The sequence below is a fragment of the Coptis chinensis genome, unplaced genomic scaffold, assembly GCF_015680905.1.
Source record: "Coptis chinensis isolate HL-2020 unplaced genomic scaffold, ASM1568090v1 utg4901_pilon_pilon, whole genome shotgun sequence".
NCBI lineage: Eukaryota > Viridiplantae > Streptophyta > Magnoliopsida > Ranunculales > Ranunculaceae > Coptis > Coptis chinensis.
In genome coordinates, this window is record NW_028238161.1 from 1 (window position 1) to 70158 (window position 70158).

Genomic DNA, 70158 nt, shown 5'->3' on the forward strand with positions numbered 1-70158 from the left:
TCGACAACTTTCTCGAGGATTAGCATTAGGATTCCCTCCCCAAGAAATCCCATGGAACAAAGGTTCCATTAACAACAAGAATGTATTAACATTTGATCTGGAAATTCAGAGCAAAGAAGTAGTTCTTCCCCTCCTGGATTTTAATAAATAAAGTAAAAGTGTTTTTTATGGCAAGCAAGAGATAAGGTGTTGATGACCTTAGATCAAGTACCAAACAAGGAACCTAATGGGTAATATCTAAATTATTTCTAATGAGAGAAAGACAGAGCTTTTCTCACTCAAGAAACATGACTTTTTTCTCTCGCTATTTCAAATGATCACGAAGCATGGACGCAAGGATAATCACAAGCCAAATACATACATATATATATATATATATATATATATATATATATATATATATATATATATATATATATATATATATATATATAGGATGCAGATGGACATCAATGAAATTTTGTTGACTTCTACGAGCTAGTTGCAAAGCTGAAAAAAAAAAAAATTACACAACATACCCGAAGTTCTCTTTCTATTGAAGCAAACGGTCTCCAAATGCTGAGTTTGACTTAGTCATACCCCTCGAAAGCAAAGTAAAGCTTGGATCATAGTAGCAAAGGTGATGTTATCGTGCATGCATTTCCTCCCGCCTCATCTCGACAAACATCTCCCTCCATCCTTTGCAACTCCCCTACTTGGCCATATGCACTCGATGACAAATGGAAAAAGGGGCATCCAAAACTACATCGAAGTTCTCCACTTGCCTCAAAACTGCTTGATATTGTATAGTTTCTCAGCTTTACTATAAAAATTAACAAGAGAGCAAAAAGAGGTAACAGAATTAGGTTTTACTCCTTTGTACTTCATCATCCTAAGTAATATTCCATTTTCACAATGTCGTTTACCCTCCCAAACATCTCAATAAGAATATTGAAAGTTATAGTTGTTAGAGAAAGCAAAAATCTTTTCTTCATAAAATCGATAACTTTCTCCATTTTGTCATGCATGTTTCCCATATGATCCGGATCAAGATATTAAACGCCTTTATGTCCGGACCGACTCCACGAGTTGAAACTTCTCATACCACCTCTCCATCTCCTTGATCTCCAACATTCCCATGCCCATAAGAAGGAGTTCATCAGGTAAACATCGTAGGCATTTATTGTTTTGTCATATCATCGGTAATTTCTCCATTTGTTTAAACATCTCAGCCTTTTACCATATCCATCAATCAAGGTATTATAGGTCACAATGCTACACTCGATACCTGATATGACATATCGCCGAGTAACTACCAATCGGGACAAAGCTTAATTTAAATTTAGAACGCTGAATTAACGAGGATCAATATGTGTAAATATCCCGGCTTGCAATCAAGAATCAGACTCATATCATCCACTATACCAAAAGCCTCCCGAAAAGTGACCACTTAGACCATAAACACCGACAAGGGAAGTTGTAAACATCAATAGAAGGCTTGAGAGCCACCATTTTCATAAAGCAAAACTTGCATATCCGTGTCGCTTACATTTCTAAGCATAACAAAAGTTTTGTGTATGTTTGACATCTTGGTAATGCATCTAAATCTTGCTTTTACATAGTAGTTCAAAAATCTAAAAGAGGCAAAACAAATATGAAGAACATGAATAAAGTTAAAAGTTTGGAACGAAATGAGGCTAATATACCTTAAGAGCAGATTCCCATTGATTGTTAGTTATAGCTCCAAATAAAGCTTCTAAAAACGGGACTTGGGGCCAAAGGCTTTTAGTCGACCTTTGCAAAAGAGCTCTCCTTTCAATACCTTGGAACAAAGCTTCAGCTTGTTATCCGTGGAAAGGGTCTTCTTGATTGCTTTTGATGCTTTCACATAAAAAAGTCTTCTTGTTTGTGTGAGGGATCTAAGAAGCTAAGGCAGGAATGTTGTCAAGGAAGATGGTGAACAAGTGAAGTTAGAACAAAGGAATAATTGGTGCTCCATTAAACTAAACTCTTTAAACTAATATGTACGTAAGTAATAAGGATGATTCTCAAATTCAGATATATATTAGCCCTCGTGTGTTCGGAAAATGATACATGTGTTTTTCACTAAACGCCAATTTTAAATGGTACCAATTTGAATTGGAATGGTAAACACGTTATATTTGAAAACAACATATGTCACTAAACTAAGTGGCATACTTCGTGCGCTATATACCGTTGGAAAGAACTTGAAGTCTAGTTTCTATGTAAACAAACGGATCAAAGTTTTGATTTCTAGAAAAACGATACATGTATTTTTCTACAAAATGTCAATTTCAAACTTCACACAAAATATGAGATAGAACGAAGTCAACACCTCATATTGAAAACTCACATATGCCTTTATACTTAGTGTCATGCATCGTGCTATATACCTTTGGAAAGATTTTGAAGTCTACTTTCTATTTCAAAATGGATCAAAATTTTGATTTGGGGAAAAAAAAAAGATACACATGTTTTTCTATAAGCCGTCAATTTTAAACGATACTCAAATTTGAATTAGAACGGTAAACATGTTATATTTTGAAAAATAACACATGTCGCTAAACTAAGTGGCATATGTCGCGTCTGCCAGATCCATATACCGTTGGAAAGAGTTTGAAGTCTAGTTTCTATGTAAACAAACGGATCGAAGTTTTGATTTCTAGAAAAATGATACATGTATTTTTCTACAAAATGTCAATTCAACCTGTACAAATATGAGGGTATTTATACTTTTTGTTTTGTAATTATCTATTCATCTCAAAGTTGAATTACATTTTCAACACATTACCTTGAATTCACCCCACGATCAAGGTGATTAGAAGATTTATTTTATTTTATTTTATTTGAGAGAGATAGAGAGATATTAGGGTAATATATATCGTGCACCTAACTAATAACCATTGATGTGTTTGTTGAAGAAGTTGGTCTCCAACAATTTTCTTTTCACAAGACCGATATGTTGTTTATGTACTTTTAGGATGTCATTTCTCTTGGTGAATCTAGTCCTATTTCTATGAAATATTTGGCTTAGTTTGGTTAGTTATTGTATATGTGATAGATCTCTTGCTCACTCAATGGTATATGCATGCCCATTTTTTTTTAGAAGGCCAACATATTTGGAATAAAGCTTTATTTTTGATCGTGTAAAGAGTCCGACTAACGTAACATACGCCAATATTTATTCATATTAGGTCGAGAGACAATTTCAACATTTTACCTTGAAATGCACGGTAAAATCAAGGTGAATGTTTTTTGGGATAACGAGAGAGAGAGAGAATGTAATCTTAGGCGTAGTCCAAACCCCTTGATGTGTTCATGAAATACTCTCCAACAATCTTTTTTCTTTGCATATGGCATTTTCAACACATTATCTTGAATTGCTTACTATAACCAAACCAAAATGATTGTAAGATTTCAATTTATTTTATTAGACGAGAGAGAGAGTAATCTTAGTAACGGACTAGATATATATGACAAGATTGTGAAAAAGTAGTAGTTTAATTATTATTTATTTTATTTTTTCCAAAATCTTGAGGCTAAAAATGATAATTACAATATAGGATGAGAGAGATATCGTTGAACATTAGATGTAGGAAAAGAAAAGAAAAAAGTTTAGCTTGATAATCAGTATGAATGCTTGAATATTAATGATAGATCCTGTTATTTCCATTAGATATACCCTTAACACTTTTGAACTGAAAATGAAGCAAATGTACACAGCCCATAAATACTATTTTGTATTGAAGCAAATATACTTGAATTAACTAACTTTGCATTTTTTCGTTTCAGAGATGACACAACTTATCTAAAAAGTTGGACAAAATTGATGTGTGTGCAATATACCTATTGGTCCAGTGTGGGGATTTCAATTCCCCACCAGATATTGCCCCAATAGAACTCATTACCGAGAAGATGGTTGCTCGGAATATGCAGAAGATGTGGAATGATCATTATGGTATTGGTGCACTAAAAAGTCTGAAGCTATCTCATGATATACCATTTGTTAGCCTCTTTCTCTCTCTACAAAGCTACTATTACTTATGTATTCTTGTGTATAGATGCCAAAATAGTTTATATTATATCATTATTTTATTTTTCTATTGTACTTTTATTTGATGTCTTTTCTTCTTCTTTTTCTTCTTCATCTTCTTTCTTCCTTTTTGATTTTTGGTACGCCATTAGAAAGCCTTAAAACACATAAGCCTGTTAGGGCCAAGGTTGGTCTTATAGTTTTTTGGGGTGAATTACCCTGATCCAACGAGACAGCTGTAATATTGTTTAGATGTGTCTAAATAGTAAGTATTGTTAGTTGCACCTCGAGGATGCTTTCATACCCCAAATCCCCTGTAGGAAGTCGTTTTTGTACGTTCTTCCGACCAAGGGGCTTTGAAGCCTATGATTGTCTACAAGGCCACGCTGATGATCGAATGGGTAAACAGGATGAGGATCTGCCACCTTTGGATAAATGGAGGTGTGACAAGCACTGATGGTCTCAGTGCTTCATCATCAGTTGACCAGCATCTTTCAATGCCAGAACCCTCATCAACTACATGATCATTCACAAACCTATCAGTCCCAGCATCAATAGTACAGGAACCCGCAGTATTAACCTCAACTGTTATCTCAGTGACAGCAGGTGCAGAACAGCTTGAATATGCATTTGACATCTGCTGCTCTTTCAAAGACTCAGCCTTGTGAGTTCCATCAAATCTCTTCACAGCAATTTCTACAACTTGAACATTAACATTGCTGGCATCAAGTACCTTAGTTGGCTTCTCGACATTAGTACAGCTACCAACCCTAATATGTTTGCTTGGGACATCTCTCCACTGAGAAGTATGACAGCCATTTTGCACAGGGATTTTCCTGTTCAAGTTCTCAGATTGATTTAACGCATTTGATTTGTCCTCGCGGTACCAAACTACCATTGTCAAATATTGAAGGAACAGTCTTTGAGGCTTTAACCGCAGAGGAGCACTTTCCAGGGAAGAATGAGCTTGGTTCTCTCTGACCGCATACATCATGCTCGCCAGATATCACAATGTTGTTCTCGGTTCTTCCAAGGCTGAAATATCAATAGAACAATGTGAAGGGTGCAAATACTGAGTCACTTGGACTACAAAAAATAGCAACACAGACTACAGAGTGATGGGGAGCGGTTTCAAGAACTTGAGATAAGATATCAAAACACAATATCGATCCAGTACATCACTTAAATGCTTTTTTTTTCTTAAAACATTTTTATATATTTTTTCGATTAATGAAAATTATTTTCCTGAACACGTTGCCTTGCTAAGGATGAACAAGGTGGGGTGGTAATGACAAGTAGTGTGTCTTAGTGTCCATGCAGAATCCTACAAACCCTAATCTTGGATGTGTTGTAGTTCTTTCTATAATGAATGAAAAAATTATATTCTTTCGATAAAAACAAAAAGTCAAAACCAATAAAATCAATATAAGACATAAACACCCTTCATGATCTAATAAGATACTTAACTCTGTTACGCTTGTCTATTAATGTATTTCTTGTGCATAAATTATCAAGGGGCTTCATGGCATATACAACAATAAGATCAGCCAAACAGTTCAATCAAGACAACTATAAACAGTGAGTGGTGCGCAACTTCGCATAGTTGTCCTTTTAAAAATTTGAGTGGTGCAGTGGCAGTGGCAGTGAAAGGCTTGATAATTGTTTCTTGCTTGTTAAGGAACTTCAAAAAGTCAGTATGTTTGCCCTTATTGAGCTTTTTCTGCTTCCACTTTTTTTTTAGAATTAATATTCTAAGAGAAAGGATACACAGAGAGGAGGATGGACTCGCATCAGGATGCTCTAATACATCCTACCTAACTGTGTTGGCACCTATAGGCCTATTATAAGGTGCTGACCTACATGAGAGGACGAGAGGTGAACCAGAGGCTCGACACAAAAAAGACCAAAAAGACAAAACGCCGCCAGAAGCCCCAAGGCTAGAGCACCAATAAAAACTTCTGAAAACAAATAGTATACACTTAAAAGAGATGAATACCACAAAGCATTTCACTTCCACACAGGTACTAACTTGTTTCTTTCCTGAAAATATATCAAAAAAGAATTCCAGACGTAATATATCAACCTTGATCATATTAAAAACATTTAAGTCCTAAGTTTCTGTCAAAATTACAGTTCCAGAATTTCATGAGAATTTGGCATTTTGTTTTATTTATCATATTGCATACTGTGAAATATATTATCTCAATCGACTTGAATTTCCAAATATATTCTGGATGAGACTTTATTGACGTTATTGAATATTTCTGAAAACTAACCTTGCCAAAGACTGTTTATCAGTAAGAGGTTCATGAGAAAGTGGATATGCAACGCCAGGTTCTACCGAAATTCCACAGAGGGAGTGAAATTGCACCAGTTTTTGTACCTGCATTGAGAGATCAGCCAAACAGTTACAGTAATGAAGGAGATTGTTCCCATTATAATACAAAGTTGACAGCCAGGTACTGTACAGTAACTGTGTTACCTGTCACACCTCCCAACTTCTCATAATTACCATCCACGTAATGATTAGAGCATGTCTGCAGCGGCTTAACAGCCATCTCTAGAGCACCATTGTTAATGTTATTGTAGGGTCCCTCCTCTGGTTCTTCAGCTGCTAAAGAACCTAAAGTAGTGCCCCTTTGCTGCAATTCTGTTGAGAGAGAGTATAGTCTCCCTTGCTGTTGCTCCATTTCAGCTGAAGTGATTGATGCTTCTGCTTAGACGGATCTAATGCATACCTCAAGGCAAGCAACCTTAAATTCTCATCCAGGAAATGAGGGCTTATATCAACACTCTCATTGTTGGACAACATATGTGTCAAACTTGGTCTACCGACTGAGTTTGTTGAAGTGAAGCCCGTCGATGCTTCTGACAAAGGCAAACCTGGTGCAGCAGTTAAAGTTGAAGAATTGAAGGATCTTAGAAGACCGTGATCAAAATGATTGTTGTTTTGAAGGAAAGAGGTTTTTCCATGTGAGCGTCTGAGATCAGATGCATCATGCAGAATCGCCGCTGAGTGACACCAATAAGAAGATTGCTTTCCTTTCACAGTTGAAGCACTAGATAGACGGCTATCACTTGTGAATCCAACACTTGGACTAGGACCAGCCATCTGGTTATTATTAAAGAGGGAATTGCCTCTCTCTGTGCCATAGTAGCAATTATCAGCGGTGTCCTGAACCCTTTTACATCTCTCCGCGTGATTGAAATGACCCAGTATAATGTTGTTAAGTTGTTTTTCCTCTGTTCCATCTTTTCTGTTACTACAATATTCGAGGGGCGATGGTACCACTATATACACCATGTGGCCCTAAACATAAAAGTCTCACTATAATTGATCCTATTCTTACTAGTCTGAGACAGCACATCCCTTTCAGGTAGGGGTACTAAATTATGGAAGATATGTATGTGATCTCTTAACCATGTCACCCTTCAATTTTTCTACTTTTGCCGAATCTCGAGGGGCAAGATGCCGAACGTTGGACTTGCTTTGGATCCCTCTATGAGAAATTGACGTGTTTGAAGGAAGAAGACCCCCAAGATTTTGCCTCGACTCCTCCTTTAACATGGGACTTCCCACTGCACAAAAGGAAAAAATACAAAATAATCAGGGAAATTTTGTAGAAACAACTTATGAAATAATCAAATCAGAATGTCAACAACTGAAATTCTTCTTCAAGTATTCACCATTATGAAAAACGGGGTCCTGTAGTAATGGCTTTGGGCTGTTGCTGTACATAACAAATGGCTGTGGCTGCAAAGTTGATACAACTGAACCTTCCACATTATAACTTTGCTGACAAGGTTGCCCAAGTCTCAATTCAATGTTTGATGAAGTATTATCTCTTTCGACAATAAATGCGTCCCTTGGACCCTTACCTCGGTTGACATCAGAACTTGTACCAAGAAATCTGAAGTTCCCCAAACTCTGGTTGGCAATTAATGGATCGCCACTTTTGCTGAGAACGCCAATGTACTCCGATATGGATTGATATCCACTGTCTTCTCGCCCTTTCTCTAAAAGGGAACTTGACAGCACTAAACCACTGGATATTTGACCTTCTTTCACCATGTACATTGTCTGGTTATCTGCTGGAGCGGGCAAGAAAACTTGTGCAGCTCCAGCCAACATTTTGAGAGGAATCTATTGGTGTTTTTGTCCTTGAAATCTTTACCCTGCAACTCGGTTTGCCATTCCTTTTCCCTTCTCACTGCTTCCTCCTCTTTTGTTTCGCCTAGGATAGAGAGAGAGAAAGAGCTTACAGAATCACCAAGAGGCTCTCCTCTTTCTGTAGAAACTCTTTCTGCAACAGCCATAGCAGATATTCGTTGAGGCTGTGTACAGATGATGCTACGAAATGCTCCACGACCAGATTCTATCTCAGACTCTAATACATACTGAGGAAGCTGAGTGGTTTTGCCACATCCAGTCTCTCCAGAGATCACAATGACCTGTCATATAAAAAAAAATAACAATTGGTAACACCAATAGAAAATTCACAAACCGGATATAACGTGCAAAAAACAGCCTGTTGGAAATATGTCCAAATTTTACCTAACTGGTTTGGAAATATCAATAGCTTCCACTTCCATGAGCATATGTGAAAAAGACAAATAGTAGACAGATGAGAGAATCTGTCGATGCTTATCCAATTTGCAGAATACTTAAAGGTTAAATCTGAGCTTTACTCTTTTTTTTATTATTAAATTATTAATGCAATACCAACACACGAAAAAATTTGTGACATGTTCCCGGAGCTGTGGGGGATGTGAGATGGAAAAAATTTTACCTTTGCAAATTACCAAAAAGGTTTTGTTACAAATACATTAACACAAAAGATAATAGCAATAAAAGTTTATAACAAAATAGTTTTTACATTTGCAAGCCAAAATGTTGTTTTATAAATAGTTCCAGGATCACATTTGCATTTACAAGATTTAACAATATTACAGGCACAGCTTTCCAAACTGAAGCTTACTATGAAAAAGACTGTCTTATATACATACATAAACTGGATCCAAGTTTATCATAAGTTGGAACCATACAGAAGGAACCATAAATGAGCTCAAGCCAGAAAGTAACTTTCTTAAAAGCTACAGCTCAAGTGACAAATCCCAGTCAAACTCTTAATCCATTAATGTCGCAATGAGTCATTACAAGGAGAAAAAAAAAAGTCAAAGTATGAGGTGGTTGTTTATTGTTGATGTATTTCGTTCTTTCCCAACTTATTTTCGTAAGCACAGTACAAAATGAAGGAAGAATCTCCAGAAAACGAAACGAAAAAACACAACAAAAGGGAAAATCCCTAACTCAAGAGGGGCTTTTGTGTCTAATTACCTGTACCCCTTGATAATATGGAGTACTCTAGCCTTTAATATTTTAACAGCATATGCTCCAGCACCACTAGAAAAACGATCTAAATCGTTTATGCACATGACTACGCCATGTACACAACTTGGAATTATCAACCAAACAATACTCATCATACTCGACTGAAATCTTCTAGGAAGGGCATCAGCACGAAAGTAAAACCTGATTTCGAGCAATAGCTGAGAGTAGCCTATCCTTCTCTGAGTATGCAGGACGTGATTTCCTAAAGTCCAGCATCCTATTTCCCTCGGGCGATTCCTGGGAATTAAAAAAATTATCAAATTTAGCGCTATATAAAATCAATAACCCAGAAGAAAAACCCTAAATAATTTCAATATGTATTCTTTTAAGTAATCTCCACACCAAACTACAAGAAAATCCATGCAACTTAATGGCATTATGTGTGAGGACCAACAATATGTGTTCTTTTAAGTGCCCAACCCTTTTTTCCATTCATCAGAAAAGCAGGGCCATTTATAGAGGAAGAATAAAGAATGTTAAACTGACGCGAAATATACAAATAGCTCGTATATCATCAAACCTGAACTCTGAACATTTGTTTGTAAAGACAAATGATCACATTATGACATTTACAAGAGATCCCCACAGAAGGATCAATCATCAAAGTATACAATTTCTTTCAATATAAACTCCCCCAACAAATAGCGTGTGGGCAGATAGAAGTGTTACTGTGATGAAATGTTTACCACCAACCAAATTGTAGTCATAATAATTAAAGATGGGCATCCAACTCAAAACCAATTGGTGATGAGTGAAGCGGCCCCATGATTTATATATTGATTGGCTAGGCTTTAGACTCCCAATGTGGGATTAATTTCAACAATAATTGCACAGCGTACTGCATCAGCAACAGAGAAAGTAATTATTACCTGCCATGATCTCTGGAAATTAGCGATTCGAGAACTTTGACGTTGAAGAACCTTTTCCATGACCGACCTGTCAAGAAATGAGTCTGGATTCTCGCCTGGGTTTAAATCTTCAATCTGATCAACAACCCTAGGATCACCTGAATTGTCATTGATTTTTCCAGAACTTAATTGCATTCTATCAAGGTGTTCCTGAAGGAGACCTTCAACTGTCCTTTGCAAGCTAAGAGGGAGAACCACCTGTGCAAATAGAGCTTTGTAATTTAATCAACCTTACAGCTACAGGGAGAGAGAGAGAGAGAGAGAGAGAGAGAGTTATTACCTCTCTTTGAGGCCGCTTATCATCAAGATCGGGTCTGTAGTTAGGAAGAGGGACCTTGCTTGCAACCACAACTTTTCCATAAAGCTCACTTAAACATAAACAGCACATCAGAACTCAATTTCAAAAACACTACCAAATAAGAAAAAGTGCCACAAATCATTTCCCTAACCTGTAAAGTCCCATCCTTTTAACAAGATTAGAAATCTGCTCATAATCCCTTCTATCTCTTTTATATCTACTAATTATCTCTTGGTCTTGTTCGCTACTTGATAGCAAACTAAGTTTCCATTTCCATTCATCAATGTTAGCCACGGAGGACGACCCCTGACGCCAAAATCATAATTCTAGTATCAGAAACGCCTACACTTTAATAATTTCATAACAAAATACTACTTGCAGACCATAAGTTCCGCTACACTATAAGTCACATTCTCACATTGTAACACAACACTAAAGTTCTCATAGCTCAAATTAAACTAATTGTACTAAATAGCAATAAAATTCAGGTACTACAATATAAGTATATAGTGAAAAAAGAAAAAACCTTTTGGTTATCGAAATCACATTCATACTCATCATCAGAAAACTGCTCAACAAAAACTTCTTCTACTCAACCAAATTGTACTCCTTGTTCTGATATTTCAGGTATGAAATTTTCAAGTATGAAGTAAAGAAGGTGAAATGAGAGTGAGATTTGAGAGGTTCGAAATACATTTTTTGAATTTGAGAACAAGTGTTAATCCGGAATGAGTCCCGATCAATCTCTCCTGCTTTCATGCGCGTGAGGGCATAATCGTCCACTGGAAGACAGATCTCACACCAATCTCTAGACACGTGGCTGTTGTTGAATAATAAATAAAAAGGAAAAAAAAAAAAAAACGTTTCTTTTTTTATCACTAGTATCCGTGCCGTGCGGCATAGATACGCCGCTTCGCCGGACGCCGGACGCGATCCACCCTCAGACGGCACAAATACGGCTTTGCATTATCGACGCAAGCATCCGCTTCCCCCAGACGGGCATGCATACGCTGCAAAACCCAGCCCAAGTCCACCAACTTAAAAAGCCCAAAAGGTGTAAAAAGGCCTAACATAAAAGGCCCATCCCAAATAGTTATAGTGTCCATTCACAAAGTGTAAAGGGCCCAATGTTAAAAGCCCAGCCCATGTAGCCTTTGTTGACCAAATGGTTATGGAGTGACTTAACAAAGTTGCACACACCCTATCATCTTTTAGATTCTCCATGTCATAAAATTAATCCAAAGGTTAGGGAGAGGTGTGGTTGGTCCGACACCACCCTATTTTGTTATATAGATAAAAGGGGCTGAATGATTTTCTTTTGCCAATTTATAATCTACAATAACATTTAGTTAATGATAACAGTTATAATATGGAATTAACAATACCGTTTAATCAAGATGAGACTAAATTTCGCAAGTAATATATTATTAAAGGAGAACAAGATTAGTCGAAGACAAAACACTCAGTGTGAGCGAGTCGTAGATCAAGAAAACATGGAGTCGAGGGAAGCCACTAGGGACGACACTCCAAGTGACGTCCAAACATTTCTTTTGTTCAGACGTGTGTTCACAAGTCGCCCGGGCTATTTATCAACTGATAGCGAGATGGATAATTCCTCACCTCCTCTATCAACTAATAGTCACGCTGTGAGTTCAATTCTTTCTGTTTGTAGTGCATAGATCAGTAACTGAGGATTGTTGAATAATCCAGCCTTTTCTTGTGCTTCCTAGTGAAGTTATCCCCCGACTAACCTGTGTACTGTTACAGTGTTACAAGGAGACCATGTCAGAAAGCAGCAAAATGTGTTGTCGTAGTAAACATCAAATTAACCCAATTCACACCGACTCAAGTGGAAACTATGTAGGAGGAAAAACAATGGTTGAGATGACTATGTCGGATACTTTCCACAACCGACACTGACACAGAACAACAACGACATCATCACCTAAATCAGCTAATATTCAGACCAACTAAGGCTCTTCTAACTTGTTTTATAGCCTAATCAGGTTAAATCTACTATGATATTCTAAGTTTTTATTCCATGCATTTCCCACATAAACTTCGCCCCCAGACCTTCCACATTTTCTTCGTCCACTTGGTCCTTGCTATACAATCTGGAAAACAGTCCAAAACTTGAATCATTATTCACAGCTTCTTAAACACGGTACAGTAACAACTGCATTCCCTCTATAGGAAATTTCATTCCTACTCTAGAATATCTTTTTAATGAACCTCCAAAACCCAACTGACTTTTTTTTTTGGCTAAGTCGGCAAGATAAATACTTATAGATAGATAAAGAAGGATATACATTGTGATCTACTGACACAAAACTCACCTTCTGGGTAATGTTTATAGATACATTCCACAGTAACAAGTCAGACCTCAAAACAACACTATGCTACCTGTCAGTAAACCTATAATAGGTCAGATAGGGTATCTCCCATCTGTTCACCCATATAGGTTTTCCTATTACAACTAACATGTTCATTGTTATCCGATTTGCTCCAAACTTAGCGGCTTTTTCATTTCTGAAGTTTAGTTCTCTGTAGTTTGTTGTCATCCAAATGGCTTGCAACTTCTCTTTGCATTTGTTCCACCTAGACAGTAGCTCCCATGGTAAGTTGTTTTTCCCATAGGCGTGCACTGCAGCAACAGCAACAGAATCACTCTCAATCGTAAGCGCCAGCCACCCTTGTTCAATTGCGTGCTCCACACTTTCTAGAATAGCTGTAACTTCCGCTATGTAGTTGGTCTGGATCCCCAAGTTTATGCATATAATCGCCAAAAATTTACCCAAATAATTTATGAAACTAGCACCAATCCCCGAAGACCCAGGATTACCCCTAGAAGCCCAGTCAACATTTATCTTTACAACACCTTGTTCAGGTAAGTCCCAGTAGCAGCTTAATACTCCTATAGCAGATTGAGTTCTTGCGGGCAGACCCCAGTTGCTAAGAATGGTATCATCTCTGACATGATAGCTATTGCTTTTAGAGAGTCTAAAAGCCATTTGTATCTTGTTTCTAACCATCCTCTTGCAGGTTGCATTGTCAGGCGCCTTGTTGTCATAGACTACCATGTTTCGGTGCTTCCATAGTATAACCATGGAATTAACAATACATGCATCCCATAGCTTTCTAATGAGAGGACTCCTGCCCATTGTCTTAGCCCTTGCTTCCAGTGCATTTTGAAAGTTGTCTTCAAGCCCATAAAGTTCTGCATTCCAACTCCATAAATTCTTAGCAAACCGACAATGCCATAAAATGTGATCCGTGTCTTCTTCCTCTTTACATCCCACAACAACATTTAGAGGCTAGATGAACACCCTTCTTTCTAATGCTAGTGTCGGTTCTTTGCACAATTATTAAATGATTTCCATGCCGTGGCAGAAGTACTAGGGTGTATACTAGCATTCCAGACCAATGTATCCCATCCAACTTGAGTCTCTTTTTCTCTAATCTGTTCAAAAGCTGATGCGACAGAGAACTTACCCCTTATGTCTGGAGTCTGTATCAACTCATCAAGTTCACTGGGGTAGCAGGGTGGGAGCCGAGCAACATTTGCTTGATCCAAAACCTGTTGCACTTCAGTAGGCATTTTCCAATCACCATTAACAATGATCTGAGCTAACTTAGACCTGCAACCCTTCAAAGTATCATCACCAAAGCCATGACTTCTTTCGCGACCAAGAGTTACTTGCCCAATTATGCCGCCAAATGTCTATCTTTTCACCATTTTCAATCTTTCACTGATATCTGCAATTAATCTCTTCCAAAGCCCACTTAATACCTGGCCAAATTGATGTCCTGGCCGAGTATATATTTAATTACATTACCATCCCTTGTCAAATATTTACATCTCATAAACTTTGCAAAATCATCATCTTCTTTTGAAATATTTTTTTTGATTGGTCTTCTTTTGAAATATGCCAGGCCAGCTTCATTAATAAAGCCTTGTTCACTTCTTGGAGTCTTCTCAACCCGAGTTTCCTTTGTGGGTTTGCAGCACTTGTCCCATGCTATTGTGATCTTCTTCGAGTTTGCTGGATTCCCTCTCGGTCCATAGAAAATTTCTCATAACTGCTTCACACTCCTTAATGAGACTAGTTGGCCAATTGACATATTGTAAAGTGGGATGCTTGACAATATAGATTCAACAAGTACCACCCTCCCTTGGAATGACAACATTTTCCCTTTCCAGCTTGAAATTCTACCTTTTATTTTACCCAACAGTAAACCCACTATCTCTTTCGTTGCTCTCCCTTGTACCAAGAGAACGCCTAAGTACTTTTCAGGCATTGTACCCAGTTGGCCAGTTGCATATCTAGTGGTTGTTGAATTGTAGGAATTTTGGCAAGACTCATACCACCAATAAAGATCTTACTCTTCGCTTTGTTCACCACTTGACCAGACGCTGGTTCATATCTAGCTAGTAACCGAGTTAGATGCCTCACCCCTTTTAAAGTACCTTTGCAAAAAATTATGACCTCATCTACAAATAGTAAATGAGATGGACCTGGAAACCCTTTGACCTCCACCAAAGGTTTAGTTAAACTCTCTGCTCAACACATCTTCTGCCAATGCAAGCAATAGTGGAGACAGGGGGCGGAGACCTCTTCCAACAGAAAAGAACTCGCAAGGGCCACCATTAACAAGGACAGAGATTTTTGCAGAGCTGAGTAGTGCTCTGATCCAATTTATCCACTTACTAGAAAATCCAAAGCTGTTCAGAACATCAAATAAAAAGTCCCAGCTTAGGGTATCATAGGCTTGGGAGATATCAGCCTTGACAGCCACATTACCCCCTTTTCTTTTCATCTTTAGCTCATTGAACATTTTAGAAGACAAACCAATACTTGCTTGAGAATTTCTACCTTGAATAAACCCACTCTGCTCTTTGGAGACTACTTTGTTAATAATCCCATTACCAAACACATTGTAATTCCATGCTTTAAGATCGAACTTAACTTGCTTGAGCTTCAGTGCTACTCTATGAATTGGTGTGCCAATCACTTCCTGTTCCCAACTATGCTTAACCAGAGCTAGGAACCCTTCATGTTTGGACCATACTTTATTGAATCTAAAAGGAACGTTTCTAGGCTTTGGAACAACCATATTAGCTCCCAAAAGAGGAGCATGATCAGACCCAAGCCAACTTGCAACTCTATACTTCCACCCAGTGTATTTCGACTCCCATGCCGAGTTAAAGAAAGCCATACCCAACTTGCCCAAGACCCTATTGACGCCTTGCTGCTTGTTGGTCCAGGTATATTTAAGGCCCGAGTAAGGATATTCTGCTTTGTTCACACGATTTATTCTTGCCTCATAAAATTCCCTCATTGCAATCCTAATAGGTGGTAACCAACCCTTCTTCTCCTCTTGTCGCATTACAATGTTAAAATCACCAATGACCAGCCATGGTTCAATTGGTGGTGATAAACTCTACAATCAGACCAAAGGTTTCTTCTTTCCCTGTGGAGGCAATGAGCATGCGGCGGTGTGAATGACATTACCCTCAACCTTGACAGAAATTTGCAGATTTGGGACTTCAAGCAAGTCTACTTGAAGTCCTTTTCTCCATAGTATCCATACATTACCCAACTTTTCAACAGAGTCGTTATGGAAAAAATTACAGTCAAAATAAGAATTAGCTAAATAACTAACTAATACTATATCAGGCTTTATCGTAGGCTCTATCGCCAAAACAATATCAGGATTGAAAGCTGTTACTAGATCTCTGCACCTTTCTGCTGCATTCAGTTTCCTAAAACCCCTCATTCCAATAAATGACTTTCATTGGGAGTGTTGGGGACTTGGTAGAAGATTGTTGACCAGAAGCGTACTTCTTGTTCTTCCCTCTGCCAACCCGTGCAAACGTCTTAGGAGTTCTCAAAACATCATCTTGCACAGGTCATTTCTAACTAATTTGTGCAGCTTCACTGATGACTTGTTCCTGTGTTGGTGAATCAGGAACTCTATCTTCAACAGCGGCAATGGCATCAGAATCAGGTGGTTCATCTTGATCCAGTAATTCAAAGTTATTCCGAACAGGAGTATGACTTGCTGGATTTGATGGGCTACTCACTACAATATTTTGGACCAAAGCATCACCAATACTAGTGAATTCTCCATTCCTTTGTAGTGTATCATCTTCAATTGCATGTACTTCATCATACTCAGTTACCAGTTGGGTTTCAGTCACTAGGATTGCCTCCACAGGTGGGATTTGCTCATTTTCTTCTACCATTTGTCGAGGCTCGACATTGGACACCTCAGCTACATTATGCATAACTCCACTAACAGCTTCACCATGCACTTCAGCTTGCTTGCTGGCATCTACTTCATTAGAGACATTCTCTTTGTCTAACTCAATCACTGCATTTTTGTTCTTCTTTTTGCGCTTTTTATTTTGATTTTTAGAAAGGTTTTCTCCTTGCTTTGTTTGCTCCTCAGTGTTTTTCTTCTCTGCAGCTGCAAGATCTTGCTTAAGGAATTTGCATTCTGCCACCAAATGCCCAACTCCTTTACAATGCCTACAGAATTTGGAGGCTTCACTGTTTCCACCTTTTGCCAAAACACTATGGAATGCTTTTTCGACTCTACCCAAATTTTATCCGGAATTGGTTTTGACAAGTTTACATCGATCATTACACTAGCAAAGAAACCTAGGTCTCTTGCTGTTGTAGTCTCATCAACATATAGGGGTCTACCCAAAGCCTTCCCCATTGCCACGAGGTTCTTAACCTCCCAATATTCCAGTCCCAAGCCTGGAAATCTAATCCAAATAGGCGGTGTGATGATTTGCGCTTTGCTTCTCGAGAGAAGTTTCGTGACCACTTGCTCAACCTTAGCACTTGCTTTTCTACCAACCATGAACCTTATTCCCAAACTTTTTCTGTAATCATCTTCCAATGCAAACCTGAACATGATAAATCCAAGAACCTAAAGGTGTAGCTTTTATTGCACCTTTTCATTTCCACAGCTCTTTCAAGCTTGTTCTTAAATTTTCAATCTTTGTGTTGGTCATATCAAGCCTTCCCACTAGAGAAAACTTACAATAATCAAGACCTTTATCGACTTCCTCTTCTAGCAAGCAAATAGTTGGGTATTCACCATGGCATATCATCCAGGGGTAGGGAGATCTGACATCGACATTACGACCAAATTTTTGCTTGGTGACATTGGCGTATGATCTTGTTCCTGAAGGTGCCACTTCAGCTTCAACTAAATCGACAACTTTCTCTTGAGGATTAGCATTAGGATTCCCTCCCAAGAAATCCCATGGAACAAAGGTTCGATTAACAACGAAGAATGACAACATTTGATCTTGAAATTGAGCAAAGAAGTAGTTCTTCCTCTCGATTTTACGAAATAAAGTAAAAGTTTTTTATGGCAAGCAAGAGATAAGGTGTTGATGACCTTAGACTAAGTACCAAATAAGGAACCTAATGGGTAATATCTAAATTATTTCTAATGAGAGAAAGACAGAGCTTCTCTCACTAAGAAACATGACTTTTTTTCTCTCAGTTATTTCAAATGATCACGTAAAGCATGGACGGCAGGATAATCACAAGCCAAAGTGCATACATATATATATATATATATATATATAGATAAAGCAGATGTGACATCAATGAAATTTTTAAGTGACTTCTACGAGCTAGTTGCAAGCTCAGTAAAAAAAAAAAAATTACACAACATACACGAAGTTCTCTTTTCTATTGAGCAAACCGGTCTCCAACCTGTTGAGTGACTTAGTCATACCCGAAAGCGGTGTAGGCTTGGATCATAGTAGCAAAGGTGATGTTATCGGGCATGCATTTCCTCCGCTTCATCTCGACAAACATCTCCTCCATCCTTTGCAACTCCCCTACTTGGCCATATGCACCGATGACACAATTGAAAAAGGGGCATCCAAAACTACATCGAGTTCTCCACTTGCCTCAAAATCAAGGCGATATTGTATAGTTTCGGCTTTACTATAAAAATTAACAAGAGAGCAAGAGGTATGCAATTAGGTTTTACTCCTTTGTACTTCATCATCCGAAGTAATATTCCATTTTCACAATGTTGCCTACCCTCCCAAACATCTCAATAAGAATATTGAAAGTTATAGTTGTTAGAGAGCAAAATCTTTTCTTCATAAAATCGATAACTTTCTCCATTTTGTCATGCATCGTGCTTTCCCATATGATCCGATCAAGATATTAAACGTCTTTTATGTCATTTGGACTTCCATGAGTTGAAACTTCTCATACCACCTCTCCATCTCCTTGATCTCTCCAACATTCCCATAAGCCCATAAGAAGGAGTTCATTGTGTAAACATCGGTAGGCATTTATTGTTCTTTGTCATATCATCGAAAGTAATTTCTCCATCTGTTTTAAACATCTCAAGCTTTACCATATCCATCAATCAAGGTATTATAGGTCACAATGCTACACTCGATACCCAGATATGACATATCGTCGAAAATTACCAGCTCAATCGGATCAAAGCGTGAAATTTAGAACAAAGACAATTAATGAGGATCGAATATGTGTAAATATCCGGCTTGCAATCAGTAACAGACTTCATATCATCCACTATACCAAAAGCCTCCTGAAAGTGACCACTTAGACCATAAACACTGACAAGGGAAGTGTAAACATCAATAGAAGGCTTGAGCCCCTCGGCCACCATTTTCTCATAAAGCAAACTTGCATATCCAGGCTGCTTACATTTCCCAAGCATAACAAAAAGTTTTGTGTATGTTTGACATCTTGGTACGTACCAATCTTGCTTACGTAGTAGTTCAAAAATCTAAAAGAGGCAAAACAAATATGAAGAACATGAATAAAGTTAAAAGCTTGGAACGAAATGAGGCTAATATACCTTAAGAGCAGATTCCCATTGATTGTTAGTTATAGCTCCAGTCAAAGCTTCTAAAACCGACTTGGGCCAAAGGCGAGTCGACCTTGCAAAAAGAGCTCTCCTTTCAATACCTTGAACAGCAGCTTCAGTTGTTAGAATCCGTGAAAGGGTCTTCTTTGATTGCTTTTTGGATGCTTTCACATAGAAAAAAGTCTTCTTGTTTGTGTGAGGGACGAAGAAGTTGGCAGGGAATGTTGTCAAGGAAGATGGTGAACAAGTGAAGTTAGAACAAAGGAATAATTGGTGCTCCATTAAACTAAACTCTTAAACTAATATGTACGAAGTAATAAGGATGATTCTCAAATTCAGATATATTCGAGCCTCGGTGTGTTCGAAAATGATACATGTGTTTTTCTACGAAACGTCAATTTTAAATGGTACTCGAATTTGAATTGGAATGGTAAACACGTTATATTTGAAAAATAACATATGTCACTAAACTAAGTGGCATACTTCGTGCCATATACCGTTGGAAAGAACTTGAAGTCTAGTTTCTATGTAAACAAACGGATCAAAGTTTTGATTTCTAGAAAAAACGATACATGTATTTTTCTACAAAATGTCAATTTCAAACTTCACACAAAATATGAGATAGAACGAGTCAACACCTCATATTGAAAACTCACATATGCCTTTATACTTAGTGTCATGCATCGTGCTATATACCTTTGGAAAGATTTTGAAGTCTACTTTCTATTTCAAAAAAATGGATCAAAATTTTGATTTGGGAAAAAAAAAAGATACATGTTTTTTCTATAAAGCGTCAATTTTAAACGATACTCAAATTTGAATTAGAACGGTAAACATGTTATATTTGAAAAATAACACATGTCGCTAAACTAAGTGGCATATGTCGTGCCCGTACTCTATACCGTTGGAAAGAGTTTGAAGTCTAGTTTCTATGTAAACAAACGGATCAGAGTTTTGATTTCTAGAAAAAATGATACCTGTATTTTTCTACAAAATGTCAATTCAACCTGTGTACAAATATGAGGTATTTATACTTTTTGTTTGCAATTATCTATTCATCTCAGGTTGAATTACATTTTCAACACATTACCTTGAATTGCGACCTACGATCAAGGTGATTAGAAGATTTATTTTATTTTATTTTATTTGAGAGAGATAGAGAGATATTAGGTAATATATATCAGGCACGAACTAATAACCATTGATGTGTTTGTTGAAGAAGTTGGTCTCCAACAATTTTCTTCGACCGCACTGATATGTTGTTTATGTACTTTTAGGATGTCATTTCTCTTGGTGAATCTAGTCCTATTTCTATGAAATATTTGGCTTAGTTTGGTTAGTTATTATATATGTGATAGATCTCCTTGCTCACTCAATGGTATGCATGCCCATTTTTTTTAGAAGGCCAACATATTTGGAATAAAGCTTTATTTGCGATCAGGTAAAGAGTCTGATTCGAACGTAACATACGCGAATATTTATTCATATTAGGTCGAGAGACAATTTCAACATTTTACCTTGAAATGCGACGAAAATCAAGGTGAATGTTTTTTTTTGGGATAACGAGAGAGAGAGAGAATGTAATCTTAGGCGTAGTCCAAACCCCTTGATGTGTTCATGAAATTACTCTCCAACAATCTTTTTCTTTGCATATGGCATTTTCAACACATTATCTTGAATTGCGACTATAACCAAACCAAAATGATTGTAAGATTTCAATTTATTTTATTAGACAGAGAGAGAGAGAGTAATCTTAGGCACGGACTAGATATATATGACAAGATTGTGAACAAAGTAGTAGTCGTAATTATTATTTATTTTTATTTTTTCCAAAATCTTGAGGCGAAAAATGATAATTACAATATAGGATGAGAGAGATATCGTTGAACATTAGATGTAGGAAAAGAAAGAAAAAGTTTAGCTTGATAATCTGTATGAATGCTTGAATATTAATGATAGATCCTGTTATTTCCATTAGATATACTCCCTTAACACTTTTGAACTGAAAATGAAGCAAATGTACACAGCCCATAAATACTATTTTGTATTGAAGCAAATATACTTGAATTAACTAACTTTGCATTTTTTCTGTTTCAGACGACACAACTTATCGAAAAGTTGGACAAAATTGATGTGTGCAATATACCTATTTGGTCTGTGTGGGGATTTCAATTCCCACCAGATATTGCCCCAATAGAACTCATTACCGAGAAGATGGTTGCTCGGAATATGCAGAAGATGTGGAATGATCATTATGGTATTGGTGCACTAAAAGTCTGAAGCTATCTCATGATATACCATTTGTTAGCCTCTTTCTCTCTCTACAAAGCTACTATTACTTATGTATTCTTGTGTATAGATGCCAAAATAGTTTATATTATATCATTATTTTATTTTTCTATTGTACTTTTATTTGATGTCTTTTCTTCTTCTTTTCTTCTTCATCTTCTTCTTCCTTTTTGATTTTTGGTACGCCATTAGAAAGCCTTAAAACACATAAGCCTGTTAGGGCCAAGGTTGGTCTTATAGTTTTTTGGGGTGAATTACCCTGATCCAACGAGACAGCTGTAATATTGTTTAGATGTGTCTAAATAGTAAGTATTGTTAGTTGCACCTCGAGGATGCTTTCATACCCCAAATCCCCTGTAGGAAGTCGTTTTTGTACGTTCTTCCGACCAAGGGGGCTTTGAAGCCTATGATTGTCTACAAGGCCACGCGATGATCGAATGGGTAAACAGGATGAGGATCTGCCACCTTTGGATAAATGGAGTGTGTGACAAGCACTGATGGTCTCAGTGCTTCATCATCAGTTGACCAGCATCTTTCAATGCCAGAACCCTCATCAACTACATGATCATTCACAAACCTATCAGTCCCAGCATCAATAGTACAGGAACCCGCAGTATTAACCTCAACTGTTATCTCAGTGACAGCAGGTGCAGAACAGCTTGAATATGCATTTGACATCTGCTGCTCTTTCAAAGACTCAGCCTTGTGAGTTCCATCAAATCTCTTCACAGCAATTTCTACAACTTGAACATTAACATTGCTGGCATCAAGTACCTTAGTTGGCTTCTCGACATTAGTACAGCTACCAACCCTAATATGTTTGCTTGGGACATCTCTCCACTGAGAAGTATGACAGCCATTTTGCACAGGGATTTTCCTGTTCAAGTTCTCAGATTGATTTAACGTACTTGATTTGTCCTCGTGTACCAAACGACCATTGTCAAATATTGAAGGAACAGTCTTTGAGGCTTTAACCGCAGAGGAGCACTTTCCAGGGAAGAATGAGCTTGGTTCTCTCTGACCGCATACATCATGCTCGCCAGATATCACAATGTTGTTCTCGGTTCTTCCAAGGCTGAAATATCAATAGAACAATGTGAAGGGTGCAAATACTGAGTCACTTGGACTACAAAAAATAGCAACACAGACTACAGAGTGATGGGGAGCGGTTTCGCAACTTGAGATAAGATATCAAAACACAATATCGATCCAGTACATCACGAAATGCTTCTTTTTTTCTTAAAACATTTTTATATATTTTTTTCGATTAATGAAAATTATTTTCCTGAACACGTTGCCTTGCTAAGGATGAACAAGGTGGGGTGGTAATGACAAGTAGTGTGTCTTAGTGTCCATGCAGAATCCTACAAACCCTAATCTTGGATGTGTTGTAGTTCTTTCTATAATGAATGAAAAATTATATTCTTTCGATAAAAACAAAAAGTCAAAAAACCAATAAAATCAATATAAGACATAAACACCCTTCATGATCTAATAAGATACGAACTCTGTTACGCTGTCTATTAATGTATTTCTTGTGCATAAATTATCAAGGGGCTTCATGGCATATACAACAATAAGATCAGCCAAACAGTTCAATCAAGACAACTATAAACAGTGAGTGGTGCGTAACTTCGCATAGTTGTCCTTTTAAAAATTTGAGTGGTGCAGTGGCAGTGGCAGTGAAAGGCTTGATAATTGTTTCTTGCTTGTTAAGGAACTTCAAAAAGTCAGTATGTTTGCCCTTATTGAGCTTTTTCTGCTTCCACTTTTTTTTTTTTTAGAATTAATATTCTAAGAGAAAGGATACACAGAGAGGAGGATGGACTCGCATCAGGATGCTCTAATACATCCTACCTAACTGTGTTGGCACCTATAGGCCTATTATAAGGTGCTGACCTACATGAGAGGACGAGAGGTGAACCAGAGGCTCGACACAAAAAGACCAAAAAGACAAAACGCCGGGCCAGAAGCCCCAAGGCTAGAGCACCAATAAAAACTTCTGAAAACAAATAGTATACACTTAAAAGAGATGAATACCACAAAGCATTTCACTTCCACACAGGTACTAACTTGTTTCTTTCCTGAAAATATATCAAAAAAGAATTCCAGACGTAATATATCAACCTTGATCATATTAAAAACATTTAAGTCCTAAGTTTCTGTCAAAATTACAGTTCCAGAATTTCATGAGAATTTGGCATTTTGTTTTATTTATCATATTGCATACTGTGAAATATATTATCTCAATCGACTTGAATTTCCAAATATATTCTGGATGAGACTTTATTGACGTTATTGAATATTTCTGAAAACTAACCTTGCCAAAGACTGTTTATCAGTAAGAGGTTCATGAGAAAGTGGATATGCAACGTCAGGTTCTACCGAAATTCCACGAGAGGGAGTCGAGAAATTGCACCAGTTTTTTGTACCTGCATTGAGAGATCAGCCAAACAGTTACAGTAATGAAGGAGATTGTTCCCATTATAATACAAAGTTGACAGCGAGGTACTGTACAGTAACTGTGTTACCTGTCACACCTCCCAACTTCTCATAATTACCATCCACGTAATGATTAGAGCATGTCTGCAGCGGCTTAACAGCGATCTCTAGAGCACCATTGTTAATGTTATTGTAGGGTCCCTCCTCTGGTTCTTCAGCTGCTAAAGAACCTAAAGTAGTGCCCCTTTGCTGCAATTCTGTTGAGAGAGTATAGTCTCCCTTGCTGTTGCTCCATTTCAGCGGAAGTGATTGGATGCTTCTGCTTAGACGGATCTAATGCATACCTCAAGGCAAGCAACCTTAAATTCTCATCCAGGAAATGAGGGCTTATATCAACACTCTCATTGTTGGACAACATATGTGTCAAACTTGGTCTACCGACTGAGTTTGTTGAAGTGAAGCCCGTCGATGCTTCTGACAAAGGCAAACCTGGTGCAGCAGTTAAAGTTGAAGAATTGAAGGATCTTAGAAGACCGTGATCAAAATGATTGTTGTTTTGAAGGAAAGAGGTTTTTCCATGTGAGTGTCTGAGATCAGATGCATCATGCAGAATCGCCGCTGAGTGACACCAATAAGAAGATTGCTTTCCTTTCACAGTTGAAGCACTAGATAGACGGCTATCACTTGTGAATCCAACACTTGGACTAGGACCAGCCATCTGGTTATTATTAAAGAGGGAATTGCCTCTCTCTGTGCCATAGTAGCAATTATCAGCGGTGTCCTGAACCCTTTTACATCTATCCGCGTGATTGAAATGACCCAGTATAATGTTGTTAAGTTGTTTTTCCTCTGTTCCATCTTTTCTGTTACTACAATATTCCGAGGGGCCGATGGTACCACTATATACACCATGTGGCGCCCTAAACATAAAAGTCTCACTATAATTGATCCTATTCTTACTAGTCTGAGACAGCACATCCCTTTCAGGTAGGGTACTAAATTGCGGAAGATATGTATGTGATCTCTTAACCATGTCACCCTTCAATTTTTCTACTTTTGCCGAATCTCGAGGGGCAAGATGCCGAACGTTGGACTTGCTTTGGATCCCTCTATGAGAAATTGACGTGTTTGAAGGAAGAAGACCCCCAAGATTTTGCCTCGACTCCTCCTTTAACATGGGACTTCCCACTGCACAAAAGGAAAAAATACAAAATAATCAGGGAAATTTCGTAGAAACAACTTATGAAATAATCAAATCAGAATGTCAACAACTGAAATTCTTCTTCAAGTATTCACCATTATGAAAAACGGGGTCCTGTAGTAATGGCTTTGGGCTGTTGCTGTACATAACAAATGGCTGTGGCTGCAAAGTTGATACAACTGAACCTTCCACATTATAACTTTGCTGACAAGGTTGCCCAAGTCTCAATTCAATGTTTGATGAAGTATTATCTCTTTCGACAATAAATGCTTCCCTTGGACCCTTACCTCGGTTGACATCAGAACTTGTACCAAGAAATCTGAAGTTCCCCAAACTCTGGTTGGCAATTAATGGATCGCCACTTTTGCTGAGAACGCCAATGTACTCCGATATGGATTGATATCCACTGTCTTCTCGCCCTTTCTCTAAAAGGGAACTTGACAGCACTAAACCACTGGATATTTGACCTTCTTTCACCATGTACATTGTCTGGTTATCTGCTGGAGCGGGCAAGAAAACTTGTGCAGCTCCAGCCAACATTTTGAGAGGAATCTATTGGTGTTTTTGTCCTTGAAATCTTTACCCTGCAACTCGGTTTGCCATTCGTTTTCCCTTCTCACTGCTTCCTCCTCTTTTGTTTCGCCTAGGATAGAGAGAGAGAAAGAGCTTACAGAATCACCAAGAGGCTCTCCTCTTTCTGCAACAGCCATAGCAGATATTCGTCGAGGCTGTGTACAGATGATGCTACGAAATGCTCCACGACCAGATTCTATCTCAGACTCTAATAAATACTGAGGAAGCTGAGTGGTTTTGCCACATCCAGTCTCTCCAGAGATCACAATGACCTGTCATATAAAAAAAAATAACAATTGGTAACACCAATAGAAAATTCACAAACCGGATATAACGCGTGCAAAAACAGCCTGTTGGAAATATGTCCAAATTTTTACCTAACTGGTTTGGAAATATCAATAGCTTCCACTTCCATGAGCATATGTGAAAAGACAAATAGTAGACAGATGAGAGAATCTGTCGATGCTTATCCAATTTGCATACTTAAAGGTTAAATCTGAGCTTTACTCCTTTTTTTTATTATTAAATTATTAATGCAATACCAACACACAGAAAAAATTTGTGACATGTTCCCGGAGCTGTGGGGGATGTGAGATGGACAAAATTTTACCTTTGCAAATTACCAAAAAGGTTTTGTTACAAATACATTAACACAAAAGATAATAGCAATAAAAATTTATAACAAAATAGTTTTTACATTTGCAAGCCAAAATGTTGTTTTATAAATAGTTCCAGGATCACATTTGCATTTACAAGATTTAACAATATTACAGGCACAGCTTTCCAAACTGAAGCTTACTATGAAAAAGACTGTCTTATATACATACATAAACTGGATCCAAGTTTATCATAAGTTGGAACCATACAGAAGGAACCATAAATGAGCTCAAGCCAGAAAGTAACTTTCTTAAAAGCTACAGCTCAAGTGACAAATCCCAGTCAAACTCTTAATCCATTAATGTCGCAATGAGTCATTACAAGGAGAAAAAAAAAAAGTCAAAGTATGAGGTGGTTGTTTATTGTTGATGTATTTCGTTCTTTCCCAACTTATTTTCGTAAGCACAGTACAAAATGAAGGAAGAATCTCCAGAAAACGAAACGAAAAAACACAACAAAAGGGAAAATCCCTAACTCAAGAGGGGCTTTTGTGTCTAATTACCTGTACCCCTTGATAATATGGAGTACTCTAGCCTTTAATATTTTAACAGCATATGCTCCAGCACCACTAGAAAAACGATCTAAATCGTTTATGCACATGACTACGCATGTACACAACTTGGAATTATCAACCAAACAATACTCATCATACTCGACTGAAATCTTCTAGGAAGGGCATCAGCACGAAAGTAAAACCTGATTTCGAGCAATAGCTGAGAGTAGCCTATCCTTCTCTGAGTATGCAGGACGTGATTTCCTAAAGTCCAGCATCCTATTTCCCTCGGGCGATTCCTGGGAATTAAAAAAATTATCAAATTTAGCGCTATATAAAATCAATAACCCAGAAGAAAAACCCTAAATAATTTCAATATGTATTCTTTTAAGTAATCTCCACACCAAACTACAAGAAAATCCATGCAACTTAATGGCATTATGTGTGAGGACCAACAATATGTGTTCTTTTAAGTGCCCAACCCTTTTTTCCATTCATCAGAAAAGCAGGGCCATTTATAGAGGAAGAATAAAGAATGTTAAACTGACGCGAAATATACAAATAGCTCGTATATCATCAAACCTGAACTCTGAACATTTGTTTGTAAAGACAAATGATCACATTATGACATTTACAAGAGATCCCCACAGAAGGATCAATCATCAAAGTATACAATTTCTTTCAATATAAACTCCCCCAACAAATAGCGTGTGGGCAGATAGAAGTGTTACTGTGATGAAATGTTTACCACCAACCAAATTGTAGTCATAATAATTAAAGATGGGCATCCAACTCAAAACCAATTGGTGATGAGTGAAGCGGCCCCATGATTTATATATTGATTGGCTAGGCTTTAGACTCCCAATGTGGGATTAATTTCAACAATAATTGCACAGCGTACTGCATCAGCAACAGAGAAAGTAATTATTACCTGCCATGATCTCTGGAAATTGCGCATTCGAGAACTTTGACGTTGAAGAACCTTTTCCATGACCGACCTGTCAAGAAATGAGTCTGGATTCTCGTCTGGGTTTAAATCTTCAATCTGATCAACAACCCTAGGATCACCTGAATTGTCATTGATTTTTCCAGAACTTAATTGCATTCTATCAAGGTGTTCCTGAAGGAGACCTTCAACTGTCCTTTGCAAGCTAAGAGGGAGAACCACCTGTGCAAATAGAGCTTTGTAATTTAATCAACCTTACAGCTACAGGGAGAGAGAGAGAGAGAGAGAGAGAGAGAGTTATTACCTCTCTTTGAGGCCGCTTATCATCAAGATCGGGTCTGTAGTTAGGAAGAGGGACCTTGCTTGCAACCACAACTTTTCCATAAAGCTCACTTAAACATAAACAGCACATCAGAACTCAATTTCAAAAACACTACCAAATAAGAAAAAGTGCCACAAATCATTTCCCTAACCTGTAAAGTCCCATCCTTTTTTAACAAGATTAGAAATCTGCTCATAATCCCTTCTATCTCTTTTATATCTACTAATTATCTCTTGGTCTTGTTCGCTACTTGATAGCAAACTAAGTTTCCATTTCCATTCATCAATGTTAGCCACGGAGGACGACCCTGACGCCAAAATCATAATTCTAGTATCAGAAACGCCTACACTTTAATAATTTCATAACAAAATACTACTTGCAGACCATAAGTTCCGCTACACTATAAGTCACATTCTCACATTGTAACACAACACTAAAGTTCTCATAGCTCAAATTAAACTAATTGTACTAAATAGCAATAAAATTCAGGTACTACAATATAAGTATATAGTGAAAAAAGAAAAAACCTTTTGGTTATCGAAATCACATTCATACTCATCATCAGAAAACTGCTCAACAAAAACTTCTTCTACTCAACCAAATTGTACTCCTTGTTCTGATATTTCCGGTATGAAATTTTCAAGTATGAAGTAAAGAAGGTGAAATGAGAGTGAGATTTGAGAGGTTCGAAATACATTTTTTGAATTTGAGAACAAGTGTTAATCCGGAATGAGTCCCGATCAATCTCTCCTGCTTTCATGCGCGTGAGGGCATAATCGTCCACTGGAAGACAGATCTCACACCAATCTCTAGACACGTGGCTGTTGTTGAATAATAAATAAAATGCAAAAAAAAAAAAAAACGTTTCTTTTTTTATCACTAGTATCCGTGCCGCGGCATGATATCGATCTTCGGCCCGCCGGGACGCCAAGATCCACCCCTCGACGAAGACAAAAATACGCTGGCTGGCGCCTCGACGCCAAGATCCGCTTCCCCGATGCGACGACGTGATATACGCTGCAAAAACCCAGCCCAAGTCCACCAACTTAAAAAGCCCAAAAGGTGTAAAAAGGCCTAACATAAAAGGCCCATCCCAAATAGTTATAGTGTCCATTCACAAAGTGTAAAGGGCCCAATGTTAAAAGCCCAGCCCATGTAGCCTTTGTTGACCAAATGGTTATGGAGTGACTTAACAAAGTTGCACACACCCTATCATCTTTTAGATTCTCCATGTCATAAAATTAATCCAAAGGTTAGGGAGAGGTGTGGTTGGTCCGACACCACCCTATTTTGTTATATAGATAAAAAGGGTGAATGATTTTCTTTTGCCAATTTATAATCTACAATAACATTTAGTTAATGATAACAGATTATAATATGGAATTAACAATACCGTTTAATCAAGATGAGACTAAATTTCGCAAGTAATATATTATTAAAGGAGAACAAGATTAGTCGAAGACAAAACACTCAGTGTGAGCGAGTCGTAGATCAAGAAAACATGGAGTCGAGGGAAGCCACTAGGGACGACACTCCAAGTGACGTCCAAACATTTCTTTTGTTCAGACGTGTGTTCACAAGTCGCCCGGGCTATTTATCAACTGATAGCGAGATGGATAATTCCTCACCTCCTCTATCAACTAATAGTCACTCTGTGAGTTCAATTCTTTCTGTTTGTAGTGCATAGATCAGTAACTGAGGATTGTTGAATAATCCAGCCTTTTCTTGTGCTTCCTAGTGAAGTTATCCCCCGACTAACCTGTGTACTGTTACAGTGTTACAAGGAGACCATGTCAGAAAGCAGCAAAATGTGTTGTCGTAGTAAACATCAAATTAACCCAATTCACACCGACTCAAGTGGAAACTATGTAGGAGGAAAAACAATGGTTGAGATGACTATGTCGGATACTTTCCACAACCGATTAATCGATTACGTAACAACAACGACATCATCACCTAAATCGCCTAATATTCGGAATTAACCAAGGCTCTTCTAACTTGTTTTATAGCCTAATCGGGTTAAATCTACTATGATATTCTAAGTTTTTATTCCATGCATTTCCCACATAAACTTAGCCCCGGACCTTCCACATTTTCTTCGGTCCACTTGGTCCTTGCTATACAACTGAAAACAAAGGTCAAAACTTGAATCATTATTCACGCCTTTCTTAAACACTGTCAAGACAAGAATAACCGTGATTCCCTATAGGAAATTTCATTCCTACTCTAGAATATCTTTTTAATGAACCTCCAAAACCCAACTGACCTTTTTTTTTGGCTAAGTCGGTAGTAATACTTCTATAGATAGATAAAGAAGGATATACATTGTGATCTACTGACACAAAACTCACCTTCTGGGTAATGTTTATAGATACATTCCACAGTAACAAGTCATACCTCAAAACAACACTAAAGTCTATGATATACTATGTCGTTGTAGTATAGTGGTGAGTATTCCCGCCTGTCATGCGGGTGACCCGGGTTCGATCCCCGGTAGCGGCGCCATTTGATAAACGTAAAAAGTGAGTGTTTTACCTACGAAATAAAGTGATGAACTCTAAACGCAAGTAAAACTACGATTTCCGAAATGTGTTTATCAAGTTTATTCTACTCTCAAATCAATTGAACAGAGTTGGAATAGAAGATTCATTCCACTCCTAGTTCTTTGCACTGGTTGTTTTGTAAGATCTATTACTCTTACTAAAGTCTATGAGAGATTTACGAGGGGAATTATACTAAAAATACGCGATAATTTAAATAACAATATATTGAAATTTGACTACGAAAGCTACGGAAATACGATGGTTTTTGAATCTAGATAAAGGATTAGAGGGGATTTGAATCCACCTCGAATCCAACTTAATAACCTAGCATAGATTGTTGTATCTCAATTCTTATGTTCTTACGACAAGAATTTCGAGTTCTAATCCCTAGTGTTCGTGACATTTCTACCACAAACTAACTAGCATGTGAGGTCGTCCACCCATTCTCATGGCGAATCACGACCTTCTAGAGTGGAATAGATGCTACAACATTTCTACACTACACAACTAAGTTTTCATCAAAGCTTCATCAACTCCTCTAATGGAGGTTTTAGCCTTGATTCATCAAACCATCATTTTCCATTGCATTATAACTAAACATCATGTTAAACTTCTAACTTAACTAAATTAACTAACAATGTTTCAATCTACTTAAACTACGAAATGATAATCAACAAGAATTAAAACTAATTAAGTAATGGAAATGAACTAGAATTGAAATTAGATCTATAATGTAAATGACAAAAACGAAATAGAATAATAACTACTTTATTTATCTAATCTATCAAGAACAATGATTCAAGAACTTAATCTAAAACAAGAATTGAAAATGGAACTAACTTAATTAATCTATTGAAAAACTAGATCTAGAATTAATTAATGGAGGCTACTAATCTAATCCTTAATCTAGGTCTAATTATCTACTACTATCTACTATTAACAAAGAGCTAAGCTTTTGTTTTTATACATTCAGATCCAAAAATCGTGCATGGGCTTGGAACCATATTTTGGGCCGGAAAATCGGGCCCAAAACCCAATTATTTCAGTCCAGAAAGGGCTCTTCAGCTGCAGTTGGCTTCGACAGATGTTTCGTCTACTTCTGCTCCTCTGATTGGGTCAAGGCTTGGACCATTGGAAAGCTCCTTCCGAGCCGGTCGTTTTGACATAAGGTAGGCCCAATTCCGAGGTCTGAGTTCAAAGATATGGTCTTCGGAAGTTCTGCTAACTTTGTGTACAGTTTCTGCCCACGTGGACTTTGACTTTTCAGCTCTTGACCGGGCTTTACAAAGGCTCTGTCTCCTTGAATCTCGGCCTTTATCACAGAACTTCTTAGCAACTAACCTTTGCTCTGTTATCTCGCTAAAGTGGCACATTTCTGCACATAATGGACTTTGAAGCCTGAAATGCACAAAAACACGTAATCAGTATTAACTCTTACTTATTATTCACATAATTGGTCTAAAAGTACGATTGTTAAGGGGTTAAAACTACAGTTTTGGGCTCTTATCAAACCACCCCCAAACAGCATTTTGCTTGTCTTCAAGCCAATATGAGAAATTAGAATAAGTGACCAAAAATGGAGTTCTAACTACTCTCGTTTCGCTGAGTGCAATTGCATTTACCATATGCAATAAGGCCTTAAACCACTAGGAATTCCCTAGTGGACGAGCTATAGCCTCGTGAGATTTTTCCAGTGAAGGTACTCACAAACTTCATCTATACTACAACGACTAAGAAATAAAACTATTGTTTCCTCATTCATGTCTCAACTATCTATACATCTCACTAGCAAATGAATAAGAACAACCAAGTCAAAACCCTAAGCTAATATATATATATATATGCATAATAATCAATCATCTATGATACAAATATATATACTATGAGTAATACTATGAAATGCCTAACAGGTTCGTTTCTGAAAATTCGAAATAGCGTCCTTAAGTAGGTCCTCACATAAATGTCAAGACAAAAATCACTCGATTTTTCCACTGTTTTTTGCTACTCCGATTAATGCAGATTGGCACACTTTACCTTACAATCTCAATATAACACACATGGAAGCTGGGGGTCGATCAAACATATTTGCCACTTACTATCACACTAACCTATTCCTAATTGAGCTAGAGGTCTTTATTAGGTGTTGCGGGGATTAGGAGATGGTTTAAGAAGGAAGGAATTAGATATTCAAATAGGACAAGTCTGAGATAATAGAGTCTTCATATTATGTAACTTAGAGAAAACCTTGTTATTTTCTTTTGCTTCTATACTTTGTTTCCATCCTTAGCCATATTTTTTTCTTTTTCTTTTCTTTGGCTTTTGACTCTCTTTTATTCTATTTTTTGGAGTTTTTATTTATTTCTATTTTCTTTTTCTTTTCCTTGGATGGAAACTTTTTTTTTTTCTCAACTAACTAACTAATTTTTTGTTTACGTGTTTTCTCTTCTTCTTTCTTCACTCATTCTATTCTCGGACTTATTCTAGATTGGGTAAGTTGAATTTTTATTTTGTTTTGTTTTTGTAATGGGGTAAAGGAATTGTGGTTTATGGAAGGCTAAAGAAAGGCTCGGAGAGGCGACTAAGCGGAAAATAATTTCATAAGGTTGGAATTTACGGCTATGTCGATCCAAAGAGGCCTAAATTCTCGCTTAGGATATGGTACAAATTGATCTAGCAAGTGGACGTGTGATTTCTCTATCTGGATTTTACTTCTCCCTTGTGTCATTTCTCAAATGTTTTGGCTCATATAAGACTTTAGGCTATATTCTCACAGGATTTGTAGAATAAGTATTCTAGCCTAGGTTTTGAAACTTTACCTGCTAACAATCATAGATACTCATGTAATATATTTATAGATAGATGCAAAGATTATTACCTACATATTAACCTAAGTTTATAACAATTATTCTGATGCAAAAGCTACGTGAGACTTCTAGATTGTTAAGAGCATAGAGAAAGAAAACAATACCCATATTCCTAAGTGTATAGCATAAACTTATTTATTTATATTTTTGAATTTTTGAATTTTTGACTAGAAAATAAATGCATATTATACATATCTATATCCTAACAGATGCCTTAATTACACGTGTTTCTATGCCCCCCCCCCCAAAAAAAAGCATGCTTTGTCCTCAAAGCATTGAAAAATAAAAAGGGTAGAAAAATACCATGGAAACGCGTGAAATTCTAGAACATCTGCAAATCAAGGTTATAACATACTAATATAGTAAAGGAAAATTGATGCAACTCTATAAGAGTTCCACCCATTATGGGGTTAACAAGAAATAATTTGCTTGGGACATAAACAGACACTAACTGAAACTAAAACTCACCTGCAGTCCTGCTTATTCTTCCTCAGACTCATCCTCCTCTTCTTTGTAGGACCAAGGCTCTTTTGCGTCTTGCCATGCTATGATAACTTGCCAAGCCTTTCGTCGTGTGTCGTCTACCCGTGCTAACCTTTCTAGTGTGACTCGGTCTGTTGGGGTGTAAGGGGCAACCGCATGAGGTTGCACCTGCCATCCCGGCCAAGTCATAATGCGAAGTGAACAAACCACGCGATTGGTGGGTCTCATGACTTCAACCCTTTTCTAATCCGTGAACTGGGTACAAAATACCCCTAAGCAACCCCGCATGATGCGGCAAACCAAAACAGGCATAAGAAGATACTTATGCCTCATGCTATGGGCTCTCTTCAAACTAGCCACTAATACTCGGGGAATGTCATATCGCCGACGCTGATTAAAGCAAAGGGAAGACGTCACCAGCGGTACTATTTGCAGAAATAAACTGCCACTCCCCTAAAATATTCATCATGATGAATAACATGGTGGTGCCTACATTCAGGGACATGCTACCAAGGGTAATGTTATATCGCCCTTGGTCCATAACACGAAACACACCTCCCCCATAGTACTCATGAAAATATGTATAGTTATAGAGGTATGTATTATCGGTCATATATCCCCACATGTGCATAGGGTCAGGTAAGAGCAATCCCGAAACTAACGCTACCAAAGACTTACTGAATTCCTTTGTAGAGTCATATATCGCAAGGAAAAATTTTTGTTCTCCCTCTTGGTCACAATAGAAGGTAATATTATTATAGAAAAACGCAGTAAGCTGAGGTGAATATGAGCTGTCGTTACTTAACAGAAGATGCTGCCATCCTAACTTTATGATCCGTTCGTGGAACGATGCTCCATAGGTCTCGGTTCCCAACAAGTCTTCGAAAGACTGTTTAGGTATGACTATAGGAGATGTCATCTCAACTACTCTTGGAACAGCTTCAAAAATCCTGGACAAACCCTCACACAAAAAAATTGAAATATCTGAGTTGATGGAGGTCGGTAGCCAGTGCGCCAGATATGGGCGCCGGGTCCATTTCGAAGAATTGGATGTCCAGCACTTCATGAAGTCGCTCAACTTGGGCGCATGTCTGCTCTGAGTAAAATTTTTGACAAAGGCTTAGTGGCGCGCTCTACTTAAAGGGCAAAAGGCCAGTAAAGTCAGCGAAAAACGTAAGTTTAAAAGGAAAAAGAAGGAAAAGCTTGGAGTGAAAGGTGAGAGATGATGGTGGGGTGTAGTGTGGGTTGTGAGTGTAGAATGAAGGAAGCTTATATAGGTTTTAAGTTGCTGAAACGAATCGGGAAGTTGCCAAAAAGCTTTTATAGAAATTTCCGGAAATTAGAAAATTTCCAAACCCGAAAATGGAAACAACTCATATTCTTGATTCTAAAACAACCCTAATATCTTTTAGGTTGAATTTAGGATAGAACCTACCTATCTTATCGAGATTTTCATCCTACCACCATATCTATTCCTAGATATGCCCATATCGGCAATATTCTCACCCTAACTCCGAAATAACTTCTAAAAAAATACTGGTAATCTAAAAAGCATGGATTGATTAAATAAAACCACCCCTAAACAATTTGGGAAGGTGGTTTCAACAAGAAACAACCACGCACAATTTGAAAATAACCAGATTATTAAAAATTTAAATCCTAATAACATAAAACAATGATTATTCAAATTTAACTATTAAATTAAAATCCATACTAATTAAACAATAAAACAATGAAATAACAACGACACACAAACTGATGGTGAACATCTAGCCATGTGATGAAGATGGACCCTGAGATGGAGATTGGTTCTGGGATGCAGAATGGTTTGAGCCATCTGTCCTTCGGCGACGACGCTCATGCCTCTCAGACTCGTCTGAAATAGAGTCCTGCAGGGGTGGCATGCGTCGTAGCATCTCTTCTTGGAACACGCACTGTGCTTCCATCTCAGCCTTTAGTACTATATAGTGGTCCTCTTGGCGCTGGTGTATAGTCTCCATATTATACCAGATATCTTCTTGATGTTTTGCTACTACTTCAAAGTTCGTCTGAAGGTTTGCCTGGTTTTTCGGAACTATCATCTGCCTATGTCGTATATCTTCACAAATGGCATAAACGCACCGCAAGCTAGTGTGCAACACTTGCATGCGTTCTACATTAGAGCTACACCTATCCAGAGCATCTTCATCCAACCATGTCATATCCTCCCCTTCATCCTCCGACTCAACTACATCATTTCTCGGCAACTACCAAGTCTTTTGGATGCAATCCGTGTAAATAGTTTCATTTGAATGCAACTTGATCATAATAGGAGTCGATTTTTTAACAGCTCTAAAAGAGAGCATGATCTTAGTAATCAATATGGGAAAAGGCGCAATGCTCTTCCCGACTCCTCTAATCACATTTAAAATTAACTCGAGGATGCATAAATTATACTTATTTGTCTGCAAAATCCAGAGAATATGCAGGCATTGCAGGCCAATGTCGCTGACTTTTTCTTTGTTGAGGACGTTCCTACCAATCCACTGAGCTACCGCCAGTTGATTGGTTCTCAAGGTTGACTGTCGGACGTAATGAGAGCTCGGATTGTACTCACCCTTCGTGACAGTGTCTCTCATCAAAGTAGGAACTCCAGTATACTGAGATTCCTGAATTGTAGTTTCTAGGTTGTCTTTCGGCGTCACGCCTAACAGCTCAGCCAACAACTGTCGCGTTACCTCCCTCCTCGTTCCTGCTACCTTTATGAAAATCCTATTTCCCTCGAATTCTCGCTTCTTATAAAACTGTTCGACCAAATCATAGTGATAGAACTCATCAGTCAAGTACCAGAGTTTATTCCAATCCCTCCTAATCATCTCCGCTTCATAGAATGGCGCGAAGCGGTCGGGCTTAAATGCTTGTTCCGGCAAAATTCTTCGTCTTTGCGCCATTGAAGTTTATGAAACAACAATTGGTTTTGTAGACTGTGGAGGAGGCGAGTTTAATGAAGAGCACTTAAAAATAGTGTTGGTGGCGATGGTGGTTGCGGTGGCAGGTTAGAACTTGGATTGTCGGGTGTTTTCTTGGTGGAAACGGTTGGAGATTGGTATTATTGTTTTAACAGTGGGCGTGGGTGGTCTTTTTTAGTATTATAATTTTTGTTTTAATTTGGTTGCTAGGTTTTGTTTTTTTTAAATTGTTAATGGCGGTTTTGAGAAAGGAAACCGACTGTTTGCGTTTTTGGAAAGGAAGGGGACGCATGTGCCACGCACGTGCGTGCGGTTTTGGGCCCAAGCCCAATTCGAATTCCAAACTTTTTCGATATTTTGCGCAATTTCAAATTCAATTTGCCGCTTCGTTACTGGTCCGATTTTGGCGAATGAGTTATGGAAATGATTAGTAGAGAATTTCCAATCCAATGATCCATAAAACACTCAATTCCAACCATGGGTGACGTATAAGAAGATGGAAAACACCTCGAAGTGAGTGTGTGACGTAAGTTATGCGAACGAAGGGAATTTAAGTTATAGATAACGTCAACCCGAATGAACTATGATTAACGGGCCTAAGCAACACAAATGAAAAGTTTGAGCAATCCGGATGGAAAGACCGACTGCCCACCCCCAAACAAATTTTTAAACACAAAATTTGTTTTCAACGTGGGTCTTTTAACGTCAGATTCCCAGGACTTGTTGGATTGCTATTTTTATGATTTTTATGATTTTTATGATTTTTTTTTTTTTTTAAATTTTTATAATAGTTTATTATAAGAAAAACGAAAAACAATAAATACATAATTCACACCATAGAGGAACATGACTCAAAAACCGAGAAAACATGCAAATGTGGAAAACGTGAATTATGTGCAACGTGGACTTAGGATCCGGTACTTACAGCCACACACTCCATAGGGAGGGCCCGGTTACCTGAATGGTGCACTTACCAGTATATGGAAATGAAAGGTAGTACACTAACAAACAAAGGTCAGTCCTCATAGACAGGGTCCAGTAGAAGGACTTCCTCCACATACGGGGACGATAGCTCGTGGAAATATTTTAAACGTTGACCATTGACTTGAAAGGTACTGTTGTCCTTGGGATTTACTAAGGTGATTGCCCCGTAAGGGGTGACTTCAGTAACTAGAAAAGGACCAGACCAACGGGTTTTTAATTTCCTTGGAAAAATATGTAGATGAGAGTTGTAAAGCAAAACCTATTGACCTACGACAAACTCTTTGCGCAAGATATGCTTATCATGAACACGTTTCATGTTAGCTTTATAATCCTTCTCGAGATCGTAAGAAACGCTACGGATTTCTTCAAGCTCATTCAATTGCAACTTGCGTTTGACACCCGTCTCATCAATATTAAAGTTAAGGCTTTTTATAGCCCACAGGGCACGGTGCTCTAATTCAACGGGCAAATGACAAGGTTTACCAAATACAAGTCTAAAGGGAGACATACTTATAGGAGTTTTGAAAGCAGTCCTATACGCCCATAAGGCATTAGATAGACGCTTCGACCAGTCTTTCCTATCAGGATTAACAGTTGTTTCTAAGATCTTTTTTATTTCCCTATTATAAACTTCTACTTGTTCGCTAGTTTGTAGATGATAAGGAGTTGCTACCTTATGTGTAACTCCATACTTTTTTACTAGAGATGCAACAACCCTGTTGCAAAAATGTGTTCCACCATCACTAATGATGGGTTTAGGGATGCTAAAACGACATAAAATATACTCCTTGACAAAGAACACAACTGTCTTATGGTCATTGCTACGGCAAGCCATGGCCTCTATCCATTTAGACACGTAGTCGATGGCAACTAGAATATAAATGTAGCCGTGGGAAACAGGAAAGGGACCCATGAAATCAATGCCCCAAACATAAAAAATTTCTACTACCATGATTGGATTTAATGGCATCATATTACGCTTCGTGATTCGCCCAAGTTGTTGGCAACGAATACACGTCTTGCAATGCACTTGGGCATCCTTAAAAAGGGTAGGCCAATAAAATCCACATTGAAGAACTTTAGCAGCTGTTTTCATCCCACTAAAATGGCCACCACACTCTTTGTCATGGCAGAACGATAGAATTTCATTATATTCCCACTGGGGAATACAACGACGAATAATCTGATCCGCACAATACTTAAAAAGGTAGGGCTCATCCCAGTAGTATAACTTAACTCTGGCCAAGAACTTCTTATGTTCATTTCTTGACCAATCATAAGGAATAACATCAGCCGCTAAATAATTTACAATGTCAGCATACCATGGTGCTGAAAAAATAGCATACAGATGCTCATCAGGAAAAGAGTCCGGGATGAACTTAGTATCACTATCATCGTCGTTTGTAAGTCTAGATAAGTGGTTGACAACTATGTTTTCGACCCCTCTTTTGTCTTTTATTTCTAATGTGAACTCTTGTAGGAGAAGAATCCATTGGATTAATCTCTGCTTAGCATCCTTCTTTGCAAGAAGGTACCTAAGGGCTGCATGGTGCGTGTAAACTAAAGTTTAGAACCAACCAAATAAGGACGAAACTTATCTAAAGCATAAACCACAGACTAAGAATTCTTTTTTCAGTAGTTGTATAATTCCGTTGAGCATCGTTTAAGGTTTTACTAGCATAATAAATAAATGTGGACTTATTATCTAGTTTTTGTCCTAAGACAAACACCAACCGCATAATCACTAGCATCACACATGAGTCGAAAGGTTTAGACCAATCGGGAGGCTGTATAATTGGTGCAGAGGTTAAGGTGGCTTTTAAGGTGTCAAAAGCCTGCTTACAGTTAAAATTAAAATCAAAGATGACATCCTTTAAAAGCAGATTAGTTAAAGGCCTAGCTATTTTCGAGAAATCTTTAATAAAGCGCCTATAAAAACCTGCATGTCCTAGAAAGGCTTTAATGTCACGGACAGTCCGTGGTATAGGTAGAGTCGCTATCTTATCTAGTTTGGCCTTATCTAGTTCGATGCCATCACTAGATACAATGTGACCTAGTACTATGCCCTTTTTTTTACCATGAAATGACAATTTTTCCAATTTAAAATGAGGCTCTTTTCTTCACACCGTGTCAAAACCTTAGACAGGTTAGACAAGCAATCTGTGAAAGAGTCTCCATAGATAGAAAAGTCATCCATGAATACTTCCATGAAGCGTTCTACCATGTCACTAAATATATGAAGCATACATCGCTAGAAGGTACTAGGAGCATTACAAAGGCCAAAAGGCATTCGTTTATAGGCGTATGTTCCAAAGGGACATGTGAAGGTAGTCTTTTCTTGGTCATCAATATCAATAATAATTTGGAAATAGCCAGAGTAGCCATCCAGAAAACAATAAAAAGCATGACCAGCTAGACGTTCTAGCATTTGATCTATAAAAGGTAAAGGAAAATGATCCTTTCGTGTCATAGCATTTAAACATCTGTAATCAATACAAATCCTCCATTTAATAGGTCCTTGTGTAAAAACATAGTCACCTTTAGCATCACGTACCATGGTAATTCCTGATTTCTTAGGAACTACATGAATGGGACTTACCCATTCGCTATCGGAGATTGGGTATATGATACCCGCGTCGAGTAACCGTAAGACTTCTTCCCTAACCACCTCTTTCATGGCAGGGTTCAGGCGACGATGAGGTTCGCGAGAAGTCTTTGCGTTATCCTCTAAATGGATACGATGAGTGCACACCTCGGGGTTATTAATTCCCTTAATGTCGGCTAGGGACCAACCAATCGCCGAACGATGTTCTCTAATCACCCTGATTAAACGTGTCTCCTCATCCTTAGATAACAGAGAAGATATAATAACCGGATGACTACCATCCGGATCAAGTTGAATATATTTTAGCTCCGGAGGGAGAGGTTTAAGCACTGTGGTGGGAGGAATATCGATAAATGTTTCTTCTGGGTCCTCATCTTGCGTAATGAATACTTGCTTAGGTGGCAAGTCTTCATACTCAGTATGTGGGGCAACCGAAGGTTCTACGATAGGTGTAGACTCAAAGATGGTGTTGACTTCCTTTAAGTAGGAGTCATTGACAAAATCTGAAGTTCCAAAAGAAAGGAATTTATACATATGGTTTTCGGGAAACGTGTTGTTAAAATAATCTTGAGCTAAGCTCTCGATCATACTGACCTCTCCATCTACAGACGAATCTGGTAACTATTTCATCATTTTAAAAACATTCACTTCAACAGAAAGATGGCCAAAAGATAAGGACATCTTACCATCGCGGCAATTTATAAGCGCGTTGGCAGTTGCCAAGAAGGGACGCCCTAAGATGATCGGAACAGAGTCATTAGCGACTTTTGTATCGAGAATCACAAAATCAGCAGGATAGTAGAAATCCTGAACCTTGACAAGCACGTTTTCCACTACGCCCTTAGGATACTTAATTGACCGGTCCGCTAACTACAACGTCATTTTTGTAGGTTGCATTTCCTGTAGACCTATTTGTTTATATAAATAAAATGGGAGTAAGTTAACACTTGCCCCCAGGTCTAATAAAGCGGTCGTCGTGTGGGAATCTCCTAAGGTGCATTTTACAGTAGGACGACCAGGGTCCTTGTACTTAACAATTCCATTATTTTCTGATAAAGTTGGGAACTGTTCAGTTAGAAAGGCGTCTTTAGGTATATTGGTCTTACGCCTAGTAGTGCACAACTCCTTAAGAAACTTAGCATGATTAGGTAGCCTTTTAATAGCTTTGAGAAAGGGAAGGTTTATCGTTAGATTTTTGAAAACGTTCCTAATCTCCTCAAAGTTCGTATCCCTGGTTAGCATGGCTAATTTCTGGAGAAACGGTGGTTTTTCTCTATATTTGGCGTATGGCTCAACTGGATGTCTAACCTTGGCTATGTGTTTCTTAGGTTGTGGTTTAACTCGTACCTCTACAGTGGTAGGCTCTTCAGTTTCTGTTTCGGTATCTAGTTCAATATCCAGTGTAGGGAGTACTGATGGGGTAACTATAGGCATAGTTACTTTGTTATCTACCACTCTTCCAGAACGGAGAGTGGTGATGACGTTTAGCTCTCCTACGGTTGTATTATCCGTACTAGTATTACCGTTCATTTCAAAGGCTGTGTTTGTTATTTTCGGATTAGGTATCGCTTGACCTGGAAACACACCTTTTGGTTGTATTTATTCTTGGGCTAATTGTTGTATGCCCTGATTTATAGATTGTAAAATCTGTTGGTTTGATTGAGTCATGGATTGGAAAAGTTGTTGGGTAACTTGTATAAAGGCGTCGATACGATCCGGTTGTGTAGGTGTAGTAGTCACAGGTGGTGCAACTGGAACTATCTCTCGTTGATTATTTTTGGGCGGGTTGTGATAGTTATTATTGTTAACCGGAACGATACCTCTATTGGTATTATAATTATTATAATTATTCTGACCTTGTGCTTGACCTTGTCGTGGTTGCACTTGGTTGTTATAATTATTATAATTCCCCTGACCTTGTCCTTGTCCTTGCCTAGGTGGAGCTTGGTTATAATTGTTTGCTTGCCTAACGTTTTGATTATTGTACCCTGGAGGTGTTACTTGTTGATTATTTCTCCAACTGAAGTTGGGATGTTGTCTCCAAGGGGCGTTAGGAATAGGATAGTTATTAATAGAGCAAACATTATCTTGTTCTGGTGGTTGTTGTTCATAAGCTAGAGGACAATAAGAGTCGGGATGCTCAGGACTCAAACAGAAATTACATGGGTTGGAGTTGGCATTCATGACGGGGATAGACTTTTGTTGTACAGAAATGGCCTTTACCTTTTTAGTAAGAGATTCGATTAAATTTTTAAGTTCTGGGTCGGGTCTCATCTCAAACATACCGGTGGCCTTAACTATTGAAGAAGAACTAGCAGAGCGGGGGATATCATCACTACCCCCCCAATTATTATTGTGCTTAGTTTGATCTTCTAAAAATTTGTAAGCCTCCGAGGCTCCTTTATTTAGGAAACTACCCCCATTCATTATGTCAAGGACTTCTTTATGGTGGTGTAGAAGTCCTTTGAAAAAGGCACGAACTAACGTGTCTTTCGCTAGGTTATGATGTGGACACTCTATAAGGAGATCGGTAAAACGATTCCAAGCCTCAGAAAATGATTCATGAGGATTTTGTCGAAAGAAATGAATCTTGGAAAGCATCTTATCCGTTTTTAGGGGTGGGTAAAAATGTTCCATAAACAGTTGAACAAGTTTAGCCCACGAGTCCACAGAATTAGGCGCTTGGGCAGTTAACCAAGACGCCGCCTTATCGGCTAAGGTGAAAGGGAATACCCTCAGTTTAATTTGTTTTGCACCAACCGTAGGATGGTGGAATGTTGTTAGGACTTGTTCAATCCTACGTATGTGTTGATAAGGTTTTTCATGGTCTAAACCATGAAAAACGGGTAACAAATTAAAAATATTTAGGGGGATTCGAAAATCCCTCACTGGGTCTGCTAGAACGATGCAAGATTTGGGACTATCGCTCAAGGCTTTGTAGAGAAGTCGAGAGGGGAGCTCTCTTTCTTCACCATTATATCGTGGTGTGTGTGGAATAGTAGCTAGAGGTGTAATGGGTGGTATACTAGATAGACGTGTTTGTCGACGTTGCCGTGATAATTACGTTAGTTGTTTTTCTTCGACCGGACCTTAATCTCATGCAAGACTAAGTCGAACTTAACTAAACATGCAACACTCCAAACAATTCTCGATATACTAGTATAAACCTCTACCGAGATAATGAGGTGTAGAAGAAAGGAATACCGACAAGGCCCTTGCTTCGCTTATGAATAGCGTCTTGTTCACGCGTGTTCAGTGTATATAACAAGTTAAAACACTGAAAAACTTGAAGAAATGGAAGTTTGAAACAAACCTGTGAAATCGGGCAATTTCAACCCGGCGAGCGCATTGCGCTCGTATGGAAAATGTGTCGCGCTTAGGTGTAGACTTGAGTCCGCAGGTCGTTAAGCGGGCCGCGCTCAAGGTCCAGCGTGATAAGCGTGGGTCGGCTCGCCCGAGCGAAAGTGCTTCCGTGCAAATTTTCTTTGAACTTGCGGTTTAAAAGCGGGCGACCACAGTTAGAATCAAACAAGGGTAGGTGGGTGAAATGGGACTTTAGGAAGACTAATAATTCTACGAAAACAATGCAAAAGTAAACTAAGATGGCAGTGGCGCCATTTGATAAACATAAAAAGTGAGTGTTTTACCTACGAAATAAAGTGATGAACTCTAAACGCAAGTAAAACTACGATTTCCGAAATGTGTTTATCAAGTTTATTCTACTCTCAAATCAATTGAACAGAGTTGGAATAGAAGATTCGTTCCACTCCTAGTTCTTTGCACTGGTTGTTTTCTAAGATCTATTACTCTTACTAAAGTCTATGAGAGATTTACGAGGGGAATTATACTAAAAATACACGATAATTTAAATAACAATATATTGAAATTTGACTACGAAAGCTACGGAAATACGATTGTTTTTGAATCTAGATAAAGGATTAGAGGGGATTTGAATCCACCTCGAATCCAACTTAATAACCTAGCATAGATTGTTGTATCTCAATTCTTATGTTCTTACGGCAAGAATTTCGAGTTCTAATCCCTAGTGTTCGTGACATTTCTACCACAAACTAACTAGCATGTGAGGTCGTCCACCCATTCTCATGGCGAATCACGACCTTCTAGAGTGGAATAGATGCTACAATATTTCTACACTACACAACTAAGTTTTCATCAAAGCTTCATCAACCCCTCTAATGGAGGTTTTAGCCTTGATTCATCAAACCATCATTTTCCATTGCATTATAACTAAACATCATGTTAAACTTCTAACTTAACTAAATTAACTAACAATGTTTCAATCTACTTAAACTACGAAATGATAATCAACAAGAATTAAAACTAATTAAGTAATGGAAATGAGCTAGAATTGAAATTAGATCTATAATGTAAATAACAAAAATGAAATTGAATAATAACTACTTTATTTATCTAATCAATCAAGAACAATGATTCAAGAACTTAATCTAAAACAAGAATTGAAAATGGAACTAACTTAATTAATCTATTGAAAAACTAGATCTAGAATTAATTAATGGAGGCTACTAATCTAATCCTTAATCTAGGTTTAGTTATCTACTACTATCTACTATTAACAAAGAACTAAGCTTTTGTTTTTATACATTCAGATCCAAAAATCGTGCATGGGCTTGGAGCCATGTTTTGGGCCGGAAAATCGGGCCCAAAACCCAATTATTTCAGTCCAGAAAGGGCTCTTCAGCTGCAGTTGGCTTCGACAGATGTTTCGTCCACTTCTGCTCCTCTGATTGGGTCAAGGCTTGGACCATTGGAAAGCTCCTTCCGAGCCGGTCGTTTTGACATAAGGTAGGCCAAGTTCCAAGGTCTGAGTCCAAAGATATGGTCTTCGTAAGTTCTGCTAACTTTGTGTACAGTTTCTCCCCGCGTGGACTTTGACTTTTCAGCTCTTGACCAGGCTTTACAAAGGCTCTGTCTCCTTGAATCTCGGCCTTTATCACAAAACTTCTTAGCAACCAACCCTTGCTCCGTTATCTCGCTAAAGTGGCACATTTCTGCACATAATGGACTTTGAAGCCTAAAGTGCACAAAAACACGTAATCAGTATTAACTCTTACTTATTATTCACATAATTGGTCTAAAAGTACGATTGTTAAGGGGTTAAAACTACAGTTTTGGGCTCTTATCACTTCTTAAGCATGGTACAGTAACAGCTGCATTCCCTCTATAGGAAATTTCATTCCTACTCTAGAATATCTTTTTAATGAACCTCCAAAACCCAACTGATTTTTTTTTTTGGCTAAGTCAGCAGTAATGCTTCTATAGATAGATAAAGAAGGATATACATTGTGATCTACTGACACAAAACTCACCTTCTGGGTAATGTTTATAGATACATTCCACAGTAACAAGTCAGACCTCAAAACAACACTATGCTACCTGTCATTAAACCTATAATAGGTCAGATAGGGTATCTCCCATCTGTTCACCCATATAGGTTTTCCTATTACAACTAACATGTTCATTGTTATCCAGATTTGCTCCAAACTTAGCAGCTTTTTCCACTACGAAGTTTAGTTCTCTGTAGTTTGTTGTCATCCAAATGGCTTGCAACTTCTCTTTGCATTTGTTCCACCTAGACAGTAGCTCCCATGGTAAGTTGTTTTTCCCATAGGCGTGCATTGCAGCAACAGAATCACTTTCAATCGAAAGCACCAGCCACCCTTGTTCAATTGTGTGCTCCACACTTTCTAGAATAGCTGTAACTTCCGCTATGTAGTTGGTCTGGATCCCCAAGTTTCTGCATATAACCGCCAAAAATTTACCCAAATAATTTCTGAAACTAGCACCAATCCCCGAAGACCCAGGATTACCCCTAGAAGCCCAGTCAACATTTATCTTTACAACACCTTGTTCAGGTAAGTCCCAGTAGCAGCTTAATACTCCTATAGCAGATTGAGTTCTTACGGGCAAACCCCAGTTGCTAAGAATGGTATCATCTCTAACATGATAGCTATTGCTTTTAGAGAGTCTAAAAGCCATTTGTATCTTGTTTCTAACCATCCTCTTGCAGGTTGCATTGTCAGGCGCCTTGTTGTCATAGACTACCATGTTTCGGTGCTTCCATAATATAACCATGGAATTAACAATACATGCATCCCATAGCTTTCTAATGAGAGGACTCCTGCCCATTGTCTTAGCCCTTGCTTCCAGTGCATTTTGAAAGTTGTCTTCAAGCCCATAAAGTTTTGCATTCCAACTCCATAAATTCTTAGCAAACTGACAATGCCATAAAATGTGATCCAGGTCTTCTTCCTCTTTACATCCACAACGACATTTAGAGGCTAGATGAACACCCTTCTTTCCAATGCTAGTGTTAGTTGCTGCACAATTATTAAATGATTTCCATGCCGTGGCAGAAGTACTAGGGTGTATACTTGCATTCTAGACCAATGTATCCCATCCAACTTGAGTCTCTTTTTCTCTAATCTGTTCAAAAGCTGATGCGATGGAGAACTTACCCCTTATGTCTGGAGTCTATATCAACTCATCAAGTTCACTGGGGTAGCAGGGTGGGAGCCGAGCAACATTTGCCTGATCCAAAACCTGTTGCACTTCAGTAGGCATTTTCCAATCACCATTAACAATGATCTGAGCTAACTTAGACCTGCAACCTTTCAAAGTATCATCAGTCAAAGCCATGACTTGCTGCACTGAAGAGTTACTTGCCCAATTATGCCGCCAAATGTCTATCTTTTCACCATTTCCAATCTTTCACCGATATCGCAATTAATCTCTTCCAAAGCCCACTTAATACCGACCAAATTGATGTCCCGGCCGAAAGTATATATTTAATTACATTACCATCCCTTGTAAAATATTTACATCTCATAAACTTTGCAAAATCATCATCTTCTTTTTGAAATATTTTTTTTGATTGGTCTTCTTTTGAAATATGCGGGGGCCGCCTTCATTAATAAAGCCTTGTTCACTTCTTTGGAGTCTTCTCAACCCGAAGTTTCCTTTGTGGGTTGCAAAGACTTGTCCCATGCTATCTTTGGATCTTCTTCGAAGTTTTTGGATTCCCTCTCGGTCCATAGAAAATTTCTCATAACTGCTTCACACTCCTTAATGAGACTAGTTGGCCAATTGACATATTGTAAAGTGGGATGCTTGACAATATAGATTCAACAAGTACCACCCTCCCTTGGAATGACAACATTTTTCCTTTCCAGGTTGAAATTCTACCTTTTATTTTACCCAACAGTAAACCCACTATCTCTTTCATTGCTCTCCCTTGTACCAAGGGAACGCCTAAGTACTTTTCAGGCATTGTACCCAGTTGGCCAGTTGCATATCTAGTGCTTGCTGAATTGTAGGAATTTTGGCAAGACTCATACCACCAATAAAGATCTTACTCTTCGCTTTGTTCACCACTTGACCAGACGCTGTTTCATATCTAGCTAGTAACCGAGTTAGATGCCTCACCCCTTTTAAAGTACCTTTGCAAAAAATTATGACATCATCTACAAATAGTAAATGAGATGGACCTGGAAACCCTTTGACCTCCACCAAAGGTTTAGTTAAACTCTCTACTCAACACATCTTCTGCCAATGCAAGCAATAGTGGAGACAGGGGACGGAGACCACTTCCAACAGAAAAGAACTCGCAAGGGCTACCATTAACAAGGACAGAGATTTTTGCAGAGCTGAGTAGTGCTCTGATCCAATTTATCCACTTACTAGAAAATCCAAAGCTGTTCAGAACATCTAATAAAAAGTCCCAGCTTAGGGTATCATAGGCTTGGGAGATATCAGCCTTGACAGCCACATTACCCCCTTTTCTTTTCATCTTTAGCTCATTGAACATTTTAGAAGACAAACCAATACTTGCTTGAGAATTTCTACCTTGAATAAACCTACTCTGCTATTTGGAGACTACTTTGTTAATAATCCCATTACCAAACACATTGTAATTCCATGCTTTAAGATCGAACTTAACTTGCTTGAGCTTCAGTGCTACTATATGAATTGGTGTGCCAATCACTTCCTATTCCCAACTATGCTTAACCAGAGCTAGGAACCCTTCATGTTTGGACCATACTTTATTGAATCTAAAAGGAACGTTTCTAGGCTTTGGAATAACCATATTAGCTCCCAAAAGAGGAGCATGATCAGACCCAAGCCAACTTGCAACTCTATACTTCCACCCAGGTGTATTTTCGACTCCCATGCCGAAGTTAAAGAAAGCCCTACCCAACTTGCCCAAGACCCCGGTGACGCCTTTGGCGCTTGTTGGTCGAGGGTATATTTAAGGCCCGAGTAAGGATATTCCCTTTGTTCACACAGTTTCTTGCCTCATAAAATTCCCTCATTGCAATCCTAATAGGTGGTAACCAACCCTTCTTCTCCTCTTGTCGCATTATAATGTTAAAATCACCAATGACCAGCCATGGTTCAATTGGTGGTGATAAACTCTGCAAATCAGACCAAAGGTTTCTTCTTTCCCTGTGGAGGCAATGAGCATGCACAGCTGTAATGACATTACCCTAAACATTGACAGAAATTTGCAGATTTGGGACTTCAAGAAAGTCTACTTGAAGTCCCTTTCTCCGTAGTATCCATACATTACCCAACTTTTCAACAGAGTCGTTATTGAAAAAATTACAGTCAAAATAAGAATTAGCTAAAGAACTAACTAATACTATATCAGGCTTTATCGTAGGCTCTATACTGCAAACAATATCAGGATTGAAAGCTGTTACGGATCTCGCAGACCTTTTCTTGCTGCATTCAGTTTCCTAAAACCCCTCATTCCAATAAATGACTTTCATTGGGAGTGTTGGGGACTTGGTAGAAGATTGTTGACCAGAAGCGTACTTCTTGTTCTTCCCTCTGCCAACCCGTGCAAACGTCTTAGGAGTTCTCAAAACATCATCTTGCACATGTCATTCCTAACTAATTTGTGCAGCTTCACTGATGACTTGTTCCTGTGTTGGTGAATCAGGAACTCTATCTTCAACAGCGGCAATGGCATCAGAATCAGGTGGTTCATCTTGATCCAGTAATTCAAAGTTATTCCGAACAGGAGTATGACTTGCTGGATTTGATGGGCTACTCACTACAATATTTTGGACCAAAGCATCACCAATACTAGTGAATTCTCCATTCCTTTGTAGTGTATTATCTTCAATTGCATGTACTTCATCATACTTTCGAGTTACCGGGGGGGTTCACCACTAGGATTGCCTCCACAGGTGGGATTTGCTCATTTTCTTCTACCATTTGTCGAGGCTCGACATTGGACACCTCAGCTACATTATGCATAACTCCACTAACAGCTTCACCATGCACTTCAGCTTGCTTGCTGGCATCTACTTCATTAGAGACATTCTCTTTGTCTAACTTCAATCAACGTGATTTTTGTTCTTCTTTTTTCAGGCTTTTTCTTTTGATTTTTAGAAAGGTTTTCTCCTTGCTTTGTTTGCTCCTCAGTGTTTTTCTTCTCTGCAGCTGCAAGATCTTGCTTAAGGAATTTGCATTCTGCCACCAAATGCCAAACTCCTTTACAATGCCTATAGAATTTGGAAGCTTCACTGTTTCCACCTTTTGCCAAAACACTATGGAATGCTTTTTCGACTCTACCCAAATTTTATCCGGAATTGGTTTTGACAAGTTTACACCGATCATTACACTAGCAAAGAAACCTAGGTCTCTTGCTGTTGTAGTCTCATCAACATATAGGGGTCTACCCAAAGCCTTCCCCATTGCCACGAGGTTCTTAACCTCCCAATATTCAAATCCCAAGCACGGAAATCTAATCCAAATAGCTGTGTGTGATCAAGGCTTGCTTCTCATAGAGAAGTTTCGGACCACTTGCTCAACCTTAGCACTTGCTTTTCTACCAACCATGAACCTTATTCCCAAACTTTTCTGTAATCATCTTCCAATGCAAACCTGAACATGATAAATCCGCAACCTAAAGGTGTAGCTTTTATTGCACCTTTTCATTTCCACAGCTCTTTAAAGCTTGTTCTTAAATTTTCAATCTTTGTGTTGGTCATATCAAGCCTTCCCACTAGAGAAAACTTACAATAATCAAGACCTTTATCGACTTCCTCTTCTAGCAAGCAAATAGTTGGGTATTCACCATGGCATCCAGGGGTAGGGAGATCTGACATCGACATTACGACAAATTTTTTGCTTAGTTACATTGGCGTATGATCTTGTTCCTGAAGGTGCCACTTCAGCTTCAACTAAATCGACAACTTTCTCTTGAGGATTAGCATTAGGATTCCTCCCAAGAAATCCCATGGAACAAAGGTTCGATTAACAACGAGAATGCATAACATTTGATCTTGAAATTGAGCAAAGAAGTAGTTCTTCCTCACCGATTTTTCGCGTAAATAAAGTAAAAGTTTTTTATGGCAAGCAAGAGATAAGGTGTTGCTGACCTTAGACTAAGTACCAAATAAGGAACCTAATGGGTAATGATAAAACGCTCTTTACACACCTAACGTTTATTGGTTTTCAGTTATTTATTTTCTTAAGTCCGAGGTCCACAAATCCAAAGTCCGAAGACCACAGACCAAAGTCCAAAGTCCAAATTCCAACGCCGTCAGGTAGTCGTGATGCGTTTTAATCAAGTTACCTTACTCACGTGGGTTTGGTAGGATAGGTCGAGTAAGGGATCGTCCAAACCTTAGGGCTCGGATAGGTTCACAACTGGAGTTACAACTTTAAGTGAGTAGGATTTTTAGGTTTCTTTTTAGTTGGTTTTTAATTAAAATAACGGTAATGCAAATAAAATAAATTACTACGGCGATTATATGTAGGTAAACAAAATGTAGAGAAACAAGGAGAGAGTTAATCATGCTCATGCAAGAATCATTTTTCAACAGTTTTTATTACCAAATCACTACATCTCTAATTCGTCTCGTTTCGGAGACGACGTCGAGTATTGATCCCTAGTGCATGCCCACATCTCTAGGTCGCATTTCACTAGCATAAGGAGTTTCGATAATACCTCATCTCTGGTATATTATTTCAGCTCCTGGCACAAGTTCACATCAGCTGGACTAATTGGAGAGCTATCTGACACTAGGAGTCGCTACGAGACATTTTGTCGCTACGCGAGACTTATCTGGAGCATCGGAATCCAACTTTTGTACGCCTCGGCCATTTTGGGACCGGATGTTAATTCTATGCCGAATTCCTAAGTAGTGATTCTAGAATATTAACGAAGTCAATCCGGATTTTCACACGAGCAAAGATAACCCCCGAGGGGATTAGCTCATCATCATAGAAGGAATAATAAAACTTGTCAGATACATTAAGTAAATAAATGCAGATGTAAATTAAACAAGAAAAGAAATGATCAATTATTAAGGGTAAAATAACTTATCGTATTAAGTCTGCTGAAATAAAAATGGCATGGAAGGTAAGTAATCAAGAAAGAAAACTAAACGTAGCTAAAGCATTAATATCTTTGAAGGGAAATAATGAAGGCGACCCCTCATATATATAGGCCGATGTCTCGTGAAGCCTTTAATCGGGTTTCGTGCTGTTTGCTAATTTAGACATTCAAAACTTTGAATAACAAAGTTTTGTCTCCATGTAAATCAATTTGATTCAAAGTTTTGTTCTTAAAACAAAACTTTCATTTAAGGTTTTTGTCCTTTTGTGTTTTGGTTTTGTCTTTTAGCCCAATTCAATTCAAACATTTAATTTAGTGCGTGTCTTTCCTCTTGCAAGGTGGCACCAAATTGAACCCATCACTTGCCACCGCCTATATCTTCGTCATGCCATGCCTTTGGGGTCCGCAGAGTGGGTCCACTTAGGTGGTCCATTGGTCGCTACCGATTTTGGCGTTTTTACGACTTTTTGTCCTCTTGCAGAAGTTCGCCGCCGGGTTGCTATGGCAAACTTTACTAGCCAACGTCGGCATCTAGATTTATCCGATTTAAGCTTCAAAGTTTGTCGCTTCTTTATATGTGGACCCGTTCAGACGTTGGTTTTGTTCTTTTTTTGGAAACTTTGGCTTTAGTCGGGGCTTTTTGCTTGGGCTTCACGGGGGGTCGAGTGGGAAACTTCAAATATTCCAAAGATTCTCGTGACTTTGATGCATGTTTTATCATTATATTCATTTTAATTTGGAAACCACGCAAAAGTACGAAAATATAATTATTACATGATTATTAAACACATAATCGACCAAATTGCTACGTCTCGGGGTTTAATATTACAGTTTTGGGTGCTTATCACACCACCCCCAAACAACACTTTGCTTGTCCTCAAGCAAAGAAGAGACATTAAACGATAAGTGGTCAAAAATGTGTTGTCCTAAGCTAAATCTCATTTCAGCGGATGCGGTTGCATTGACCAGATGCAAAAAGGCCTTGAACCACTAGGAATTCCTAGTGGACGTTAGTTATAGCCTCGTGAGAGTTTTCCAGAGAAGATACTCACAAACTTCATTTATACTACAACGACTCAGTAACCAAAGGCTTGTTTCCTTAATTAATCTCAGGTATCTAGACATCTCACTAGTAGGGGAAACAAGGATTTTATTCTTTCGAAATTCAAGTTAATATACATACAATAATCGAAACATCTACGTATGAGCATGCATGCAGTGATCTAATAATGAAATGTACGAGCAGGGCCGTTTCTGGATCCTTTGGATAGCGTCCTTAAGTAGGTTCTCGCAGGTATGTGTCGAAACACAATTTCTCTCTTATTTTTTCCACTCAAGCTTTGCTATCTCCAGTGTACAGTGGGCACACGTTTCCTCACATACTCAATGACAGTCAGAGGAGCCGAGGTCGAGAAGTCACAACTACTACTTATTATCATACTACCCTATTTCTAATTGAGCTAGAGGTCTTTATTAGGTGTTATGGGGCTTAGGTGGTAGTGTAAAAGAAACTGGAATGGAAAATTCAAAAATGATAAGTATGAGAGAATAAGGTCTTCGAGATATTTATACTAGAGAAATCCTTTTTTTCTTTCCTGCTTCTAACATGGTTTCCATACTTGGATTTTTCAAGCTTTTGTATTCCTTTTCGATTTGATTTTTTTTTTTTTTTTTTGGGGAATTCTAACCTTGACATTTCTTTTGATTTTTGGAAACATATTTCTATTTTGTTCTTTTCTTTTATTCAAACAAAAGTAACCGATTTTGATTTGTGACAAGGTTTTTCTCTTCATTTTTCTGCACTTCATCCTATTTCTCATACTCATCATCTAGGTAGGTTTATTTATTTGTGGTTACTAGATGGGTAATGATTTTTTTTTGGTGAAGTAGAAAGTATTAATGACAAGTTCAGTGGGGCGACTAGCGGTAATATATATATATATATATATATATATATATATATTTTTTTTTAGGGTGTGAATTTTTGGCTATATCGATCGAAAAGAAGGCCTAAATTCTCGCCTAGGATTTAAGGAAGTGATCAAGTAAGTAGGCGTGTGAACTTCTATTCGGAAGAACTACTCCTCTCGTGTCATTAGTCATATAACATACATTTTGAGGCTTTTGGTTAGATTCTTACGGGATATGGAAACTAAGTTGTCTAACCGTGGGTCTTTAAACTTCTTCTTTGTGTACATTAAATGGTAGTCGGTGCATGAATGCTCATGAAAAGATGTAAAAACTATTGCATACGTATTAAATTAAGTTTCTAAGAACAAGTCCTAATTCTGATGCCAGGGTGAGATTTCTAAATATTTTTCATCATAGAAAGGGAAACGAGAATTTGTCACTAAATACGTTTATTTAGACATTAAGTAAACTATATACAATTATGCATGCCTAATTTTTGCAAAAGGTTCTCACTACCCCCAAACAGTCGGACACTGTGTCCTCAGAGTGTTAAGAGGAAGAAAGAGTATACCTGAGAGGCTTTGAGCAAAAATATAGCTGACATCTTCCACATAAATTTATTGTAACACACTATATATTATACATCATAAAAGTAGAAGCACAATTGCCCCAACCTTGAACTGGTTGATAGTCCCTCCTTGCCTCGTCCCTGTAGAAATGCCATTAAAGATGGAGTGGTGAAAAAAGATTATTTTGGAAGAAGGGAAGTTAAATTTTTGAGGTGTCTATCATTGTTATAAATAGGCACTCATCCGAAAATGTAAAAGATATGTTTCGAGGTGTCACTCTTGTAAGATATGTGCAAAAGTGGATGTAGTGTGGATGAGAAGGATGGGGCATGTGACAAGGAGTACCCTTTTTTTTTTTTTTTTTTAGAAAAACGTAAGTAGAAGGACAAGGAAAATGTAGATATACGATTACAATAAGATGTAAGAACGTACAATGGTATGGGAACACAACATAATGATATGATGAATTAAATACAAACCTAAATATTAGATAGAACTATATGCCACATTAACAACATGACTATAATAAAACAACCGAGCATGAAGACTTGAGTAGCATATTCAATCTGCTGCTGCTCAAACTTTTCTAGTGCATCCATGAATCTTGAGCTTGGAGTGATCTAAAAACGTTTTTTTAGAATAAGAAGTGTAGAGGGAAGAATATGAAATGAGTGAATATGGAGGAAGAGTTGAACTTATTTATAGAAAGAAAATTGCCGTTTTCTGACCGTTTTTTAGATGTGGTTCATGACCGTTTTCTGACCGTTTTTTGATGCGTTTTCATTATCGGTTTCTGAACGTGTTACTTACGTTAAAATTTGTTGTTTAAGTATGACATGGAAAATATATATTTATATATATGTATATAATTTATTATTACCAATATATGTTCCTACCAATATTTGTAGCTAGACTTATTATTACCAATATATGAGATATAGCTAATATATCAAGATAGAAATATTTAGGAACCATCTACTATTAAGCTGGAAAATGCAAACATGTAAATAAAATATCTGATATAAATATTATACAAGACCGGAAAAAATAAGTCTAGCTACTGATGATCCTCAGGTGCTGTAGCAGAATCCTCGGGGGATGCAGAAGAAGAACTAGGAGTCCTGTGACGTCGTGCAGTACGAGCTCCCGTGGAGGCTAACTACTCCTGGATATCACCAAGAGTATCCATCACCGAAGCTCGAATCGATCTTCGGCTCGCCATGATCATTCATTTGAACCGGGTTCCGGGCGAGTAAGCATATTGTCTTGAAATGCAGTCATGGAGGCTCTCATTTCTTTGCTGGAATTCGCCCATGCCGTCATCATCGACTTCGTGGCGAAGTGGTCATATCGTCCTTAACTTCGCCCAAGGTACGCCTCATCAATACCGGGCGAGTGTACATGTCTCTCGGACCATTAATTTCAGCACGCAGGGCCCCCTATGGGTTGGGTGATCTTACTCATGGCAGTCTCATCAAAGTATATGGGTGGGAGGAGAGGATCCTAAGCGTGCTTTCGCAGCCCTAGGTGCTGGGGGTTCCCAAGGTTCTTGTATGCATTTCTTAAAGACCAAAGATATTCTCATATTGTGGTATAGGGAGTAGTGGGGGCGCATTTAAATCCCAGATTAATCATGACTTGCGTTACTAGAGCGGCAAGGGGCTGACCTAAGTGTGGCATGTGTGATAATATCAAAAGAAAGGTAACGATGCAGGAAGTTACCCTTTCGCTCTGGAGGATCCGAAGGTGGAGGAAGGTCTTGTTGATGTTGGAAGGCTTCGAGGTGCCAATGACGTTCGGTCCGACCCATTGAGTCACCGCTAGCTAGTTCCGTCGCGACCGAAAGCCGATACGCCGCATTTCCCATCGATGTTGTACTCTCCCTCGACAGCGTGTCGAAAGCATTAGGTCGTAAGTCCGTGGGTACACGGTTCGCTGGCCGAAGTCGGCACATGGTCGACCGATGGAATACCCGTGATCCCGGGAGAGCAACACGGTGTGACTTCGCGGGCGACACCCCGACGGTGACCCAAAAAATGGTCGCCATTAAAGCTTCCATTGTCATAGAATTTCATCACCAAATCCTTGGAATAAAGCCCTCTATTGGCATATAACAAACTCTCCCATCCTCTAGAGTGAATTTCGTGATCAAAGAATGGAGCAAACATCCCATTTTCAAACAAATTCCCAATTTTTTTTTCAACACAAATCCGCCTGTTTCCGACCATTGCTGGTCGTAGAGAGAGGATGGCTATTGATTACTGATAAGGGGGAGAATTTGGATGATCCGGACGGAAGGAAATCTTGATCGAGTGAGGGGGTTTGCGAGAGACCGGTTTTAGTGTGGGCCTGTCTCGTGCGAGACTAATTCGAGAGGGGGCAAGATCCGGTTTTTTAGGAAGACGAATCGTGTATTTGTGACGCGTGTTATCGGGTTTTTTGGGTTTAAATGGACCGAGAAATCGATATTTTGGTTGGGCCAAAAATTTTCTCGAAGCCCAAATCAAGCCTAAAGCCTGATTTAAACCTAAAAATCTAAATCGCACTCCACGATTTCGTTTGGACTTCGAATTGGACGAATGAGATATCGAAACGATCGGCACGAAAAATTCTATCCAATTGTATGAGTCATTCTTGAAAGTCATTTTTTTTTTTTTTTTTTTAGAAAAGGAGAGTGTAAAGGTTTTATTTACATACAAGGGAGATATACGTGAAAAACACCGGATGTCCGTGGGGAGTCACTATCTTAAATCATAGACAACTGTCATGTCGGCTCGATTTAACCCAATCCAGCCGTTGTGGCTTCACCTCTATGTATTATGGGGTTAGGGGATCAGACCATCCCGGACCGTCGCGCGCCACGGTCTAATAAAATTGCCCTTTTACATATACGGCTATCCTCAAACCGCCCCAAAGGGACTCAAAGTAACCAATTCTAGGGTTGGTCCGGTGGAATCCATTGCCCGCTTGTGTTCCAAGTATGCGACATCCGAGGTTTGACCACGAATCCCTTTGTGCAAAACTTAATGCAAAGGGAAAAGATAACAAAATAAACATATTTACAAGGTGGAGTCTTTTAACGCCGATCCTCAAGACTTAATCGAAGTCTTTTAACGCCGATTCTCAAGACTAATCGAAGTCTTTTAACGCCGATTCTCAAGAGGCTAATCCCATCCTGTGGGAGAAACGGCGGCGACGAAGATTATCCCGCTGCACTGGGTGTTAGACAAAAGTATACCTTAAACCGGCTAGTATCGATAGGAAGTCCGGCCTAGATGGAAGGGTGTTTGGCAATGCATACACCAGCCCATCCTTCAAGACGCCATTTATGAGCAAAAGAACTACGACCATTTCCTATTCGCGGATGAGTGAGACTTACACCAAATGATTAGCTGAAGTTCGCGAGGTAGAGAGTAGAAAAGGGAAGAGAAGGAAGGAGGTGAAATTTTGGGTACCCATCGTTTTCGAAAAGCACATTTGCTCGTGGTTGCGTGAAGACATTTATACTCGGTTCAGTAAAAAGAGTTTTCGTGGACTAAGGTTCCGGACTTGCAACCACACACTTCAAAGAACTTTGGAGATCATAAGATAGAAGATGCCCGGCTACCAAAATGGCATGCCTCTATAGAAACAAGATTGAGCACGCCAAACTAAACATCTAGTCCGTGTATCTTTGGATTACGAAGAAGAGTCCGCTCAACATCGGTGAGTGTAATTCGTGGTAATGTTTTTAGGCGTTGTCCATTGACTTGAAATTCATCGTTATCTTTTGGATTAAGCAAAGAGATTGCCCCATAATGTTTCATAGTCGACACAATGAAAGGACCGGACCATCGTGTTTTCAATTTACCGGGGAAAGATGTGTAACTGGAGTTGTACAAGAAAACTTTTTGGCCAATTTTGAAATCCTTACATAAAATGTGCTTGTCGCGGCACTCTTTTCATATTAGCTTTGTAGGATTTAGAGATCATAAGCATCACTCGAATCTCCTCCACTCATTTAATTACAGTTTTTCGCTTCGCTACCCTCGGGATGATATTGTAATTGAGGCTTTTGATGGCCCGAAGGCACGGTGCTCAAGTTCAACTGCAGATGACAAGGTTTTCCAAAAACAATGCGGTAAGGAGACATCCCTATAGGTGTCTTAAATGCTGTTCGGTATGCCCACAAGGCATCCGATAAGCGGAGAGACCAGTCCTTTCTTGATGGGTTGACTGTTTTCTCAAGAATAGACTTTATCTCTCTGTTGGAGACTTCCACTTGGCCACTCGTTTGTGGGTGGTATGAAGTAGCAACCTTGTGAGTAACTCCATATTTCTTCATTAAAAACCCAAAAATTTTGTTACAAAAATGTGTACCCCCATCACTGATGATAACTTTGGGAACACCAAAACGAGAAAATGTTTTCTTTTACAAATCTCACACAGCGGTCTTATGGTCATTTGAGCGACATACGCGAAAGTGCCTCAATCCATTTGGACACATAGTCTACAGCGACTAAAATGTATAGAAAACCTTGAGAAATAGGGAAGGGTCCCATAAAATCAATGCCCCAAACATCAAAAATTTCCACAATTAAGATAGGATTTAGGGGCATCATATTTCGTTTGGTAATTCGACCTAGGTGTTGACAACGAATGCAAGCTACGCAATGTTCGTGTGCATCGCGAAAAAGGGTAGGCCAGTAAAAACCACATTGTAACACCTTGGCCGTAGTTTTCTTTCCACTGAAATGACCTCCGCAAGATTGTTCATGGCAAAAGGATAAAAAGTCGGTGTGTTCCCAGTCGGGAATACAGCGACGAATGAGTTGGTCGGAATAATACTTAAAGAGGTAGGGTTCATCCCAGAAATAATATTTTACAGTGGATAAGAACTTTTATGATCGGGGCGTGACCAAAAGGAGGGGACTTCCTCAAGAATTCAGGTAGTTAACGATATCCGCACGCACCATAGGGATGAGAAAATAGAGTACAAGTATTCGCCTGGGAAGGAATCACCGATAGCTTCGGAATCACTATCGATGTCACCAACCAGCCTTGGTAAATGGTCGGGCTACGACATTTTCGGTTCCTTTCTTGTCTTTGATTTCCGGGTGAATTCTTGTAAGAGAAGGATCCAGCCAGAACAATCGTTGTTTTAAGGCCCTTTTTTCGAAAGTAAGTACCGAATTGCGGCATGGTCAAGATATACGATGGTCAATGTTCCAACTAGGTAGGGAGAAACTTATCCAAAGCATAGACAACAGCTAGGAACTCTTTTCGGCCAGGGTATAATTACGTTGGAGTCGTTAAGAGTTTTACTAGCGTAGTAAATGACAACGGGTTTGTCATCACGTCATTGGCCTAACACGGCACCAATAGCAAAGTCGCTAGCGTCACACATCAGTTCGAATGGTTGAGACCAATCAAGGGGTTGAATGATAGGAGCGGTAGTCAGAGGCGGTTTTAGAGTATCAAAAGCTTGTTTGCAATTGAAATTGAAATCGAATACTGATCCTTAAGTAGGAGATTGGTTAAGGGTCGAAAGCAACTTTAGAAAAATCTGAATGAATCTCCTGTAAACCCAGCGTGGCCTAAAAAGGCACGGATATCCCGAACTGTATGTGGGAAGGGTAGCGAAGAAATTTTAACAATTTTAGCTTTATCAACCTCTATCCCGTCTTTTGAAACAATATGACCTAGAACAAGTCCTTTGGTAACCATGAAATGACACTTCTCCCAATTGAGTACCAGATTTTTTTCTTCGCAACGCGTTAATACTTTAGAAAGGTTGGATAAACAGTCGTCAAAGGAATTTCCATAAATGGAAAAGTCGTCCATGAAGACTTCCATATAACGTTCCACCATATCACTAAAAATGTGAAGCATGCAGCGTTGGAAAGTGCCGGGGCATTACAAAGACCAAAAGGCATTCGATGCGTATGCAAAGGTTCCAAAGGGACACGTGAAAGTTGTCTTTTTCTTGATCGGTGGGATCGATGACAATTTGGAAGTATCCGAATAGCCATCAAGAAAACAGTAGTAAAGCATGACCGCTAAACATTCTAGCATCTGGTCAATGAATGGGAGAGGAAAATGATCTTTACGGTTTCCGCATTAAGTTTGCGATAGTCAATGCAAATTCTCCATTTCAAAGGAATGCGAAAGTGGAGATGCATTCACCATTTTCATTTTGCACAACTTGAATGCCGGACTTTTGGGGAACAACGTGGGACAAGGACTAACCCAGATCCACTATCCGAGATAGGGTATATGATACCCGCATCAAGTAAACGTAGAACTTCCTCTCACTACTTCCTTCATAGCGGGATTAAGGCGCTTTTGTGGTTCTCGTGGATGTCCTTGTGCCGCCATCAAGATGTATAACGATGCGCGCATATGCTAGGGTCTATTCCCTTGATATCATCTAAGGACCATCCGATGGAGGCGGTGTTCACGAATGACATGAATCAAACGCGTGCCTCTTCGTATGTAGTCAAGTGAGCAGAAATTATTATAGGGTGACTACCATCGGGATCGATGCACGCATTTCAAATCAGGGGTAAAGGTTTTAAATCGGGAGTTGGAGGATTGGGGATCAAGGATTCGTGAGAGGATCATCTCTTCAATGGAAAAGCATTTAATCCCGGTTCTTCCGAATTAGTTTGTAATCTTGAAGCATTAGGGTCAAATAGTGGTATGCGACTCTAATAACGCATGGATATCCCTTTATGTACGAAGTCATCGTCAAACTCCGGATTATCAAAAGAAAGAAATTGGTGTATCTCGTCCTGGGGAAAAGAGTTTGTGAAATAATCATGTTCCAAACTATCAACCAAGCTAATCTCGCCTCCATTATAGGATCGGAAACTGTTTCATTAATTTGAATACGTTGAGTTAAATGTAAAGGTTCCTTAAAGACAATGTCATTGAACCGCCCCGACAATTTATGAGAGCGTTGGCGGTTGCAAGGAAAGGACGCCCCAAGATGATAGGGATGGAGTCACGTGCTACTTCAAGATCTAGAATGACAAAATCAACCTGGATAGTAAAAATCTTGGACCTTTACTATAACGTTCTCTCTACTATGCCTTTTGGGTACTTGATGGAGCGATCCGCGAAGTTGCAGAGTCATATTGGTAGGTTTCAATTCATGAAGACCTAACCGCTTAAATAAGTAGTAGGGAAGTAGGTTAACACCGCACCTAGGTCTAAAAGTGCGAAGCGGTATACTTGTCGCCTAACGCATGGTACAGGTTGGTCGACGGTCCTTGTACTTTTACCACACCATTGGTAGTGGTAATCGAGGGAAACCGCCGAGGAACGCTTTGTTGAGGTACATTAAAATGACGTCGTTTGGTGGTGCACATGTCCTTCAAAAACTTGGCATGCTTGGGCAAATGCTTTAGCCGCATCTAGGAAAGGTAAGTTTATGGTCAAATTTTTGAAGGTTTCACGGATCTCATCAAAATGTTCGCCATGTTTGTTCTTTACCAAAACGGCAGGGAACGGAGCTTTTGGACGGAATCGCGCACAAGGATCAATGGTATCTTTTCCTAGGGACGAGGTGTAGATTTTGATGGCACAACTTCGTCCGTTATAGGTAGGCGAGGTAGGAGTTGGAAGGACGCGTCGGTCGTGACTTCCGTCGATTCCTCGCCCGCATACGCACATTATTGTCGATGGTTCGCCGTAACGAAGAGTGGTAATGGCATTTACCTCACCCTCGCTTGGATTACTAGGTCCTGGTGCATTGTTCAGTTCAAAGGCAGTGTTAGTAGGCTTAGGGTTTGGAACTGCTTGGCCAGGGAACACGCCCTTTTGACTTTTATCCTGAGCTAACAGCTGAAGAGACTGTTGGATAGAAGCTAGGATTTGATTCTGTTGATTCATGTATGTCAGGAAAGTTTCAGCCGTTTTATCGGCTGTGGATTGGACTAAAGGGGCAGCAGGAACTAGTTCACGGTTATTATTCACGGGTTGATTTTGGTAGCCATATCCTTGACTAGCGGGAACAAGGTTGCGGTTGTTTTGGTACCCTATATTTGCGTTGTTGGGAAAATTACTTTGCCCTTGCTGAAATTGTGGAGGATTTCCTTGACGATAGGAATTGTAGTTCGCAGGTGGTCGTACAGGAACGTTGTTGCCACCTGAAGGAGCTTGTTGTTGGACAGGGGGTGCCCAAGCTAAATTCGGATGTTGTCGCCAAGGTGCATTAGGGATGTTGAAAGCAACAAGCCTTGAAGGTTGGGGAGGACACCGTGATACCAAAGGACAATAAGAATCGGCGCGTTTCGGGACTTAAACAAAGAGGGCATGGGGAAGCGTTGGCGGCCATGACCGTTTTGGGTTTTTGTTCATTTACTTGTACCGAAAAGAGCATCAACCTTTTGTTTAGGGACTCGATTAGAGTTTTAATTCGGATCGGGTTTGACCTCGAACATAGACGTAACTTTGGTAGGAGTGTCTTTTAGAAGACCTAGAAGAATCGGTGTTTCCCCAATGGGTGCTTCGCGGAGGCCTCGCTTTTCAAGAAAAGTGTATGCTAATTGGCGCCCTTGTCCATGAAACAACGCCGCTCATGATATCTAATGTTTCCTTTTGATGGTCGGAGAGACCATTAAAGAATGAACGGACTAATACAGCGTGTCGAAGTTGATGATGGGGACATTCGAGAAGTAGATCAAGAAATCTGCTCCATGCTTCCGAAAAGGATTCCCGGGGGTGCCGGGCGAAAAGAATTGAATCTTTTGAAGCATTTCGTAGTTTTCTCCGAAAGTATAGAACTTTATCATGAATGCTTGAACAAGTTTGGCCCATGTGTCAATGGATTGCGGGCGCTTTGTCCGGGCGAGCCAAACTGAAGCTTTATCGCCTAAGGTGAAGGGAAACAACCTAAGTAAGACTTGTTCGTTGGTAACGGTCGGATGGTGAAAAGTGGTGACTACTTGTTGCATCCGACGAAGATGATTGTATGGTTTTTCATGGTCTAAACCATGGTAAACAGGTAACAAACCGAAAATGTTTGGCGTAATATTTAAAATCACCTACAATCGCACCGAAGTTTAATGCAGAAGCGTGTCCTTCCCTGTAAAGGCAAAGATAGAACCGGAAGGGTTTCTCGACCGCGGAGATTTTCTTCAGCCCATAATTAAAGGGATAATGGAAACGGAGATGTTTGACGAGGTTGATTTTACGGAGGAGGAACTATGCCTAGGAGATAACATAAACAGTTGTTTCTTGTATTTTCGACGATGATATGTAAGTTCTAATTCCTTATGTTTACCAGACCGTAGTCTCATACAAATATGAATTTTAATTTAGTGCTCATAAGGAACGAATAATGACTGGAGTTTTTAGAAGTTAGGAAGGAGGGAGTTGAAACACGTCTTCCTGAGCTGTTGCTAACTCGAGTAGGGAAGCTATGATAACGTGTGAATATTCTAGCAGTCAGGTTACCTGAGAGAATTGAGGGAGGTTGTTCGTGCTAGCACGCTCCTTAATTAGGCAACCTCAATTTTTTCAAGTTTCCTAGGCACTGATGGAATATGATGATTTATGATGGTGTATTATGCGGGGTGTTATTAAGATGACTATGATTTTTTAATTTTTAATTTTTTTAATTTTTTAATTTTTTAATTTATTTTTTTTTTAATTTACGTAATTAGTGTATTATGGAGACGTGATTACGAAATATGTAATTAAAAACGATAGATGCCAAATTAGAAACTAACTAGCATATACTAGTTTACGCAGAAAGTCTACCCATGCAAATCTATATTACCTATACGTGCAACTATGTGTAAGTTATACGTGAGCTAGGAGAATGTCGAGAACGAACTCATGCAATTGAATACCGCGTACGTGAATTGATGTAACATACACATACAAAAATATTCTAAGCAGGTGGTTTGGTGCTATGCATATATCAAAATATATTCGAATCATATTAATTGTGTTACGTGAATATGTGATGACGAACCACCTTTACATGCACAGAGTTCTCATGCCAACATACAAATATACGAGGTAAAACAGGTTACAGCAAATAATATCCTCGACAAAGTTTGAGGAGTTTAAGAGTTTGAAACCTGGCGTCCCGCGATTCCTTGTATAGCGATCGACTACTCCCAAGCTTATGCTTACTAGAAAAAACAGGACCAAAGAGCCCAAAAGAGTACTGAAAAGGAAAGTGGCCTGTACTTGAAAACCGGAGTGTTGATACTCCAGGTTAGTTTCGCGTGCTTACTAATTCAGTCTCGTCCGAGACTCTTTTGTCTGCTTTAGTACTTCAAATTCTACGGAGCACTTAGATCGCGGCTAATGAAAATAAACAAAACTTGGCTCACGTGATATTTGTTAGTAGAAAAATTACGGAAAGAGTTAGTATTGTAATGTAAAATGGAAATTAAAAAGATGAGGAGGTAAGGAGGGGTTTTATGGATGTATTCCGGTTATTATGTTAAGTCCAGAGTCCTTCGCGTGCAGCGGGCGCCATTTGATAGAACGCTCTTTACCTAACGTTTATTGGTTTTCGCCATTTATTTTCTTAAGTCCGAGGTCCACAAAGTCAAAGTCCAAGTCCACAGGTCAAAGTCCAAAGTCCAAATTCCAACGCCCCCGTGATAGTCGTGACGTTTTAATCAAGTTACCTTACTCACGGGTTTGGTAGGATAGGTCGAGTAAGGGATCGCCCAAACCTTAGGGCTCGGATAGGTTCACAAACCGAGTTACAACTTTAAGTGAGTAGGATTTTTAGGTTTCTTTTTAGTTGGTTTTAATTAAAATAACGGTGATGCAAATAAAATAAATTACTACGGCGATTATATGTAGTAAAAAAATGTAGAGAAACAGGGAGAGAGTTAATCATGCTCATGCAAGAATCATTTTTCAACAGTTTTTATTACCAAATCACTACATCTCTAATTCGCCCTCGCTTTCGAGACGACGCCGAAGTATTGATCCCTAGTGCATGCCCACATCTCTAGGTCGCGATTTCACTAGCATAAGGAGTTTCGATAATACCTCATCTCCGGTATATTATTTCAGCTCCGGCACAAGTTCACATCCGGATCTAATGGGGAGAGCTATTTGACACCGGAGTCGCTAGCGAGACATTTTGGGTCGCCAGGCTAATCTGGGAGCATCGCAGGCCGATCAACTTTGTACAGTCTCGGGTCATTTTGGGACCGGATGTTAATTCTATGCCTAATTCCTAAGTAGTGATTCTAGAATATTAACGAAGTCAATCGGATTTTCACACGAAGCAAAGATAACCCTCCCCCGAGGGATTAACTCATCATCATCATAGAAGGAATAATAAAACTTCTCAGATACATTAAGTAAATAAATGCACGGACGAGAAATTAAACAAGAAAAGAAATGATCTGTTATTAAGGGTAAAATAACTTAACGTATTAAGTCTTCTTTGAAATAAAAATGGCGGAAGGTAAGTATTGAAGAAAGAAAACTAAACGTAGCTAAAGCATTAATATCTTTGAAGGGAAATAATGAAGGCGCTGACCCCTCATATATATAGGCCGATGTCTCGTGAAGCCTTTAATTGGGTTTTCGTTTTGCTAATTTAGACATTCAAAACTTTGAATAACAAAGTTTTGTCTCCATGTAAATCAATTTGATTCAAAGTTTTGTTACGAAACAAAACTTTCATTTAAGTTTTTGTCCTTTTTTTGTTTTTGTTTTTGTTTTTTAGCCCAATTCAATTCAAACATTTAATTGGTGCGTGTCTTTCCTCTTGCAAGGTGGCACCAAATTGAACCCATCACTTGCCACCTGCCTATCCGAATTCGTCATGCCTTTGGGCACGCAGAGTGGGTCCACTTAGTGTGTCCAGATTGGGTCGCCCGATTTTGGCATTTTTACGACTTTTTGTCCTTGCGCAGAGTTCGTCGCCCGGGTTGCTATGGCAGCTTTACTAGCCAACGTCGGCATCTAGATTTATCCGATTTAAGCTTCAAAGTTTGTCGCTTTTATATATGGACCCGCTTCAGACCGGTTTTGTTCTTTTGGAAACTTCGGCTTTAGTAGGGGCTTTGTTGGGCTTCACGGGTCGAGTGGGAAACTTCAAATATTCCAAGATTCTCGCATTTTGATGCATGTTTTATCATTATATTCATTTTAATTGCGGAAACCTGCAAAAGTACGAAAATATAATTATTACATGATTATTAAACACATAATCGACCAAATTGCTACGTCTCTCGGGGTTTAATATTACAGTTTTGGGTGCTTATCAGGTAATATCTAAATTATTTCTAATGAGAGAAAGACAGAGCTTCTCTCAATAAGAAACATGACTTTTTTTCTCTCAGTTATTTCAAATGATCACATAAAGCATGGACGGCAGGATAATCACAAGCCAAAGTGCATATATATATATATATATATATATATATATATATATATATATATATATATATATATATATATATATAGATAAAGCAGATGTGACATTGATAAACGTAAAATGAGTAGTTTACCTACGAAATGAACGATGAATTCAAAACGTAAGTAAACTAAACTATCTTAAGTGCCTATGTTTATCAAAGATTCTACTCTCAATCCTATGAGATATAGTGGAGTAGAGTGATTCGTTCCACTCTTAGTCCTTCCGCATGCTGTGTTTTCTAGTCTAAATACTCTACTTAAAGTCAATGAGAGCATTACGAAAAGGGGACTAGACTACGATGCAACTACCCACGAAATGCAACTAGTCGGTTATCAGAAAACTAGGGGAATGCTACGTTGATTCGATGTTAAGGAGTTAGAGGGGGATTGATTCCACCTTAACTCAACTTAATCCACTAGCGACGATAAAGTCGTAATCCGAATTGAACCGAATCGCTGCACTTGAGAACAATCGGTTCTTCCTAATCCCTAATTACACATGGCATTTCTACCAATTAATAATTAGCATGTGAACGATTAAACCCATTCTCATGGTGAACTAAACGTTTCTAGAGTGGAAAGGAAATTACGACAATCTCCGATAATTGGAATCAAGCTTTCATCAAGGCTTCTCAACCCCCTCTAATGGAGGTTTAGCCTTGAATCATTCCGCAATCATTTCCATTTAGATTAAAACTAAACATAATATAAAGCATTGAAATTTACTAATTTAAACAATAATGAAATCTAATTTAATGACTAAAATGCAATAAGGACAAGAATTGAAATTAGATCTAATAAATGGTAAATGACAAAAACGAAATTGAATAATAATAACTATTTATTTATCTAATGAAATGAAGAACAAGGATTCAAAGGTTTCAACTAAACAAGGATTGAAACTAATTAAATAAAACTAATTGAATTCAAAAACTAGATCTAGAATCCATTAATGGAGGCTACTAATCTAATATATTTCTAACTATCTATCTAACCTAACTGCCTTTAACAAAGAGCTAAGCTTTTGTTTTTATACATTCAGATCCAAAAATCGTGCATGGGCTTGGAGCCATGTTTTGGGCCAGAGAATCAGGCCCAAAACCCAATTCTTTTTCGATCAAAAGGCCTCTTCATTTTGGATTCGGCTTCAACAGACTTTTCGTCCACTTCTCCTCCTCTGATTGGGTCAAGGATTAGACCATTGCAAAGCTCTTTCCGAGCCGGTCGTTTTGACATAAGGTAGGCCCAATTCGAGGTCCGAGTCCAAAGATATGGCATTCGAAGTTCTGCGACTTTTGCTCCTTTATCTCGCTAAAGTGGCACATTTCTCATTACATAATGGACTTTGAAGCTGAAATGCACAAAAACACGTAATCAGTATTAACTCTTACTTATTATTCACATAATTGGTCTAACAAAGATGATTATTAAGGGGTTAAAACTACAGTTTTGGGCTCTTATCAAACCACCCCCAAACAAAGATTTTGCTTGTCCTCAAGCAAAGATGAGAAAATAGAATAAGTGACCAAAAATGGAGTTCTAACTACTCGTTTACTGAGTCGCGATTGCATTGACCATATGCAACAAGGCCTTTAAACCACTAGGAATTCCCTAGTGGACGAAGTTATAACCCTCGTGAGAGTTTTCCAGTGAAGGTACTCACAAACTTCATCTATACTACAACCGACTAAGAAAATAAAACTATTGTTTCTTTATTCATGCTCAACTATCTATACATCTCTCTAGCAATTGAATAAGAATAACCAAGTCAGAAACCTAAGTTAATATATGCATAATAATCTATCATCTACAATAAACATATACACAATGAAAGTAGTACTATAAAATGTTTAGCGGGGTTTGTTTTCGAGAACTCTAATAAGCGCCCTTAAGTAGGTTCTCACAATAATAGTCAAGAAACAACACTGATTTTTCCACTCAAGTTGCTTCTCCAAAGGTTAATACGTACAAGCACACTTTACCTTACAATCTCAATGACACATAGGAAATCGGAGTCGATCAAACACATCCGCCACTTACTATCACACTAACCTATTCCTAATTGAAAGCTAGAGGTCTTTATTAGGTGTTACTGGGATTAGGAGATGGTTTAAGAAGGAAGGAAATGGATATTCTAAAGGACAAGTCCGAGATAATAGAGTCTTCATATTATGTAACTAGAGAAAACCTTGCTATTTACTTTTGCTTCTACACTTTGTTCCATCCTTAGCCATATTTTTTTTTTTCTTTCTTTCGCTTTTGACTCCTATTATTCTATTTTTCGAGTTTTTATTTTATTTCTATTTTTCTTTTCTTTGGATGGAAACTTCTTTTTCTTTATTTTCAAGCAACTAACTAATTTTTGTTTACATAGGTTTTTCTTCTTCTTTCTATTTTCGGACTCATTCTAAATGGGTAGGTTGATTTTTTTTTTTTTTTTTTTATTTTTTATTTTGTTTTGTTTTTGTAACAGGTAAAGGAATTGTGGTTTATGGAAGGCTAAAGAAAGGCTCAATGGGGCTTACTAGCTTAAAAATAATTCATAGGTTTGAATTTCTGGCTATATCGATCCAAAAGGGCCTAAATTCTTTTTTTAGGATATGGAATAGTGATCAAGCAAGTGGACGGTGGATTTTCTATCCCGATTTTACTTCTCCCTTTGTGTCATTTCTCAAATGTTTCGCTTCATATAAGGCTTTTTAGGCTATATTCTCACAGATTTGTAGAATAAGTACTCTAGCCTAGATTTTAAACTTCATCGCTAACAATCATAGATACTCATGTAATATATTTATAGATAGATGCAAAGATTATTACCTACACATTAACTTAAGTTTCTAACAATTATTTCGATGCAAAAGCTACGGAGACTTCTAGATTGTTAAGAGCATGTAGAAAGAAAACAATACCAATATTCCTAAGTGTATAGCATGGACTTATTTATTTATATTTTTAAATTTTTTGAAATTTTAACTAGAAAACAATATGCATATTATATATATTTATCCCAGCAGATGTCTTAATTATAATGT

The 70158-nt window shown here is 38.5% G+C and overlaps 6 protein-coding genes, 1 non-coding gene and 1 pseudogene across 7 annotated transcripts; 1 reads left to right on the forward strand and 7 right to left on the reverse strand.

The window, feature by feature from the left end:
• Nucleotides 1–7441: 7441 nt before the first annotated feature.
• LOC147473068 (DExH-box ATP-dependent RNA helicase DExH3-like) lies at nt 7442–9659 on the reverse strand. Its single transcript, XM_086587854.1, has 3 exons — nt 9567–9659; nt 7721–8485; nt 7442–7612 (listed from the first exon to the last, which is right to left on the reverse strand). Exons 1-2 carry the CDS (start codon nt 9639–9641, stop codon nt 8099–8101), a joined length of 462 nt encoding a protein of 153 aa, XP_086443980.1. The 5' UTR covers nt 9642–9659; the 3' UTR covers nt 7442–7612; nt 7721–8098.
• A 557-nt stretch (nt 9660–10216) lies between these two features.
• On the reverse strand, nt 10217–11313 carry LOC147473069 (DExH-box ATP-dependent RNA helicase DExH3-like). Its single transcript, XM_086587850.1, has 4 exons — nt 11158–11313; nt 10783–10937; nt 10614–10701; nt 10217–10531 (listed from the first exon to the last, which is right to left on the reverse strand). The coding sequence occupies exons 2-4, from the start codon at nt 10794–10796 to the stop codon at nt 10217–10219; spliced, it is 417 nt and encodes a 138-aa protein (XP_086443976.1). The 5' UTR covers nt 10797–10937; nt 11158–11313.
• Nucleotides 11314–12272: 959 nt separating this feature from the next.
• Nucleotides 12273–17234, reverse strand: LOC147473070 (uncharacterized). The gene is made up of 2 exons (XM_086587853.1): nt 16362–17234; nt 12273–12389 (listed from the first exon to the last, which is right to left on the reverse strand). The coding sequence occupies exon 1, from the start codon at nt 16918–16920 to the stop codon at nt 16549–16551; it is 372 nt and encodes a 123-aa protein (XP_086443979.1). The 5' UTR covers nt 16921–17234; the 3' UTR covers nt 12273–12389; nt 16362–16548.
• Nucleotides 17235–18385: 1151 nt separating this feature from the next.
• On the reverse strand, nt 18386–19796 carry LOC147473071 (pentatricopeptide repeat-containing protein At3g53170 pseudogene; annotated as a pseudogene).
• A 2267-nt stretch (nt 19797–22063) lies between these two features.
• LOC147473072 (uncharacterized) lies at nt 22064–25422 on the reverse strand. The gene is made up of 4 exons (XM_086587851.1): nt 24688–25422; nt 24335–24578; nt 24124–24235; nt 22064–22878 (listed from the first exon to the last, which is right to left on the reverse strand). The coding sequence occupies exons 1-4, from the start codon at nt 25420–25422 to the stop codon at nt 22218–22220; spliced, it is 1752 nt and encodes a 583-aa protein (XP_086443977.1). The 3' UTR covers nt 22064–22217.
• LOC147473073 (DExH-box ATP-dependent RNA helicase DExH3-like) lies at nt 25061–28602 on the reverse strand. The gene is made up of 5 exons (XM_086587849.1): nt 28420–28602; nt 28101–28337; nt 27373–27468; nt 25542–26291; nt 25061–25433 (listed from the first exon to the last, which is right to left on the reverse strand). Exons 1-4 carry the CDS (start codon nt 28525–28527, stop codon nt 25920–25922), a joined length of 813 nt encoding a protein of 270 aa, XP_086443975.1. The 5' UTR covers nt 28528–28602; the 3' UTR covers nt 25061–25433; nt 25542–25919.
• Nucleotides 28603–30867: 2265 nt separating this feature from the next.
• TRNAD-GUC (transfer RNA aspartic acid (anticodon GUC)) lies at nt 30868–30939 on the forward strand. The gene has a single exon. It is a non-coding gene; the product is annotated as a tRNA-Asp (tRNA).
• Nucleotides 30940–46291: 15352 nt separating this feature from the next.
• LOC147473075 (uncharacterized) lies at nt 46292–46951 on the reverse strand. The gene has a single exon (XM_086587852.1). The coding sequence runs from the start codon at nt 46949–46951 to the stop codon at nt 46292–46294; it is 660 nt and encodes a 219-aa protein (XP_086443978.1).
• Nucleotides 46952–70158: the final 23207 nt, after the last annotated feature.

What these genes read in the sequence shown, in the direction of transcription:
- LOC147473068 (XM_086587854.1), bottom strand. Translation starts at nt 9,641, where the DNA reads ATGCTGGACTTTAGGAAATCACGTCCTGCATACTCAGAGAAGGATAGG. An exon ending in CAGCTATTGCTCGAAATCAG is followed by an intron (nt 8,486 to 9,566) that starts GTTTTACTTTCG and finishes TTTATATGACAG; the next exon opens with GTCATTGTGATCTCTGGAGA.
- LOC147473069 (XM_086587850.1), bottom strand. An exon ending in ATAAGCGGCCTCAAAGAGAG is followed by an intron (nt 10,532 to 10,613) that starts GTAATAACTCTC and finishes CTATTTGCACAG; the next exon opens with GTGGTTCTCCCTCTTAGCTT.
- LOC147473070 (XM_086587853.1), bottom strand. Translation starts at nt 16,920, where the DNA reads ATGCATAATGTAGCTGAGGTGTCCAATGTCGAGCCTCGACAAATGGTA.
- LOC147473072 (XM_086587851.1), bottom strand. Translation starts at nt 25,422, where the DNA reads ATGTTAAAGGAGGAGTCGAGGCAAAATCTTGGGGGTCTTCTTCCTTCA. An exon ending in GAAGTTGGGAGGTGTGACAG is followed by an intron (nt 24,236 to 24,334) that starts GTAACACAGTTA and finishes CTCTCAATGCAG; the next exon opens with GTACAAAAAACTGGTGCAAT. An exon ending in GATAAACAGTCTTTGGCAAG is followed by an intron (nt 22,879 to 24,123) that starts GTTAGTTTTCAG and finishes TTGATATTTCAG; the next exon opens with CCTTGGAAGAACCGAGAACA.
- LOC147473073 (XM_086587849.1), bottom strand. Translation starts at nt 28,527, where the DNA reads ATGTGCTGTTTATGTTTAAGTGAGCTTTATGGAAAAGTTGTGGTTGCA. An exon ending in ATTTCCAGAGATCATGGCAG is followed by an intron (nt 27,469 to 28,100) that starts GTAATAATTACT and finishes TTTAATTCCCAG; the next exon opens with GAATCGCCCGAGGGAAATAG. An exon ending in CAGCTATTGCTCGAAATCAG is followed by an intron (nt 26,292 to 27,372) that starts GTTTTACTTTCG and finishes TTTATATGACAG; the next exon opens with GTCATTGTGATCTCTGGAGA.
- LOC147473075 (XM_086587852.1), bottom strand. Translation starts at nt 46,951, where the DNA reads ATGGTAGTCTATGACAACAAGGCGCCTGACAATGCAACCTGCAAGAGG.